This window comes from Aulonocara sp. 'chitande type north' Nkhata Bay, linkage group LG7 (assembly GCF_057382095.1).
Source record: "Aulonocara sp. 'chitande type north' Nkhata Bay isolate Kocher_YH1m ecotype deep benthic linkage group LG7, A_spYH_male_GT1.1, whole genome shotgun sequence".
Classification (NCBI taxonomy): domain Eukaryota; kingdom Metazoa; phylum Chordata; class Actinopteri; order Cichliformes; family Cichlidae; genus Aulonocara; species Aulonocara sp. 'chitande type north' Nkhata Bay.
The window spans coordinates 47992968-48064805 of NC_141350.1; the positions used below are offsets into that span (position 1 = coordinate 47992968).

The 71838-nt window shown below is 39.2% G+C and overlaps 3 protein-coding genes across 8 annotated transcripts; 1 reads left to right on the plus strand and 2 right to left on the minus strand.

Moving 5' to 3' along the window:
• Positions 1-732: 732 nt before the first annotated feature.
• Positions 733-6339, minus strand: ak1 (adenylate kinase 1). 2 transcript variants are annotated; one of them, XM_086300877.1, is made up of 7 exons: positions 6192-6339; positions 3146-3180; positions 2492-2527; positions 2221-2384; positions 1912-2028; positions 1628-1819; positions 733-1527 (listed from the first exon to the last, which is right to left on the minus strand). In XM_086300877.1, exons 2-7 carry the CDS (start codon positions 3150-3152, stop codon positions 1462-1464), a joined length of 582 nt encoding a protein of 193 aa, XP_086157003.1. In that variant the 5' UTR covers positions 3153-3180; positions 6192-6339; the 3' UTR covers positions 733-1461. The 2 variants fall into 2 exon arrangements, with proteins under 2 accessions (XP_086157003.1, XP_086157002.1); XM_086300876.1 differs by lacking the exons at positions 3146-3180; positions 6192-6339 and adding an exon at positions 2629-2777.
• A 639-nt stretch (positions 6340-6978) lies between these two features.
• On the minus strand, positions 6979-34057 carry gpsm1b (G protein signaling modulator 1b). Of its 3 annotated transcripts, none has more exons than XM_086300880.1 (14): positions 33847-34057; positions 22571-22792; positions 20966-21101; positions 20712-20854; positions 19483-19606; positions 17381-17496; positions 16999-17154; positions 16803-16911; positions 16597-16711; positions 14664-14734; positions 14400-14570; positions 9421-9583; positions 9048-9253; positions 6979-8924 (listed from the first exon to the last, which is right to left on the minus strand). In XM_086300880.1, the coding sequence occupies exons 1-14, from the start codon at positions 33906-33908 to the stop codon at positions 8724-8726; spliced, it is 1995 nt and encodes a 664-aa protein (XP_086157006.1). In that variant the 5' UTR covers positions 33909-34057; the 3' UTR covers positions 6979-8723. The 3 variants fall into 3 exon arrangements, with proteins under 3 accessions (XP_086157006.1, XP_086157007.1, XP_086157005.1); XM_086300881.1 differs by lacking the exon at positions 33847-34057 and adding an exon at positions 24731-24893; XM_086300879.1 differs by lacking the exon at positions 33847-34057 and adding an exon at positions 23961-24705.
• Positions 34058-49967: 15910 nt separating this feature from the next.
• Positions 49968-60766, plus strand: lhx3 (LIM homeobox 3). Of its 3 annotated transcripts, none has more exons than XM_086300885.1 (6): positions 49968-50430; positions 54989-55160; positions 55287-55489; positions 56945-57096; positions 58218-58389; positions 59480-60766. In XM_086300885.1, the coding sequence occupies exons 1-6, from the start codon at positions 50361-50363 to the stop codon at positions 59902-59904; spliced, it is 1194 nt and encodes a 397-aa protein (XP_086157011.1). In that variant the 5' UTR covers positions 49968-50360; the 3' UTR covers positions 59905-60766. The 3 variants fall into 3 exon arrangements, with proteins under 3 accessions (XP_086157011.1, XP_086157008.1, XP_086157009.1); XM_086300882.1 differs by lacking the exon at positions 49968-50430 and adding an exon at positions 51119-52943; XM_086300883.1 differs by lacking the exon at positions 49968-50430 and adding an exon at positions 51119-52943 and having other exon boundaries at positions 55290-55489.
• The last annotated feature ends 11072 nt before the right edge of the window (positions 60767-71838 follow it).

Here is a 71838-nt window from a genome sequence, read left to right on the forward strand (position 1 = left end):
TCCCAAACTTGCAGGGCTGTAGGTAAGTAGACACGCGCACACACTTAGGGTTGCTATCACCCCCGTCTCCCTCTCACCTCTCTCCCCCATTCAGAGACATGCACTTCTGTCTTTCTTTCTCTGCTGTACGTGATAAATTCCACTGCGACCTCTGGTCATTCCCTTTGTTTTCTACCTTTATTAAGTAAGACCAGCATTCCTAGCATTCAGGCCGCATCCTCAATGGCTTCATGAAAGCGCATAGAGACGCCGTCTCCTGATTGACTTTCCAATGGACACATCCTGTGCACCTTTCAGAGGTTGTTTTCCTCTTCCTTGTCCCTGCAGCACACGGTCATGATCAGAGCTCTCCTTTGAGAGTAGTCCGGATACCTGCCGCAGTGTTTGCTTGGCCAGCTGGAAATGTGTGTTTGTGTGTGCGAGAGAGAGGAAGATGAGAGGCAAGTGAAGACCAGGTGGTCACCAAGGTCTTAAGGGAAAACTTTATAACAGGAGAGGACTGGCTCACAGCTTTCTGCATCCTGTTGTGTCTACAAGCTTCAGCAACACCACCATTTCCCCTTTTGAACTCGTAAGCCTGGTCAAAGTCCCCTTTTTAGGTGCGCTTGTTGTTGTCCAGGATTCCTCACAATATGACTTTTATATTGTTTTATACACTGTAAAGAAGACAGTATGTTTTTTAAGTATTACTACAGACTGCAGGGCAATGGTAACACAATCACCAGTAATAACTCAAATTGTTTTTTATTATAGGCTATTTTAATCTTTCATTTTTACATATACCACATTATAGAAATACATGTAACATGTGTATATCTTAATGAAAAAATAGAAAAGAAATTGAACCTTTTTGTGCTTTAAATGTAACGGTAAATAGATTAACAGAAATGACCGTGTGAAGTTAAAAGCGGTCAGCAACTGTAATTTAAAAGCTCCATCAACGAACATGAAAATGAAGTTCCACCAGTTTGTCCACAGTGATCTCTGCAGTTATTTAATGGCACAATGTATAAAGAAGTCATTAACTCTTGGTTCTAATACGGCAGCACTTAAGAGGAGAAAAAAGGGGGAGTGTAAAGTGCGTGTTTGACCAAGTGTAGGCCTTAAAGGTTAGAAGGTGGTTAATATTTCTTGTATACAGCACCTCTGAGTTGTAGACAGGCCTGCATCCATATCTGTAAATGTTAAGTATAGAATGGAAACAAGACTTATACGTTGTACATATAGAGATATTTTTTAAAGTTGCTTCACACAGAATCATTTCTGTGTAACTTTAAAACTTTAGGTTCTTATTGCTGGATTAGGATTAAAGTTAAGACATCTTTGAGACTGATGGCCAAATGAGTTGAAAGTGTATTGTTTCTCTTTTGATTTGGCTTTTTTTGTTTGTTTTTTTAGTTTGTTTTTTTGAAATTTGAAAATAAACAATCAGACACAGGCCCATCTAGTTATGCTGCTTTACTACAGAGCATCAATAGCCTTGGAGACTTGGCCGAAGACATCATCCACTGGCAGCTCTGAGTCAACCTGGGCAAAATAAGATGACAATGGATGCGTTAGAATATATGTTGACGTTTCACGTGAGATTCAAATGTTGTTTTTCCGCTGTCGCAGCAGTCGCACACACCTTCCTGACAATACCACGGCTCTCATAAAAGGCAATCACTGGCTCGGTTGCTTTGTAATACAGGTCCAGGCGCTTCTTGATGGTCTCCTCGTTGTCATCAGAGCGGCCGCTGGTCTCACCGCGTTTCAAAAGCCTCTTGGCCATAGTCTCTGCTTTTGCGTCGACGTACAGCAGCAAGCAGGGTTTGCCGATCTGGGATCAAAGACAGTTTGTTCATTTAAGCTTCCGTCTTTCTTTCTTTTTTTTTTTTAAATCATTGCTGCAAAGATGAATTAAGCCCATACCTTCTTCTCAAACTCCTCCCCCTGCTTCACCTCACGGGGATAGCCATCAATAAGGAAACCCTTGGAGACATCAGCCTTGGCAATCATGGCTTCCTTAATCATGTCTAAGACTGTGTCCTGCAGGTAGCCCCAAAACATTATGATCAATCTTCACTATGATATGGCACTGACAAAAAAAGGTGTCTTAGAAGAGCTGACACTTGTATTTTGTCTTTTCATTTAGTATTGGACAAAAAAAACATGAAACCTTTTGTTTTCTTTTAAATTATGCATACTCGCAATTATTTCAGTTATAGTGCCCTCTCTTACCAAAGGTACCAGCTCTCCCTTCTGCATGATGGCCTGGAGATGCTTGCCCCTCTCAGAGCCAGAAGCCACCTCAGCACGGAGCAGATCCCCAGATGACAGGTGAGTGTAGCCGTACTTTGCCACTATCTTCTCACACTGGGTGCCCTTTCCAGAGCCAGGCCCACCTTTAAAAGAAGATTAAACAAAAAAAAAAAACAGTCATGTGGCATGAAGGCAAATAAAAGCTAAATGCGCTACTGCTAAAGTGCTAAGAGCGGCTCAGGGTACTTACCCACAACAAAAATGATCTTGGCATCTTTGAGCTTGTCTGAAATGAGCAGGCACAGACAAAGTTATACATGCGTGAATCGGGAGGTTTTTCTTGACAGCAAAAGTTCAAATCACAAGGAAAACCTTTTTGTAACAAACCGTCTGGATAGTCGGATGTGGAGGAAAGACGCGCACATGATGAAGAAGAAAACACGTCCATTTTTAACTGCTGCAACAGGCTGTTTAGACTGAGCTTGTTTATGTCTAGCTTAGTGCTATTGCTTAAGTAGTGTTGGCATGGCAACTGTTGTTATCCCTTGTTTTGTTGCCAAGTGTTCCCAGGCACTTATAACAAAGTCTGAATTGCAAATCTAGCCAATAAGGCCATTTCCATTTGTTTTTAATCATATTCTGCGATCGTGTCTGGGTTTTTCATTAAATGCAATATCACGACAAAGAATCCGAGCGCAATATTTTTAAAATGTACATATTAAAACCTTCCCTGTGTTATCCAAACTGTCCAAAAGAGGGCAGTAGAGTCCATGGAAACGCAACCGTCTGTCTGCTTTCCTTTACTCCATTAGATTAATAATAAACACACAAATGAACACGTTCCACCTCATTATCATCAATAAAGAGACATTTATAATAATACTTGAACAGGTGTATTAATTACCTGCCATTGTGTTACGTCTGAGTGTTTTCGGTCAACTAAAAGAGAGAAAAGGACACAGAAAAGTGAATATATTCACAGAAGATACATACAGCAAGCAAGGTCAAGCAAGGCATAGATTTATAGGTAGCCCTTTAATGTATAAATCAATAACTTTGGATTATGTATGCATGATCACCTTAATTACTGTGCCAGATTTAGGCTATAATCACCATAACAGGGTCGTTTTCACCTCTACATATTCTTTAAGCAATACAGGACAGTTTTGTGTGCTCAAAAGATCAAATTGCTCTATTTAAAATAGTTTTTTTGTTTCATTTCATTTCATTTTAGAATAATTCCCAGCATAAAATTGAAAATAATTTTGATATTTCAGTATTTATAATTAAAAGTTTAACAGAATTCATATGAAATCTTTAAGGAATTGACACAAAAGCAGAGAAAATTTTGGAGTAGATGTCATAACAATTTTATATTTTACACAATATTCCAACTTTTGGGGGGAAATTGGTTTTGGTAAAGCTGGCAATATTACTATTCCTGGTAAAGTCACAACAGTTTGTTTGTGTGTGTGTTTTGTATAGTATAATGTAGGAAAAGCCAGTTATCTGGTGTGTCATTGAGAGTACAGTGTACTGAGCACGACTGAGCAGACACAACAGCACACAGCATGCTGTTAATGGCAACCCTGCTTTTCTTTCCTATAGTGTTAAAGCTGGTATGAGCATATTTTGATTCACAAAACCTTTGGCGTAATAAAATACCTTTTAGTGTTGTATTAATAGACCTGGGCATATCTAAAAAAGACAATAGCCAGTTTGTTTCCTGTTTACACGTCCGTTTTAGCTGACTCAAAGACAGAAGTCTGAAGAATGAGGAAGAAGGCTGGGTTGCTGGCATAAATAGGCACGTTCAAGTAGCTGCATGTCCGTCTGAACATACAGTTGAAAAACAAAATACTTTAAAGCAGTGCCAGTCAAAAATATGCCCACACACTCTGTCAAAGTTGTCATGTATTGTTTCCTAAATTAAGCTGCTGTGCACTGAGGTGAGTTTTTGCACTACTTGTGTGCCTTTGGAGTTATGCATACAGCACTTTTTGGCTATTGTGCTTGTTACTATGTTACACACATGAAACAAATTGGCTAGCTATAGTCTTAAAGTAACTTAAGAAGCTGCTTGTATGTCAAATTAAATGTGTGTCAAAAGGCAAGAGAGTACTTCTCAGGTTACTTGGTGCCTCCAAGTGCCTTGGCATTGGCACTAAAAAGGAAAGGACACACTGTACACCAGAAAAAAAACATTATATGGTGACAAATATCTTCATAGGTGCAGTGTTGGACATTTTGAGTGTAATCGTGGACCGTGTATTTAAATGAACAACTAAAAAACAGTATTTTAGGATTTATTATTTAATAGGAGTTAAATATTCCTCAAGGATCTCCAGGAACTGTTTTACTGTGGCAAGATTTTATTAGAATGCATTAAAAGAACCACACCTCGAGGAGTAGCATTAAATTAATTGAAACAAACCTGACCTGGTGACATTGCAGCAGTTTGCATTTTATCTAGCCCTTGCAATTCAAATAGTACAGTTTGCATAGTGCCAGGTTGCAAAATACGCTTGCAGAACAGTGCGATATGAGTCATTTTATGGCTAAACTGCCAGACAGAAAAAGCAAGATATACATTAAAGTATACTTAATCTGAAGGAAACTTGTACATTCCTAAACCTAGTGTGTGCTTCTTGGTTTGCATTAAAAGTTTGTCAGCTTGTTCTCTGATTCTCACTTGTACTACGCCTCAGTGCTCCCTGCCGTTGCTTCTCAGGTGTCCAGTTGTATGTCAGCAGCCATTAACCCTGTGGTCTGGGTAAATGTCACTCGGAGGCTGACATCTGAGTCAGCACAGAACCTGTTTTGGGAGTCTCTGTGTGGCCTATTATGGTGCCACCTTCTGTGTCCTGACATGTCATATGTGTACTAACTCCTGATTGCACAACTCCTAGGTGTGGGCATGGCATTTAACACTGTCTGCAATTATGGAAGGGAAACTACATACTACATTTCCTCGGGAGAGTCTTAACAGAGACTTGGTGTCTAAATTGTCCCTGCACCACCCTCATGTCTAATTACCGTTTTTAAACATGCGGCCCTGCTAAAAAAAGACTCAAGCCGATGTGCAGCTGTTAAAGGTTATCTGTCAAGCATTCCTAAAAAGCCCATGGAGATGAAGCTCTGACTGACCGCCCCTGAAAGCAAAACACAGAAAGCGATGATCTAACAGCACATTCTCCCTGTAAATCGTTTGGTTACCAGGGTGCTCTGCGGTTTTAATTGAGAGCGCTGTCCCTTTAAGGGAAATCAGGGGACCCTTTGACGTCAGTGCGGTGGGAGATATTCCGTGTTGTTTGTGGAAGGATGGAGCATGAGACATTCAATTGTTTGCTGTGGGTGTTATTAATGTGTCTGTGCTCCAAATTGCACGTAAAAACAGGAATCAATAGCACTCAGCCCTCATCAGCTGCTAATGATCCTCGCGGGCTCTGAAAGCTTTGCAGCGGACTTTAATGGCTACGCGGGGTTGCATGAAAATGCCCTTTTAAATGGCTGCAGGTTCAGGAGAATGTTGACACGGTATCAAAGTAGAAGAAACCAGAGAAGGAAAAGTCAAAGCAAAACAAGCAAATACAATCAGTGCTAATTATAGTTTTGGGGATAATTATGATGTAATGCCTTAAGTAACATCACTGTGAATGACAGACGAGCCCTGCATGCCTTTACACTGCAAAGAAATCCATGATTGGCTCCTTTGGCACATAAAGAAAAAAAGAAATGTCAACCATTTTAAAGTGTGACTAAACGGTCCCATGACAGTTCCCATAAGACCCTCTGCCTCTGTCATTCCCACTCTCCATCCCGTCAAACAGCCCTGCCCACTTTGTCTCTCCGATATTCCTCTATTTGTCTCCCTCTCTGACAAGCCCAGCCCTGTTCAGAGGCGTTTCCTGCCTGTTTTCCTCTATAGAGCCTTTGTCCTCTGTACTGACCTCTCTTTCGCGTTGTGGCTTTAGATCTCAGCGCAAGGGGCTGCTGTCCCTGGATCCCCGTGTGCGTGTGACTGCACAGTTCCTGCTGCACGCCAGCCCTCCCTCTCCGCTTCTATGCCTTTTTATAGCTCGCCTGAGCCTGCTCAAGTTTGCATTGCATTCTGGGTAGGAGGGAGGAAAGAAGGGATGATGGACAGGAGGAAGTGGGGAAAGCGGAGTGGCATGGTCTGACAGCTGCACATCAACACACCCCCTTAGTAAATTAAAATCTTGTGGTCAGTGTGTCTTTGCAAGTTTGGGGGATATCTGATGAGAAGAAGAGGACATGTGACATGCAAAAATGCTCAGTGTTTGAGGAAGTTTGATTAAGTGATATGTAACCATTAAAAAACACAGATGCATTATAATGGTGCTTTTTAACCAATATTGAATCTAATTATTATATAATAGAATTGCAGTGCTTTGTAATTACACTATGCAGATTAAAACAGCTGTAATTACACCGCAGGTTTATCCGATGTGATGCAGGGAGTGGTGTAAATGCAAATAAGAAACTTTATGTTTGTTATATTTAATTCTTCACATTCCTACCCAGTCTTAGTTGAGCAACCATATTTGAGTGGGCCAACAGAGTCCGATTAGCTTTTTGTGAAATGTTCCACAAAAGATTACAGCTTGAGAAATCCAATCCATTCAAATGATTGCAAGGTTCATACAGCACAGAGGTGTATGTGTAAGCAAAGAGGAACTAATGCATGCAAGCTTTTTTTTAAAAACAAGTCCAAACTAAACATCTCAAACATTTTATTAAAAGCATGAGGGGACATATTCATGCCCTTAAAAGGAACATAAATACAAAATATCTTTATATATACAAATTATGGCAAAGACAAATCGAAGCGTACCGTGTAGTGTCTAAAAAAATGTTAATTCACAAAAAACATGAAGAGAATTTTTTTAATCTTAGCTCCCAATGTGTTGTTTATCAAAGAGAGATGGACCAAACATAAAGCACTGATGATCCATCCTGATTCACAATTCAGTATGTTTAAGGTTCATGTAAGCACTGAGGTACTACTTTTGATTAAAAAAAATTAAAAATAAAGCAAGCCACTGGGTAAGGTCAAATATGTTCGGTGCCATGATGCAGTCACTTTGTACAATAAATATTTTCAAGCCTTTAGCGAAAAAACCAAGAAGAAAAGTTTGTAAGAAACAGGAAAGTGCACCAGGCCGTACCTGGATTTAATGGTGCAATTTAAAGTTTACCAAACAATATATCATGGTAACAATTAGGGTACAGGTTAGCATAACTTTGTTTGCAGAATTTGTGCAGAACAGAATGTAGGTATAATATAAACCTTCAAATATTCTAGAAGAGGGGAAGCCTGTTTTCCCCGACAGACTGCACTCTTCATTTCACAGAGGTAATACTACATTTTGGCCACCGAGAGGCAACATATAGTAGCAACACAGAGTTAGCATTGCTCACCGTGTTAGAATTTTCAAAATATGACACACGTGTCTCATTTCTTATTTAATATATTTGCTTCTAAGTCTATTTAAGTAACAATAAAGGCAGTAAGTAGCAGTAGTCCATTATCAGAATTTTTTGAACACAAAGGGCAGCAGATAGCACCACTTTAAAAGCCAAGCAGAAACATAAACTGGAGATTAAATATCACACCATCGTACTTTTGAGCCTGTGAAATGTTGCAGATTTTGTTTTGTTTTTTTGCTCAGTAACATTAGCACAGCATGTGAGATGCACTTTTTAAAGGCATAGATTCGCATAAATTGCATTTTCGTGGGAAACCAGACTTAAATCAGTGTTTTAATTTAACCAAATATAATCGCTTCGTGTGGATGGAGTGCAGTTACCAATAATGGAGAAGTTCATATTGACCAAAGCATTTTTTGTCATAACACTGGGGGATAGGGTTTGTAATACTGTAAATAACAGCACATTTCTATGAGCAGTGGGGACCACGAAAATCGAATGATAAAAGCAGCATTGAGCACTTCAGATATATCTGTCTCAAATTTTCATTATCAGGTATGTTTTTAAGATTCTAAGATTCTCTAATGTCAACACTGTTTCTATAAATAAGTCTTTGTGACTTCCACTGTAGCTATCTATATTAAATGTCCATATTATACAATGTGCTTCTAGAAGAAACACATCTGACACCCGTGAATACAATCTTGAGTCAGATTCTTTTTTTTTAATGCTGATTAAGGCATTAGATTAAATATATATTTAATATTTGTAATCATGTCACCCCCACACTTTCATTTTCCTCTTCTCTGCATCACTGAGGTTAAATTCTGCCTGTTTGCCATTATATTTACACACATTTAACATAATACACTGAGCAACATTTAACAGGGCAACATCTATTGCACATTGAATTTGTCTTGTTATTAAAAAGCTTGTTAGTTCACCCTTTAGTACTGTCCTTAAATGTTGGCTCATCCTTTCCTTTTTTCCTGCTTCCATTTTCTTTGACATGAAGCTTTATTCACCAAATCCTAGCTGGAAAATCCGCTAGCTGGCTCGGGACTTGGGGACGGAGGGCTTTCCTGGTCATCTGTGGGCAGCTGGACGCGCTGCTCGTCCATACGCTTGGCCTGCACCCTCTGGATCAGACTGAAGAAGTCTTCATCAGGCACCGTAGGGGCATGGGGGCCCGCTTCTGGTGGGGAGCACCGCTGATCGTCAATTCTAGATGACTAGAACCAGAAAGAGCGCATACAGATTATTTAATATAGGATTCACATTTGCTAAAGAGGCAACCTACATAAACAATACAACAACCACATTTCAAATTTATGTGTGTGCTAATGTGTCATTACCTGGCACTTAATAAGCATGTTGAAGAAGTCATCACTGGGCTCTTGATGATCTCCCTCTCCCACCAGGTGACCCAGGTTGTTATGAGTAATCCTCAGGCCCGGGAGGTTACCAACATTAACGCGTTGGTCATCAAGACGTCGACTCTGAGAGCTGGCGATCAAATCAAACAGCTCCTCTGTCTGGGGGGAAGTGGTAATTGCAGGATCTAAAGAAAAAGGGGGGCGGAGATATCCCAGTGAGTGCAAATGATCTGGTAGATCCCAAACCTTTGCAGGGATGAGCTTTCAGCAAGAACAGAGATGCCATAAAGAAAGCAGTTAATCCTAAGATAGGACACAAAAGACATAAAAGGCATATGCTGTTGTCACAAACCTATCATCTCACTCAGGGATGACATGGAGGTTGCGGCGCCTTCTCTGTTGTCTCCATTCTGTGGCTCATCGAGGTGGCAGCGCTGGTCATCCATGCGGCTGCTCTGGAATTTGCTGAGGAGGTCAAAGAAGCAGTCTTCATCAGAGGGGTCACGGCCCAGCTTCTGCAACGAAAACAACAAATCTCTCACTTTAAGCACAAAGAGCGTCTGTCTTATCTGCCGAGTGCCTGTTTTCTCATTTTCTTATTTTTTGCTGCTCTGTCTGAAAAGATACTTCCTGAAAGTGAGGCAACTAAAGTATTTCAAGCGCACTTGATTATGATGAACTGCTCGTACATTAAAAAAACATTATGTGCAGGTGACTTAATTAAGCTCAATGCCATTAGGAGTTGCATAATGAGGATTTTCAAGATAGCCAGCTCGCGGAGGTGAAAAATAATCTGATTAACTCACAAGGGATGGCACTTCTGAAGAGACTACCTTGACCTACATACGGAATGTGATACAAGCACATAAAATGAGTATCAGCTGCAGCAAGTCATATGGCCCAATGACCATCAACTAGTAAAATCAGATGGAAATCTTTTAAAAAAAATGTAGCAGCTGCCACAGAATTATTGAACTGTTAAACATCATTTTGTGTATCAGATCTAGTCAATGGGTCAGTCACATCGACTGAATGCCATTTTTGTGTTACACTGACTTCCCTGGAATCAGTCCTCCAGCAACAGCTTTCTGCTGTTTATTCTGAGATAACACCAAGAGGTTCTCTCGCTCATATCCTGCTGAATGATGCTTTTTTTTTCCTTTTAATTAAACACAGCCAGAGTCTTGATAATACACACAAGTTTGCAAGTGAAGTGGATAATTTATGTGTGAAACAAATACCCCGTGCTAGCAAAGCAGATGTGGAATTTATTATGTTTGAACAATGCTGCTAAATATTGTGGCAGTCGGGCTACAATATCATACCTCTGAAACAAAAGCTTATCTGCCAGACCGGATGGCAGCAGATGAAATGAGATGTTAACACCATCTCAAATTAAAATTAAGCTGCTGATCCAGCGATCATCTGATGGAAAACTGCTAACAAACCAACTTTCACGCAACACATCACAAAGTGCTAGACTGAAAAGAGAAACAACTTTCAGCTGCATATTTCACAAAATATTAAACTACAATCGTGCAAAAGGGTGGTGGGCTGCACTTCGAAATAAACATTTGTGCATAAATGATCACACTTGCTGCATTAACTCTCTAGACCCTCTAGAGCTAGGAAAATATGTGCTATATAATACTGTACATTTGTCAGAATAATATTGAAAAACTTGTTACCGGCCAGTAATTTTGAATTTAATCTATTTAAGTTTATAAATTATAGCCTAATAGCAATTCTTTTTTTCTTTTTCAAAAGTTTGGCTTTTCATATCTCAACATTGAACAATCGACAACATTCGCTGCATTATATTTGTGACACAAAAGTGCCAGAGCAGGTTAACTTGGGTCAATGGCACTAAAATCAACACAAGCTGATGGGGTCTTCCTTATAAAAGTTTTCTGGTTGCATTCCTCTCCCACGCGCAGCAAATATAATAGACTTGTTCCAAATAATCTGTTTTGAACACGTTCAACACCGACTACTGAACAGAGCTCAAATCACTTTGCCTTACAGCAATATGTGAAGTAGGTCAGCAGACACCAGATTTCATGCATCTCTATTCTAAGAATCACGTGTTTTTCAACTTCTGCATTGAAAAAGTCAAACTGTTGTTTAAAATACACAAAAAGTTGTACTATAGATCATAAAGAAACGTCTTTTTTTCCCAACTCTGCGGTATTTGCTCAGTGAAAACAGCAAAATATCTTTACATGCAGTGCAAGACAAACACACTAACTGCAAATAAAGGCACGCTTCGGTATCAAACGTGAAAAGAAAGTGAATACTCCCCGCTAAACCTTAGCGGGAAGCCGTTTTTCCAAGTTACAAGACAAAAAGTGAGACAACTTACCAGCAGCACTTCTTTGTCCTCTATCTACCCTTCTGTCTCATGTCTTTATGAGCTCTCTTTCTGTCTAGCGCTGTCCGCACGTCTGGCTCACACCTCCTTCTCCCCTACTTTCACCCACCCCTTTACATCACTCTCTGCTTTCCTACTACCTACCTCTAATTTCCTTGCATTCTCCTCTTCCAGAGTTTTTTTAATCTCTACCAACCACTGCCGCCTCCTCTCTCTCTCTCCCTCTGTGTCTATCTTACTCTCTCTGTGCAGCTCTCCAGCAGGCCATTTTTATCCTGTTCACTCACTGTGGGAAAACAACTCATTATGGAGAGCTGGGGGGGGGGTTGACCCTATGGGGAGAGTAGAGCTTCTCTGATCAAGGTCACATTATCAGCTAAGAGGGAGGTCTGGTATGGACAAAGGGGAAGAGGGGGAGGCAGCAGGGGTAGAAAGATGGGTGGAGGAGTACAGTTATGAGTGAACTGCATGCGAGCACCCATTTCCATCAGAAGTCAACTACTCTCAGATGGCAAAAAACACCAATATCTTCACTTACTTCTTACAAACTCACATGACTGGGCTCTATAAACACACACCCAATGTGACTTAAAGCAGTTTCCTCTCTGTCTCTATGTGGATGCTGTCGTTTGCTTCTCTGTATAGGCCAACTAATCAAGTAGGCCATATGGAAAGAACAAGAGAGAAAGGAACACGTGATGATGGTGAGAGAGGAAGAGAATAGACAGTAAAGATATGTGTGTGCTTGCAGAGAGAGACTGGGAGTACTGTCAGACCGGGACAGTGAATGATAAAAGGAAGTTCTTCCTAAAGTATAGATAGGTGACAAAATGAAAGAAGGACCTGAATCACTGACCCCCAAAGCGAGGGGGATCTGGTGACTTTGATATGCTTTGGTGGGCCTTTTGCTTGATGGTTTAGGTCTACTTCCCCCCTTAGAAGGAAGTGATTAACTTTTTTCTATGATGAAATTTTTTAATCCTGATGGGAGAGGTTTCTTTCAGGGTTAACCTTCCCCTGTCTATAGAGTATGAAGAGGGAGGCCTTTGCCAGATTTCAACCAATGTAAGAAAAGCACTGCTTATTGAGTTCTGTGTCTTCTACATAACTTTTTCCCTGGTACATACAGCCTAAACTGCCTGTCAGTGCATTTATCTACTTTTTGCATGTTTCTGATTTTTAAAAACTAGAAGGACACAGACACTGCAGACATCCCCCACAGCGAGCACTCAGATCAAACATCATAATGATTTATTCATGAACAAAGCGTAACACCAATTAACATACACACCATGTACTTAAACCACAAAGGAGTAACACTAAACATCACTGAAATCCCAATTAGACCCAACACTCTCTCATAGTCTACACTGCTGGTGTGCATTGCATTCACCCTCTACCTAGGGCCCCTTTCTCAGGAGTTTTTCTACTGATATGTCATTGCAAACCATCTGCTGGTTACTTAACAGGGAGGGAGTAAAGTTTGTCAGTCCTCAGTGGCCCATTAACAACCCGAGCCTCCAAGCATGGAGCTTGGCATGCCTGTTCACAAGCTACTGGTGAGGCTAAATTTGTGAAACAGTTTCCATTCAAGTGTCATTAAAACTTGGCCGGTACTTTTTGGGTAATCCCGACCCTATCAAGCAGGCGCAGTTGACACAAGCAACGAGTCGTCTGGTAATATTAAAAACTAAGCACGATGCAGCTTTTTCAACCTACTCGAGAGCTAAAGTTAGCTTATCTGCCTAGATACACTCGCTATGGCACAATCAAATGTCAAACTGCATGCTGCAGATGTAGCATGGAAAAAAAGCAGAAACACGAAATGCTTAGCAACCGAAGCAGAGGACTTTATCCCCTATGGTTTCATCAAAAATCAGCCATTAACTTGTAGCAAAAACAAAGAAAAGTCGTAACATCTGCAGCTCACAGATACACAAATGGTCTTAAACGGTCTTAATGCTAGATTTGAAAATAGGTTTGACTCAAGATCACCCACATTTACTTCTGTACTTCTATTTCTACTTCGCTGTGATAAACTGTTATTCCTAAAGCCCTGTAATTTTCACTCTTTTTTTTTTCCCGCATGTCACATTACTAATAACAACAATTAGCAGTGCCACAGAAACAAGGCATGATTAGGTGCTGTGGTGAGTCAGACAGAACAGCTGTGGGGGGAAAAACATATCCATTAAGAATCTAGTTTATATTATTAACAGAGAAGTCACTTTTACACTGCAGAAGACATCGTTTACCAAAGTTATTTGAAATTAATGTATTTTCTCCCTCATTTTTCGCTTTAAAGCAGAAGCTACAATGAACAGAAAAGATAAGAAAGCGAAGTTAAGTGAAACATTCACCATCTCACAGTCATCTCGCGCTTTCTACAAAATTATCTCCACCTTTACTCAAATGCACTGTAAGAGATTGCACTGAGGCTCAGGTGTATCTTAGAAATATGAAGCTGGTGAAATGAACGCTCATCAGTCCATGTACAGTAAATGAGTGTCTGTGTTATACTGTAACAGAAATATCTACATTTTCTTGTTATTTCAAATGAGTCCATAAACAGAAATGTCTACTATGCTTATAAAGCTTTTGTGTACAGTTTAAACAAACTGTTATTCAAGTGCTGGTAAAATCCTATAAGAAAAATCCTTGACATTTTAGGCTTCTTGAAACTGTAAAGCTTGAAATTAAATTTTAAGTTTTTTGTTTGCTGTTATCAGCAAAAAAAAAAGAGGGGGGAGGGGTTAAAAACAAAAAGAGACACAGGAACACACCTATACTTTAAGAATTTTCACTTGTATTCCATGAAATGGAGCTGGAATAACTACTGTTTAATTTTTGATACTTGTTGAAGATCAGGTTACGAGTGCAGTGACGAGGCAATAAGGATATGATGTGAGGTCGGGAGTCAATAAGTATTTAATAAAAACAGCAACATTGAGGCCACTTACTGGCACTGGAGGTGGAACTTGCACAGTGATGTCATCAGTGTCCACGGGTGAGTCAAACCACAGCCTTTCCTCTGATGACTGGCTGTCAGAACAGCCTTTTCTTTTGCTAGGCTGCGACAGGTGACTCTTAGATCTCCTCGGTATACTTTCCAAGTCTTGGTTCTCACCATTCTGCATGAACAGAGCATGCTGTTAGAGGTGGATCACAATGTAGGCACATTTTCCTACAGTGGTTTAGAGACATGTTCAAATAATGGAAATCACCTTATCTGAAGAGTATTTCCACAGTTCTACACTGTCCATGCTGTTTCTCTTGGTGAATTTGGGTCTTGCTCCTACAGGACAAAAAAAACCCCCAAATATTTAATATTGCAATTTTGGGTTTTGATCACTTAGACAGTCTTGAATCCCATTTATGAGCCGATTTAAGCTTGCAAGCTGCCCTTTGTTTATCTTTTATTTTCGCAGTAGGCTGTAATCTCGGCTGTGGTCCCATGATGTTCGGTGTGGATATGAGGCTTAGGCCGACCACTAGGCAAGCAAAGTGAATAAGAGTCTGTTTGCCAGCTCTGCTCCAGAGGGAAATGTAGGACATGGGTGTGAATTTCTGCCTGGAGGATAGTTTATGAAAGCAAATATCACAGAGAAGCCAGGCAAACTGTTCAGATATTACAGTTTCTACTCACTTTATTATACAAGGCTCTGATGTCTATGTGAGCTGGTGGACCATTTGAGGGGACTCAATAAAACATTGTTGTTACTCGAGGCCTGATATGGCTTACGGACAACCCATCCTCCTGGACCACAGAGTGAAACAAGTATCTTTATCCTACCTCATAAATATGCACACACCACTTGTTTTCTGTCACATTTAGCCTCAGTGCAGATTTAACACACCGTCCCACGTGGAGTTTGTTTTGCATTTATAATTTTGTGCACACATAAAACATTGTAGTTAGCTTGCTCAGGCCCACACATACCACACAGAACTTGTGCAGTATGTGTGGGCCTAATCGGATGAGAAAAGCCTTTAACTGCACATTTACTAACTACTTCAACAAAGTTCAGAATGATTCTTGTTTTTACAAGATTGTTTTTGATTATATATATGTAGTGCTTAACCATGACCTGTCATAATAACAACAAAACAGAAATATTTTAGAAATCTGTAAAAAAAAAAAAAAAAATTAAATACAAATTTGCTGAAGTGTATTTATGTGTATTTAAGTAACAAGTAACCAAATAATTTCATCACTAACATTTTCTGTTTAAGAATGCAAGTTAAACAGGTGTGATTTGGCATCTTAAGCAAATATTTTTTCCAGCTTTTTTGTAAAAATTTGTGGATAATAGTAATAATAATAATAATAATAATAACAACAACAATGATGATGATGGTTATTATTACATTTTACCATTAAAAACATAATTTTGATTACACAGTCTGCACATGCTAGCAGATTAACCACTAAAGAAACATAAAAATGTATTAATTTAATGCAGATGTGTGTATATATGTATATATATATGTGTGTCTTAGTGATAATAAGCACTATCCAATGCTGTTCCATTTATTGTTTATGCATGCATATGTGTAAGAAGCCTTTCCTCTCAGCCTTGGTTTGCCTTTTTTCTGTCAGCTGAAGAAACAGACATTGCAAACCACATGAGGACGTTCACATTACATATCAGCGATAAGCAGTTTTATTTGGGGAGAAGCGATAGAGTAAATGCAGGAGAAAGGTCCTGTGTTCTGGATTGGTGCATTTATCTGTGAGAGAAGTTAGTATATGCACATACTTTGAAAAGAAGAAGCACCGTCTTCACACAATTGAGCAAAACAAGGAAGTTAATACTGAGCGTAAACAACAGCATGCTAACAAGCTACATGATACAGTTTGTGCTCTGACATATTCCAGACACACACTTTGTTGCAAGAGATCATCTCTGTGGGACCTTTGCTTGAAAGTACCTGACCAAACTAATCAACAATTATATTTTTTAATATTTCTGAGCTATTTCTGTTTTGGGATCTTGTATTCATGTTACCATAGCAGGTTGTTTTTCATGCTTTATCTACTGTGACGATAATTTCCCAACTTTCGACATCAATAAAGTATATCCTAAACACAAAGTCCAGCATGACCACATTACCTTTCATGTAAAAAAAGCAAAAAAATAATAATTTCAGTGCTACCTTGCATCTCAAACTCTGAACTTGAGGGTGAAAGGTCGCTCTCAGTGACCCCCAGGGCCTCCATCAGCTGATCCACGTTCATCCTGGCTGTCAGTTCACCATTTCTGTCTCCAATCTGCGGATGAAATCAGGGACAAAGAGACAAAAAAAATTACATAAAATGCAAGCGGCCTTTTTATATTGTTGCGCTTGTAAAGCTTTCTCACTTCTTTAGAGATTTCCAGGTGCTTTCTGGCATAGTAAAGCGCTTGTTTGTGGTTCCCTAAAGACACATATGCATTTCCCAGACTCCAACATGCACGGCCCTCTCCAACCCTATGAAAAAGTGAACGCACAACATTAAAAAAAACCTGTTCCTGTGGTCATTTGTTTGGTTTTCTTTCAATTGTTTTTAAACAATACCTATCTGTTAGCTCCTGCGCTATGTACAGGTGCTTGAGGTGATAGTCTATGGCCCTCTCATACTGCTGTAAAAGAGTGTAAGTGTTGCCCAGGCTGTAACACGCTTGAGCCTCCATCACCTGATCCCTCAGCTGCCTGGACAGTTGCAGAGTTTTCCTATAGGAAGGAAAATAATGGGATAAATAAGGGTTGGGAAAAAATGAAGAAAATAGAGGCTAACAAAGGAATGCGAGAAACAGGGTACATGAATAAGAATGATGATTAAACAGCTACATAGCTATTTCACTACATGTACTTAAGCATTCATGAGATATTCTAAGTGGTTAAAATTGTTTCATTTCTCCTTCAATCCACTAGATGTCAGACTGCACTCTTTCCTCACCTGTAGTACTCTGTGGCTGTGTTGAACTGTCCCAGGAATATCAGGGCATTGCCTAAGTTACTGTAAGCTCGCCGTTCAGCTGCTTTGTCCCCGAATTCTTTGGCAATGGATAATCGCTGTAAATGATGACAGCAACAATGTTCACAAATCAAGACTTTTAATTTCAATTGTTAACTTTAATGACAACAAGTTAAATCCTCCTTTCACTTTGCTTTACTTAGGTGCATTTGTTTTACTTGGTGCTCAGGCAGAGAGATTTTTCACAAGTTCATATTGGAAGCTCTGTAGGAAACCTTATTTCATAAGCAGAGGTGATGCTGCAGCAGCGGTGCATCAAATCAGCTCCTCTGATTCTCTCCATAGGAAACCTCTCCTCTGCAGCATACTGATAGATTTGTAACAGGGAAGGAAGGGGAGAAATCAGTTTCCCACTTGTGGAAAAACTTGGTTTTCAATAGAAAAATGGAGGGTGGAAGCCGGAAGCCATGCTTCCCGCTGATTCACCAAGAAACCAATTTTGTCCTTTTTCTGTATGAGTAGCCATCAATCTCTGCAAACTGTCCGCTAGGGCAGCTTTAGATAGATACCAAAGCACTGAAACACACACTTTTACACCACATTTACCTTGGTAAGACCAGCAAAAACATCTCTCAGGAACACCATCTGCTTCACTGACTGAAATTAAATGAACTGTACTCTACTCTGACTGAACTTAGAAGCTAAACGCTCAAGTCATGCAAATGTTTCTGATCTTATCTCAACACCAAAGCAAATTCGGTGCGGGCCACCTGTTTACTTCTCAGGTGCATTTAACAGATAAAGGAGGCTAAAATAAAGAAAATGTAGTTTCACTCAGTGCTGCAGTTCAAACATCCAGGATGTCAAGGCCACAACAGTAAGGACACAGGCCACCAAAACCACACCAGACAAGGCAAAACATATGTAAAACATTAGGTTCATCTTTTACATGATGTTGTGAAACAAATTTGGAAAATGAAAGAGCTTCATTCAAATCTTTTGGGGTTTTTTTTTTTTGCTCAGCCAGATGCAAATAACATTTGTTCATTAATTCATTTTATTTCTGTCTGAAAATACTGCAAAAATACTGCAAAACAAGCAATATTTTCCAAAAGCAAAGGGAAACAAGAAAAGAACAACTTTATCTCTGCAAAAAGGGCACATAATATAAACAAACGTATATGCAACTACGCTTTATTCCTTTTAGAATTATTATTTATCTATTTACAGTACTGTGCAAAAGTTTTAGGCAGGTGTGAAAAAATGCTATAAACAAAGAATGCTTTCAGAAATATAAATAATTGTTTATTGGCCCCAAATGTACTCTGCAGCAGGACAACAACCCCAAACACACAGCCAAAGTCATTAAAAACTATCTTCAGCGTAAAGAACAAGAAGTACTGGAAGTGATGATATGGCTCCCACAGCGCCCTGACCTCAACATCATCGAGTGTGTCTGGGATTACATGATTAAGATCTATGGTTAGTTCTCCAAGATGTTTGGAATAACCTACCAGCCGAGATCTTTCAAAAACTGTGTGCAAGTGTACCTACAAGAATTGATGCTGTTTTGAAGGCAAAGTGTGGCCACACCGAGTATTGATTTGATTTAGATTTGGTGATTGATGAAAATAAATGATTAACACTTCCATTTTTGAAAGCATTCTTTGTTTACAGCATTTTGGTTTTGCACAGCACTGTATTCCATTCCACTTTGTAGGTCAAGTATGGAACTACGAGTGAGCAGCACATTATCTAAAAAGAAATGGGATTTATAAATTCTTTGACTTGGTGTAATAACGCGATTCTTGTAAACATTTTTATTGAAATATGTTTTATTGAGTTTCCTTACTTAATTTACAATCTATTAATACACCTAAGAACTTCAACATCATTCACCCAAACATGATATGTATGTATCACACATGTATTATATGATGGGAGGCCACGGCTGCTGAACAGCTGCACAGTGAATGGTCCAAGCTGGAAAACTGCTCATATGAAATCATTATGGCTGATACCTCCCACCTCTGCATTACAGCAGTGCGATCTTGAAACTTGTGGATGAAATGTGGATTTCTTACCTGACGGTGGAACTTTATAGCCTCCACAAAGTTACCCAGCAGGTAGTGGGTGTTGCCCAAGTTCCCGTAGGCCCTCCCCTGAGCAGCTCGGTCGCCAAGCTCTTTGACCAAACACAGGTTCATCCTACACATCCAGGCACACGCATTTAGTTGTTATTGGTTGTTGAACTTTTTTTTTGCATTCCCATTTTTATGTGTAATCAACAGAATTGAGTCTACTATGCGAGGTATGACATGAGACAACAGCTAATTAATTGATGTTGATATAAAGCAATTACTACATTCATTATAGTTAGAAAGAAACCAAAAAAGTGAAATATTAATTCTTTTTTTTTTCCAAATGGGCTCTTTAAGTTACCCAGGAAGATGAGCTATGTTGCACACACTTCTATCTGTAAAATAGTGTTTTTTCAGTGTACCCTTTTTCTTATGTATTGGCCATATTTTCAGAAACACCAAATTGGCACTAACTGCATTTGGTTTCTTTTTAATGTCATTTACAGCCTGCCCGTGAACATTTCAGCCCATAATTTATAAAGAAATAAGATGATGTGTTGCAATATACTCAGTGTGTTGTACTTCTTGTGTTGAAAGACAACACTTCCTTTATCAAAGTTCAACTGAAGACTTTATGCTGTAAAACCTGCATTACAATAAGTTTAGGCCAGTTTAGCCCCAATTCAACCCTCTCAACATGTGGAGGAGAAACCGGGTCAAGGACCTCATCATGTTTACCTGATTGGCACACATTATTTAACTTATTTGCTCTTATCTTGGCATATTATTGACAAAGATCTTGGTAAAATAACAGCAGGAGAGTAGAAATTAAAATATTTGATAGTATGGTGAAAATAAAATGAAACCTTCATTATCACAGTGGTGGTACCAAGACTGTATTAAAACAGATTTAAAAAATCTTTTCAAAGTCACCCTCACCCCAGTCATAAAGACGGTAGCACAGTGAGGGCTGTGACGGTTGCTTTTAATCATCAGGGACTCAAAAGTAAATTCAGTGTTACACACATGTACACTGTTATTCTGTTTAAAATGAGAAAGCAGCCAAACCAACTCTCGGCCACTACTTGACAAAAAAGGGAATTGACAATATTCAAAAATCATCAATAGTACCACAAAACGCAGCAACATTCGTATGTCAGAGCTACTGACTACTGTGACTCTGGTAGCTGTTCTATACATTCATTTGCTCTACAGGCATAAAACATACTTACTCGTAAAATCCAGTAGCCCTTTGCAGTGTGTCTCTGACATCAGGAGGCAGGTCCCCTGGTTCCTGGGTGCAGCCCCATAACTGCTGTTTGCCCTTTGCGTGAAACACGTTCCCCATGTTATACAGTGCTCTGGCCTCTCCAACCTTCAGGACAGTGAAGAAACACAGGCTGCCACTATCTTTTTCCGAGAAGATTTTCATATTTCTGTTTGTGTTGGTTTGTTTGGATATCCAAATATATGTACATAATCTTACCTTATCGCCCTGCTCTTGAGAAATGTCCAGGTGTCTTTGGCAGCAGACAGCGGCCTCATCGAAACGCCCTAATACTTTTAAAGTGTTACCGAGGTTGCCGCTGGCCTTTCCTTCTCCAATTCGGTCTCCTATTGTTCTGTGGAGGAAAGACATCTTTGGTGATTAGTGGCAGAGTTAAAGACCAAGTTATTGCTCGGAGATCTTGCACCATTAGAATCAAAATCACTGCTTTTTTGAGACCCCACTAGTTAAACATTTAGATCAATCAGTGATCTACACAGCTTTTATTTTAAAAATAAATAAATAAAATAAAAAATACACAATAAGCTTGGTGTACCACAAACTAAATATCACTGCAATTAATATCTACAACAGACCGTATTTGATTACTGTCATCTGGTGAAGAAAACAAAGTGAATCAAGGAAATCAAATGTCACTTTAAGGTTGTGGTTTTGGTCACTGTTTCTGTTTTCCAAGACTGTTTTTTCTGGACCTAAAATGACCATCCACATCAAGGAATTTGTAAGATATTCAGTCATATTGCTGCTATATTACATTTATTCAACAACGGGCTATTGAACATAACTGATTTCCTTTATTTGTTATACATGTAAAGTTATACACAACCCTAGAGAGTCACTGACAATGCATTATAAAGCATAACAAGCACTAAATAAAGCACCATGTCCACTAATTACTTTAGGCTTAATCATGCATCGCTGAATCGGAACTTGTCAACACGATTAGTTCCTCTCTGGTTGCTATGGCCTACTTTCTCTTCATGCTGGAAGTGAGAAATAATTTCCCCATTGTGTCGTTCTCCTTTTTTCACTTTCACACTTTGAAACTGAGCAACTAAAAGATGGTATGCACTAAGTGCTTGCAGTTACTATATGCTCTTATGAACCTGCTACTGCCACATTGTTTCATTATGTTATTGTCCTCTAGCAGGCAGCCCAGATGACCCACAGGAAGCCACGAGTTATCCATTTAGCTAATGAATAACCATTAAAATATTGCAACAACAGTTGCCTACTTCCGAGGACCAAGCCCCAGTGGCCCTGGTGAGACTGTAATGTAACAAGGTAAATCTCCCTAGGGTTCTTAATCAGTTCCCTGCAGGAGTACCAGCTGCACTAACTGCAGGAGACCAGATTACTCACAAGATAAATATCCAGTTGGTATTTGTCAACTGTTACTACGTAAAAGTCTCCTCACTTTTTTTTTAATTTCTTTGTCTGAAATTCATGAAGGTTTCCATGCATCAAATCATCTAAAGAAAAAAGGGTGGAAAAGGCTGTTTTCCTTTTGAACTGTGTGTACATCAAATAACAGAACATAGCATATGATTCCTGCATACTGGTGCACAGTCCTCTTATATGTCCGTGTGATGGATGCAGTACGCATGCAGGGTTTATTGATCTGTGTATAAGTTCCCTTATCGTAAAGATGCAGTTCTTCTCAGCTAAAGATTTCAAATGTGAAGTTTATTAACCATTTACAGTGCAGCAAACAGATTGTTGAATAAGACTCCCGAGCAGCTCAAAACAAGCAGCACAAAGCTGAGGTGAATGTTTTACTCATAGCTTGTGCACATTGCTCACCTTGCTAAGGTAAGGTCATGTCTGTGGTATTCCAGGGCTTTGCCATACTCCTTAAGGTAGAAGTATGCATTGCCCAGCTGGCTGTAGATGGCACTGAGGGTCTTCAGGTCTTCTGTGCCGACCTTTACGGCTGCTTCGAAAAACGCTGTTCCCCCTTTGAAGTCCCCAGCCTTGCATAGCCGCTCTCCTTCCAAGGCCAATTCTAAGCACGAGGCCTCCATCCTGCAAGATACACGCATACAATAAAGTCATGAAACTAATGAAATAAAAACATTAGCCCGATCACAGATTAGGACATACAGTAAACATGGATACCATTACAGTCGCAGTGAAATATACTTTCACAGAGATGCAGTATCGCCATGACAACAAGGTCTGTAATAAATTCTGTGGACTGTTGCCTTAGTAACTGAGTTTGAGCTCGATGACGAACACCTTGAAAAGGTGATACACTTTTAACTGCTTAAATCAGTTAACAGCCTGATGTTCGAAGACGTGCCGTTCTCTTGCATGTTCTGAGATTTTTATGAGGATATGAAACAAAATAAGACGGAGACAGAGTGTCCCACCCACACCAGAGAGAAAACATTTGAAAAACAATATGGTTCTCTACTGACTGCAATCTGAGACAATGTCATCCATCCACTTCCTTAACTGCTTATCTACTTCAGGGCTCCGGCAGCTTAAAGCCTACCCCAGCTGTCTCTGATGAGAGCAGGGGTACACGCTGGATAGGATGCCAGACCTCTGCAGGGTTAATGCATGAAGTCTATGAAAATCTGGTATTTCTGAACAGCTAAGGGGGTTAATATTTTGCCCTATGTTGCACTCCATGCCTTGAAGTTAACAAAACTATGTTTCAGAGATTGAAGTTGGCTGCTGAGCTAAAATACAGCAAAGCATCTGTGGTGTCCAGTCAGAACTCACTGTAAGCATACAACAAGGCTTCATGAGTGAGCTATATCCAGAAGTATACACCCTAAATGCATTGCATAATCCAGGATAAACAAGACCAGACAGTTTAGTAGTAACACTAAATTCCAGATAAAGTACTAGAATGTAGAGATAAGCAAGGATTATCCTTGCATCTAATCAAAAGGCTTTGCAAAAGGCTCCATTCAAAAGGTAAAGAGTCGTACCATTTGCAGTTTTCTGCATTACAGCTTATTTATTGTCAAATCGAAGACGCGAATGCATCGTCATTTTTGAGGCAAAAAGGATTTACTTTGACGTGAACAGTCATTTAAAGCAGCTAATATTACACTATCTTCTAGTCAGATTTCATAACATTGCCCTAATATGGAATGTATGTGTTCACCAAGGTCATTTTGGTTTGTAAAAACTTGACGGGTTACTTTTGAGTTTTGTTTAGTTTTTTTTTTTACAGTACCTGTGTTTTTGCTTGGTCCTTGTTTTGTCCACATACACCTGGAGCTCCAGAGGTAAAGGCTTTAGCATAGCTTGAGGTCGGGGTCCACAGTGGACAAGTCTACACACGGCTCTCTCTGCTCCAGTCAGAGGACAAGGCTCAGATGCCATGATGGTATTGTTAAGTAAAACTAACTTTATCAGAAAACTCTTAAATGAACTCTGTAGAGTTCATTTAAGTACTATGCTTACAACTAAGAATTCCTCTCACACTTTAACAAACTGCGGTCTTATAAAGTTTATATTTCCCAGCTTCAATAAAAACCACCATATCAGCAACATTACAACAAACCTGGACACACTCCAATTGTAAATTCTAACCACAGTCCAAAGCCAGCCGAGAAAAATGTGTGCTATTCAAGTCCTCAAGATCGCTCCAAAACTACACAGTGAAGCAACCTGCAGACAAAACAGTCCAGAGGGAATTTGAGATCATTCCACACGAACGTTGAGCTCCAAAACAAGTGAATTTCTAAGACGTCACAAGTTTACAAGTTTATGTTTTATTAATCCAGATGATTTTAATCAAGTTAAGATATCCATTGTTGTTATGTAATTCAGTTCCCGCTACTCCCAACAGAAAATTGTGCTCATCTCTAATCCTCTTCAACTTCTCCTCAAGTCTGACCCGGAGACCAGTTGTTCTATCAGGTTTTAAAAGAACAGGGGAGCATGATGACAGACCATTCTGGGCAAGAGTAGAGGAACAGTCAATGATTACAAAGTGAATACCTTATATCTAAGCTTGACCATTGCCCCAATGAGAGGCAGAGAGAAAGGATGAGAGAGACAGGGATGGCTAATCCAATGCCCTGCACCTCCTCAGTAGAGACAATACAGCACAGTGAGTGGCCTAAACAAATCCAACTACATGCTGACACTAGCATAAACATTATTAGGTCACCAACCGAGACAGATGACACTGTGAGTAAATAAGACCTAAGGGACGTATTAAGTAAACTTATTTTCACTAATAAGGAAACACATGTTGCTTTTCTGTTTTTAATCTTTAGATTAATTTTATTTTAAAGCTATAAAAAACACTTCCTGCATGAAAATCTTGCCACTATGACACACATGTCCAACTGCTTTCAAAGCACAGAAAGCACAACTACATTAACAAGTGCCCTACTTAACCAAGACAATGTCACAGGGGCAGCAAGCAAAATACAAGCTAAACAAGGGATTTACAAGAGATCTCTTCACTACAGCGTTGTTTTCCCCTTTTATTAAATATCAGTCTATACAGTAACATGGAAATATACATAGGAATTTACATTTAAGCGGGTTTTTTTCCTATTTTTGCCGTCTACATGTATATAATAAATACTATTTTTGCCTTTTATGGCAAAATAACATGATAAATTGAATGCAAATAAATTACGTATTAATATTAATTCTCAGTGCACAATGTAATAAAGAGAATTCAATGATTTTGATTAGTTTCCCAGAAATCTTGCTTTCAGTATGCAATTCCTCCTGCAACTGGATACAAACTTTCATTGGAAAATGTAAACAGGAAGAAAATGATTATTTCATTTTTCATAGCTGAAGTGGAGGGCAGTGGAACAACCACTATAACTGTATAAACTATATTAGGAAAAAGGAAGGTGAAGAGAAGAATGAGTAGAAACCAAAATTAAAGCATGAATTTACACCAAAAGAGTGTTTATTCAGTGGAGCTCTGCGGCTGAAGATCTTTCAAAAGCTGGTGGCATTATTTTTACAAGATCCTTATAGAACTCAACCCACTACAAGGGATTGGAAGTTCAGGATTGTCGGATATATATATAGTTTGCAACCATAAGTCTTGTTCTCTTAAGGTAGACTGTGTATTTTGCTCGTACCTGCTAGGAGGTGGCTCACTAGAAAGTACCCATTGTGAAATTAGATACTACTTTACAAACAGGAGAAACATGCAAAGCCAACCATCGAAGAGTCTTGGAACGTGCAATACTGAATTGCAACAAAGTCATCAGTGGTCTAAAAATACAAATACTAACAGGGTGGCACAATGATGCAGTGGTTAGCACTGTCACCAGTCCATTTCTATTACCCAGTCTTGTTTAGAAATTAAGGTTTTGTGTGAAAACCTCGATGACATCGAAAAATCAAAAATGCATTAAATTAGCAAACTACTAACAATTAAATTGTGAAGTATTGTTGGTTGAGGTTCCACAGCTCTTTGTCTTTCAGCTAACATTAACAAATTTTGCTGTTGTTGCAGAAAAACATGCTGCTAGAGCAAAAGCGGGACTGTCATCACCTTTTTGTATGGCTGACAATAACAAACAAAAGTCCAGTCTCTGGAATGTGGATAATCTAGTTCCCACCGTAGATAACAGTCCTTGAAAGTGTATAACGTTATCTTCCTGGCATACATAAAACAGCTACTTCTTCAACAGTGGAGGAAAACTTGCCAGCTCTGTAGTCCTTGCGCCCTAAAATGAATTTTGCACTAGCCATAGCTAAACAACTTGCTTAAAGACAGACCAGCATCAGAATGTGCCAAGGCTACCCTTCAGTGCAAACAGGAAGGTGGAGCAGAGCCTAACAGCCATAGCCAGAGGGATGAAAGGCATAAGGTTGGTGCATATACAAAAGAATACAGAGGCGATTTACTTAAAGCTGATCAGTTATATCAGCGGCATGTCAAACTCACTTTGACTCACTGTGAACACCCACCCTCCCGTCAACATTTCTATAGTAGATAGGATCTGTAGAGATAATGAAAATACAGGTGAAAGTAGGGCTGGGCCATATCACACCGTTCACGGTAATACCGGTATACTGTTAGGCAATGATAAGAAAATGAAATATTGCGATAGAATATGGGTAAAACGCGCATGTGCAGTGCCTTTGTTTTTATATGCACATGGTGGAAAAAGCGAATGACAAGGGCGAAAGCGGATTGTTGAATGAAACAGATGAACCAGAATTGGTTCGTAAAAATGCTGCAACTTCAGTGGTGTGGAACTAGTTTGGCTTTCGTCCGTCAGATACACACAAAAGCACAATTTTTGGTAAAGCATGGAAGCGGGCCGTCGCTATTACCGTGTTTTTCAGAAAATAAGGCACACTTAAAATCAATCTTTTGATTTTCTGAAAAATCGACAGTGCCCCTTATAATCCGGTGTGCCTTGTGTATGAATCCTGGTTGTGCTTACTAACCTTGAACCGACTTTATGTGGTACACAGTGCTCGAAAATCTGTCAAAAGATGTTTTAGTACAACTTTGACAAGCTACGAAGGAGCACCGCTTGATGGATTGTCGGAGCATTATGGCTACCATAGTCGGGAGCATCACGGAGTAATATGTACTGTGCTTCAACATAATATTACCGTATTGTGTGTGTATAACCTCTTAAGTTTTGTGGATATTATACATGTTATGCTGAGGATATCTCAGCCTGTTTCCACTGGAAATGTCTTTCGGTTAAACTGTCAGCAAGGAATTTGCATAAAAAAAAAAAAACAGCTGCTTGTTTCAGTGAAAATACACTGAGGGTTTTTTGCACTAATAAAGTTGCGGAGTTATGGTCTCGAGTCAATTATATCTCGGTTATATCATTATCGCAAATTTTTAAATATATATTGCGATAAATATTTTTGGCCATATTGCCCTGCTCTACTGGTGTGCATGGTCTGAGGAAGTTCTGGTGAACATTTGTTAATAACTTTGTAATGAGACAAATATTTGCGCATTTAATCACAGAGTGTTGACAAATTCATGTAAGAAGATATTGATGTAGCAAAGATTTGTGCATTAAATGTTTGAATGGACTGCTTATGCAGGGATTTGTGCATATAGAGTGTTTGTAAATAATGCTAAGAGTAGGTGGGAGGCACCAGCCAAAATGTTGATCTACCCAATCGTCAGTGCTATTGTGGTTGGATGAGAATTCAATTTATGGCTGGAAGTCACAGATGTGCAAGAATATGAGAAGAAAAACAAAAAGACAGCAAGTCTGGTCAAAGACGGTGACGGGGGCCTCAGTTTGTTAAAACACAGCCGAACAATGAAGGCTTGCATTGTAAAACTGTGGCTGTGGAAAAGGGTGTTGCCTTAATAATGCCTCGCAATATTTTTAAAAGCTTGAGCAAAATCCAAACTCTGCAGTTGTAAAGTTGGAAGTCAACACATCCTCACTCACTTTAATCAAAGTCTGCAAACTAAACTTCAAGAGGCAGCCTGCGGGCTGACTCACACACAAAAAATAAAGAATAGAGGGGGGAAAAGTTGAAGCAAACAAAGAGCAAAATTTCATGGCAGGATTTCCACAAAGTGACATTCATTCTTGCCATCGTTGCGGTCGGAGTAAGAAGAATTTGTGCCAAACAGTCGGCCATTCTCTCCTCTTATTACCCCCTCTAATTGTTCTGTTTGGGAGACACTCATCTCATAATAGCCTGCTTGTGGTCTAACAGAGACAAACTCCCAGCGCTGTTACCATGGCATCAAGGAGTACATGTAGCACACTGGGCAGGTTTCAAGAGTAAGTAAGAGAGGCAGAAGTGAGGTTAGAGTGCAACAATGTCAGTGGAAAACAATATAATGCTAACAATAAATATTTGTCAAATAATTAGATATAACCTATATAAATGTGAAATAATGCTTCATCATTAGGCTAAAGTGTAAATGCAAGTTTAAAAAAGCTCAGAAGACAAAGACGGGGAGTAAAGATGAGACATCCAAATGTTTACGTTGGTGGAGGTTTATGGAAAGGTGACCTTCAACACATAAACTGGTCATGGCTACACAATGCCTACAAAGACGGGGACAATGCGCAGTAGCTCAGATGTTAAGCTTGAGTTGTAAGTCTAGACTAAATGTACACTGTAGGTGCACTGGAGCAGCACGCATTACGCCATAGCCTGAGCTGTAGCTTTATGTGCAGCTCCCCCGGAAATGTAAGTATACACAACTATCACAGTACTGTAACAACTATTACTGGTCCATTTGGAATTTACGATTTAAACAGAGCATATTGATTTGTGCAAAGATACAGCCTCTGTGCAACAAAATGTAACTAGGGCTGCCACAAACGATTATTTTGATAGTCGACTAGTCACAGATTATTTTTGCGATTAGTCGACTAATCAGATCATCATCCATTGGACGTAAAACTACAGCTTACTGCACCAGCAGCATCTGCTCTTATATAACTATCATTAGCTTACAGCTTTAAGTGTTTAAGGTCTGTGGTAACTAAAAATAAAGACAAGATGATAGTTTATTAAATTTTAATGAAATTTGCAGATTGTTTCGGTGAAGTTTAATAAACTCCTTGCTATCTAAAATATAACGGGACACCGGAGTAAATTCTCGAGCATCTCACACTTCTGATAATCAGTTGTCTGCTTGACGTTTATTCAGCTGTGTAAAAACTATAACTTTAATCTCAGCCAAACCGATTTACTCAGGAACAAATAAAATACTAAAAAAAAAAAGCCAAAGAATAACATTGTTAAGTTATCTAAGTGACTTATATATCATGTTTAACCTGAGTAGCGAAAGACAGCGGTGGGTTTGAAAACGATTTGCCAGGAGTCCGGTGTTCTCACGGCTCTAGTAAGCCTAGCCCCCGGCTAGCTATCGAGCTAGTGGGTAACAGACGTCTCTGAAAATGTCGGAGCGCTTTTGAAAATATGTGGTGTCCTGATAAACTGAGCAGATATTTGAGGCTTACACAGCTACATTCTCGCCTGAAAATATGTTAAACATTTATTTTGTGACCCAGAAAGAATAATAAGAGTAATATTAAAACTAACTAGCTGCCGCCATTGTTGTAAACTGAGCTGGGCTGCGCTATGAATTCTGGGACACAGCTGCTTCTTCTTCGGGGTTTAACGGCAGCTGGCATCCTTGTACATGCAGTGCTGCCATCTTCTGTTTCAGTCCGTTATTACACTCTTAAATCCTGCCACTTATTCCTGCATCTTTTGTGATCTTACAAAGCTTCAAACGACACGTCGACTATTAAATCAGTCGTCGACGATTTTGATAGTCGACGTAATCGTGACTAGTCGACTAATCGTGGCAGCCCTAAATGTAACAGTAACAGACTGTAATAAATCCTCCTGTCCATTAAAAACAATCAAATTAGGATGTGTTATCGTTGTTTGTCTCACTGGACTCATGCTTTTGGCTTGCAAACTTGATGCTTTTTAGTAATCGTAACTGGCATTCAGTTTAAACAGGCAAGGCTTGTTGATTCGGAGATCAGATTGAACTTTTTCCTAATAGTGTGACCTGGAGGTGTGGATCGAATGGGAGGGAGAGCCTTCAGTTTTCAGGTCCCTCTTCTGTGGAACCAGCTTCCAGTTTGGATTCAGGAGACAGACACTATCTCTACTTTCAAGATTAGGCTTAAAACTTTCCTTTTTGCTAAAGCATATAGTTAGGGCTGGACCAGGTGACCCTGAATCCTCCCTTAGTTATGTTGCAATAGACATAGGCTGCTGGGGGATTCCCATGATGCATTACGTTTTTCCTTTCCAGTCACCTTTCTCACTCACTATGTATTAACAGACCTCTCTGCATTGAATCATATCTGTTATTAATCTCTGTCTCTCTTCCACAGCATGTCTTTTATCCTGTCTTCCTTCTCTCACCCCAACCGGTCGCAGCAGATGGTCGCCCCTCCCTGAGCCTGGTTCTGCCGGAGGTTTCTTCCTGTTAAAAGGGAGTTTTTCCTTCCCACTGTTGCCAAAGTGCTTGCTCATAGGGGGTCATATGATTGTTGGGTTTCTCTCTGTATCTATGAAGCGCCTTGAGGCGACTTATGTTGTGATTTGGCGCTATATAAATAAAATTGAATTGAATTGAATTGATTGTACCTACAGTAGCTTGCATTCACAATAGCTGTTATGCTGCAAATGAGCTCTACCAACCTTTGCATAGACTCGCCTGGTTCTGACATCTTCTTCCTTTTCCTCGTTGCACAATATTCAGTAAAAGCAAGCGTTGAACATTTACTACTAGCTCTAAATCCAACAAGGTCACCCTCACTTTCAGACACCACTGTTTCATGACCACATTAAAAAAAACCTCAGTGGCCAAATCGAGTGTAATGTTACTTCAGGTAATCGCTCAGCAGATCAGCTGACCTCAGTGTCTGCTCACAGCTGATAGCGCAGCTGATTCACTTCTGTACATTCAAAGCATGCCCACCTCCAAGCTGTGTCTGACTTCATCAGTGTCACATCTGCTGTCTTCGATCACGTGTTGGCTTTTGCTGCTGCTCTCCTGGTACAGAGCAGAGTCCGGAGGACATTTAAATAGCTATTCAACACTCATACCTGAGATTCTTATCAGGCATGTAGTTGGGAAAGCAGTAAACCCATTAGGATACACGCTGCTTCGGAGTAGTATTTAATTACAACTGGTATGTGACATCTCAACCAATTAATGGCCAGCAATCAAATTTACTTGTATTATATTTCATCATTAAAATCAGTTATACTTTTGTTTTAGCTGATTTAATTCAATTCATGGATTCTTATTTCATTTTTAAAGGCCTATACGTCCAACACTGTGAATCTTGGTTAAGCTAAGAAACTGTGCACTCAGTAATCCAGCCATAATTACAGAGTGCCATGGCTAGTTGTCAGGGAAACCAAAGAGAAACTCTCTAGGAATGCTTTCCTTCCTCAGTGCATGTCACTTTCAGTTAAAGCTAGACTCTCTCCTTCTCTCCTTTGTCTAAGTCTCTTGTGAAGCTGCATTTTTACTCTCTGCATGTTCTGTTTTCTAGAGCCAGGTTGAATAGTGCTACTTACACACACACACACACACACACACACTGTAGGCCATACGAAGGGAACCAAGTGCTGCAGGGGCTATGAAAACAAAGCAATGAACACGGCAATGATGTTAGTCAATCTAAGATGAATTTCAGTTAGTAACTACTGTCATTACTGACAGAAAGACAGGCTAGATTTAAAGATTTCAGAGTAAATCCCTTTCTCTAGCTTGCTTTTTTACGACACAAAGTCACAATTTTATAGTCAAATCATTTGTTACACGGCATTTGTTACACGGCAACAGACATTTGTAATTTAAGTATTAGTAAACGTTTCAGTTTTCAGTCGCAAAAATCTAGTATAGGTTCAGGGAAAATACCATTACATGAAGTTTATGGAAAAACAACAGTACTATTTCCAAAGCTTACAAAACCGCAGCAAATAGTTGTTTTTGAGGGTTTAATTCAAAGTGCTTTGGTACTGAAAAAGAGCTTGTGTAAGTCTTGTCTTATTATTTTTAGATTTATTTATTGAATTAATGCTAATTATGTTTTGTGGCTTTTTTGTTGTTGTTTTTTTCTTTCTTTTTTAAAGATATAAAGATTGTTTTGTTCTCCTCAATCATCACACACACACAAACACACACACACACACAAGTGGACAAATAGGCTTTAAAATACTAATCTCTATAGCCGGACACGTTCTCATTTTAGAAAGAAAACAAAAGGATTTTACAGGATGGGTCAGTTGACAAATAAATCCTAAACATAACGTCCCCTTTGTGCTTGCCTAAGCTTTTTGGAGTTTAAAGATAATACACACACACACACACACCAAACCGTCATGTACAAAGGTCATGTGTTGAGTTAAATAGAGGAAAACCTATCACAGCTCTAATAGCAGTCCTACCCACCCCATGTGTGTGTGTATGAATCTTGTGTTTATGTTGGCAGAGCATATGATAACCTTGCAGGGTTTGTGAATGTCACTCCTGCAGCTTGACAATAGTAAGTAAGTTTAATTGTTGTTTTCTTAAAGTATCTAACATAATCACTTAAGATATATATTACATATCCCTTAAAGCCACTGGAATAAGGTATCAACTTAGAGTATACAAGCATGATTTGACTTTATATATAAACATGCCTGCTCCCTCACCCCAGCTCTCTGGGCAATGTTACCATAAATGTGTTTAATGTAGGATACTTCTGATATTCACAGTGATTAATGATAGTTTTGTCCAATGCATGACAAAATGTCAAAATTATGTGATAAGTGGTGCTGAATCACACCGTCAGCTAGCTGACCAGATGATGAGACATCACATTTCTCATAAGCAAATGGATCATCTGAGATGAAATAGAGATGATTAATCATAAATCACAAACAACATAACATATGCTCAAGTTTTGTCAAACTTAACTAAAGTTCGGTAACACTGTCATTATTGAGTTCTTCATCATGCAAAAAACTAATAAATACTCTCACTGCCTGGCCATGGAGGACACAGTCAAATGTTATGCTAATTAAGAGGCAAATGGTGCAAGTATACATATTTCTGATGATCATCAAAGATGATTAAAAGAAACTACAAATGAAACTGAACGAGGCTGTGACATTTGTATCTAAACACTGGGTTTTAACTAGCAACGCTCTGAGAGCCAGTCTGTGTGCATTTGGGTTTAGGTCCATCACCCTTCAAGGTGAAGTTCAGCACACACATCGCACCTTAAAAACCATGCGCGCTGTCAGCTTGTGCACCCTTTAGCCAGTCTCCCCTTGTTACACCGCGTCTGCATCTTATGAGGCTCCTCTCAGTCTGTACATTCCAGCCACAGCCGCTCAGTGACCCGAGCCAGGAATGAGGCTTGGAGCTGGGCTCTGGCTGCAGCTGTGGCTGGGTCTTGAGCTCTTTAAATCTGTGAAAGCTTGCTGGTCAAGCTCCCCCTGCCCAGTTCCTCCTTAGTAAGCAAAGCTGTGAGCTGGCAGCCCTTGCTATTCTCTCTCTCAATCGTCTTACTTGTCTCTTTTTCGGCATTCAAGGACGTGCTACGGAGCTGACCCCCCTTATGATATACCGATGTACTTCCGAGGCTTCCTACCTTGAGTGCAGCCTCTTGCTGGCCAGATCCTGGTCCACACCGTTAGTAGCCGAATGAGCCATAACCTGGCTTGCTCGCGCCCGTTATGAGGGCCCTTCCCTGTATGCTCCAGAGGCAGCTAGCTCTTGTTTCTTGAGACCACCCTCCCTCTCGTTCTTCCCCCACTGTCCCCGTATCTCCCACTCTTCTTTCCTCATTCACCACAATAATGGCAGCAGCCGAGGAAGTGAGGCATTCTGCAAATACACCAGAAAAAAATCCAAGCCCCGCCCCCTGAAATGACGTCACGTAGCTGCTCGTGGTGTCGCCGGTGAGAAAGGACTAATTTCACATTTAAAAAAATAAATAATTAAATAATAAATATTATATTAACAGTACTTTTGTTAAATTATTTCCCCACCCATAAAAAGACCTAAATGTACCAAATCTTCTCTAGGCTGTTAGGGCAGCGGAAAGTTAATAGTCTTTCCTCAATCCCTGTACGACAGTTAATAACAAAAAAAAGAATTTAAGTACAAAAATAAGCCGCACACTCTCAAGTTCGCAGACACATATGCCCACCACGGATGAGTAGTCATCCCTGTTATACAGCCATACTTTTTTCCAAGTACCCTGAAAGCAGGCATGCATGCACAGTTCATCGCGGTCAAGCGGTGTCTTGGGGATGACGCGTAAATATGGGCGTGTCCTAATGTCTCCCAGAGATTTGCAGATCTGCGTCTACGTGTTTTAAATGTGTACTGTCAGCAGGGGGCAGTGTCAGCCGGCTCACAATGTTTGTGTTGCTCTTTGCTTTAAATCAGTCTTTGCAGTGAGAAAGGCAGGAGTCGCCTAACAAACTTATTGAACGCCAAAAGTGCCAATGTGTCATAAATAAAACTAGCATGTGTCCTAATTTAATTACAGTAGGAAATAAATAATTAATAATTTACAAAATACGTAATTAAATAGGTACACGTACCATTTACTTATTAAAGTATAAATTAATTTCATTTAAAAACCATTTTGATTATTTTTACTATTTGATTTCATGGTTCCTGTGCTGCAGCGCATCATGAAATATTTTAACTGTCACTGCATCTCATTAACAGATCCAAACATCTCATTGGTTACCTTGTACACAGCAAGTCAAGACAATTTAATCCCAGATAATGGACTGATGCAGTGTCACAGTCAGTTGAATTGGTGGTAGTATAACCCTGGAACAGCTAGGTATCCCAGCAATTTGAAGAAAATCACCAATGGCAATGGTTGTGAAAAGTGCTCCAAACTGTAAGTAAAATTTTGACACACTGTTGTTTTTCTGTCACCAACTATACTTTCGAGATTTTTTTAAGCAGGAATGTAGTGGTGTGTTGCACTTGTTTATAACAGTTGATTTTCAGTTAAAAATATCATTAAAGCCAGGAGGTTTCAACTAGGAGGATCTTTACCCGTTCAAGGATTGTTCCACAAGTCAGACTTGTTTCATGTGGACACTACCACAACTTTTATGAGCACAACACAATTTATGTGTAACAAAGGGCCAGAGGGTGTCCATTTCCAGTGATTTTTTTTTATCCTGTGGGGATCCACAAGCCATGATCTACAGCCCACCCAGTAAAAATAAAAGCAAATGGGATGAGAATTAGTTCCTCTATATCTGAATCCATAGATTTTAGCCTGAAAAGGGTGGAGTGCCCACATTATGTTATGCCACATCACATGGAGGGTTTTCAGTAATTTGGAGTGTTGTTCATGACTGAGTGAAAAGTGGAGCAGGAGACTTAGAGCATCTTGGGAAACCTGAGGACAATGGCCAGCAAGTTCATCTCTGCACCCTACTGATACCAGGATAAGAAAGTGGGTGGAAGAGTGGATGGATGGCTGGATGTATTTGGTTCTCCTTCATCTGTATCACTAAATATGACTGAGGAAACCATTAAATGTATTGCTGGTATGATGCCCTTTTTTTCAGAAAACACAGAATAATGAAAACAACGCAAAGAATACCTGCTAATTCTGCAAATACCCTCATGTTCCACAAAATATGTGTTCTGAATATGGGGGGGGGGAGTCATTTTTTACAGGAAATAAGAAGTATTAGATTAAATTAAACTGATCCACACAATACTCGTGCAGAAGACCGGGAGGTTGTTTTTCTGTGCTTGATGGGAACTAACAATAGCAGCGTACATACATCTGTTAAATTACTTTGCTGTCAATGTCACAGATATAAAATATGATTGTTTTTCTCTTTTTATATGTGACCGTGTAGGTAAGAGCCGTATGGTTTTCATGCCAATCTTCCAAGTGCTAATAACACACTTGTACACTGGTGTTGCATAAGGTGTTCTGTTAAGCAGCTTAGAACAGTAAAATATTAGTTTAGTCTTGTCTAATGTATTTTGAATTTTAAAAGCAAATCCCTCAACACTGCAAGCTTTTGTTATAAATTTGATTCGTATCAAATATACAAAGATCCCTGCAAAAAAAAAACTAAACCTTACCATAGGAGGGCAGCATTGTACTGGTGAAAGACAAGCAGGAATAAAGCTGGATTTATATCCCAAGGAAAACCAAGAATGCATGCAATTAAACAACAACAAAAAACAGTGATCTTTAACATGGCTGAAGATATTTCAGCATAGTTAGACAGTTACTCTATATAATAAATATACTGCTGGCACAATAACACAGACGGATATTCAGTAGTCAGTCTGTGATGTGGGGTTTTTTTTTTCCCAATATTAAACTAATTTTGTATGTGATTAAGTCTGCGTGTGTAAACAGTTTGCTTTGTAATATACAAGCTATGCAAGATAATATCATATTATTCACTTAGCTGTCTTATCGAGGGATTTTCTTTCATTTCCTTTTGAACACAGCCCTACAGCTGTTGTGCTGTGATGTTTACAGTGCTGTTATTTGGTTGGTGTGCACCCCTCAAAGATCTTCTATTATATTAATACACCAAGAGGAATATTACAATTATAGGAAGATTTAGAAACTCTATGTGAAAATAACAGCAGCATACAGAGTGTAGACATCTGTGCACATCCAGTCCTCTTCATCCATCATGAAAAGAAAAGCATTTCTGACCACCAGAATAAATGTTAAGATGTCAGATATCTTAAATAATTTCAATCATCAGAGATTACAGATTTTTTGTTGAATCTATAAAGCAAGTGTAAAAAAAAAAAAAAGAATACACTGACAAATCCTACATTTTTTATATAAAGTATATTATATTGTTTTAAATGATTAATCTGCTATTTGATTATTTCTGTCTTATTTCATTTTACTCGTTTGATGAAAATTGTTTTAATACTTTTTTTGCGATCATATGGTGATGCGGTGTCATCATGCAATTAATATTATGACTTTCTATGAATAAATTCACACATTTTGCCCAGTGTCATCTCAGTTTTAGATCAAAAGATTTTGTTATTCTAAATTTCTGCTTTGCCAAACTAAGAGCGATAAAATGATTCTGGGGAACAAAGGAAAAGCCACTAATCTTCAGAGTGTGCTTTATTTGTTTGTGTTTGATATTATGGCGGTGGGAACCACTTATTTTAATGAATTGCCATTTGACTGTTCAGATAATAATAAGCTCCCCATGGAAGCTATTTTAATTTCCATTTTCTCACCACTCAAAAAACATGTTTTCTTCTGTTCTCACTTGTTTTACATTTTTGGTGTGTTTTTGCTTTAATCCTCAGTTGGATCTCATCCATGGGCCACCCATGCAATAGCTCATTACAGACAAAAAGGAGCAACAGAATCACAATGAGATTGAGGTAAGCTGATTTTTAGATTTAAAGGGAGCAACTTAAATTTGTTTCTCTTTAGTAAGGCAGCCAAACAAATAACAAACCAAACCGTATGCCTGTACATATTAGGTTATCTCTGTCCTACTCATTTTCCATTGTTGTAGGATCAGGTTGTGAATCTGTACCAAAAGGACATGAAGTCGTTACCAGTCACATGATTTGCAGATGATATTGCCTGGTGGATCAAAATCTGATGCTACATGTGTTCTGTGTTCATAATTCTGTCAATTTTAACAAGATCCTGAACATCACCGGCTCTACTGTGTTTTGCAGATGACTGTAGACTCTCACTGTTGTATCTCTCTCCTGACCTTCATGCATATCGATGACTATTTGAACCAAATAACCAAACCAAACCAAAATTTACACAGTATTGGACCTGCTATTAGTCCAGATGTTGTGTAATTTGGGCACACCTCAACCTTTCCTCCCTGTTTTCCCTGCTTAAGAATGGCTTCTTGACAGCCATCTTTTCACTGAGACCATTCCTGATGAGGCTCCAGGGAACAGTAGATGAATCACCTGATTTTTGCTGGATGTTTTCCTTTTTCTTTAGGGGCATGATTTTCAGATACCGCTTTCATATTTTCAGCTCAGCTATAGATATTTTTTTAGGTCTGCTACTTCTTCCTTGTTATCTTTTGTCATGTGCGTGTTCATTTTTAAGAACACACTGCACACGATACAGAGAAATGCCAAGTTTTCCACTAATAGCTCTTTGGGAATGGCCTTGTTTGTGCAAAAATGCTATTTCATGCCTGTCACACTATGTCATCTTTTACATTTAGATTCAACTGAAGAAATGGCAACAAATGACATGTTTTTTGTGTAAAGATACAATTTAAAATTAGTTTGCTGTATTTTATGTGTAGACACAGCATTGGTTCATCCTTTGAGTCACTTCATGGCAGTGCCAAAGATCCAGAATGAGGTACCTTTGTTGGGATAGCCATTGTGAAAAGCTTTTTTCATCCGTCCATCAATTAAAGGAGAAAAGTAAGTGGTCTAGATGGACACCTTTGGACATTCTAAGTTTAGTTTAATATCACCCTCTAACAGATACAAATGCTAGATACAAGTCGCTATAGGTACACATGCTAGTGGTCCAGACATAGGAGCAGTGCTGTCACAGGAATATGCAGGGAGCATGCCATTGCTCACAGTGGTAGGGCTCTGGATAAACAAGAAAGAACAAGATGTAAAAATGTGAGATTGGAAGATATATTCATGCAGTGTGTGATTTTGTGCCGTGTAGGGTGTCATATCGAAAATAAATAAAAACTGTGATATCCAGCTCTCTCTGTACCCTTTCATATGATACATTACTCAATATGGTTTCTTGAAATTTTGTTCAAGGTCACCTTTGATCTTGGGTGCTAACAATGATTGTCAAGGTCAAATGCTTAGCCAACCTAGGTACTCGTGTCCCACAAGGCATACTAAATAGTTGTGAGGTTTTAAGACTGTCCATAATTGAGGGTTTTTTAAAAACATTTAGTGTAACCTTGACCTTGACTCAATTTTCACTGAAATTAACAGCTGTTATTGGCATCTACCATCACACAAAATTTGAAAATAATATCTTCACAACTGTGGATGCTAAACTGCTAACAAACAGACAGACAGACAAACAAACAAACAGAAATGATTACATAATCCCTCCCTTCAAGGGGCAAAAAATGCTGCCACCAAGAAGGAGCTTCTGTTCATATTCACTAATACAGATACCAAGACAATTCTTTAGTCTCCACCGAACCTGATATTGAAGAATACACCGATAAGCCTCTCTATTTCATACGTGATTTCTATAAAATCATGAAATCATCAACTGTATCTTGACAATACCGTTTATAGATAATGTATGCATGAAGGGTGGCAACTGTTATTTACATAGTTTGATATTTACTCATTTGCTTTATTTGAAGTTGCAGCATGTGGTCAACTGGTATAAGGCATGCACACACGGCCAATACCACTGCTTAGATTTCGAACACATCTGAGTAAATTTACTCCAAAGAGCCAAGGGGTGGCAGCGTTGTTCATTCCTCTCAGGTCTGAGTTTACTCAGTTATTATGGTAGAAACTGCAAACCACATTAAACTGTAGTCATGATATGTTAAAACAATAATCACGCTTTTGTGCATAAGTCTCCATCGGTGTTCTTCCAGGTTTCCTGTGCCTAATAAAAAGGAATCACATTTGTTTACTGGCATGCAGCTTGAGGATAGTGACAGCTAAATGATTAGCTTCAATGCATTTGCCATATATTTGATTTACATGAACAAAGAAGTGCATATTTCACAGAACATTAAATGTTTATTTTATTGCCATCACTTAAATCATATTTAAATTTGCAAATCCCAGTGTCACTGGCCACAAGTGGAATAAAATAGCAAAAAGCCACATATACAAGTTTTGAAAAAAAAAAAAAAAGATAAGATAGAACTTTATTAATCCCTCAGGTGGGTTCCTCTGGGAAATTCGGTTTCCAAAAAGCACAGCACCGACAGAAGTTACAATTACAGAATGTTATACACACACACACACACACACACACACACACACACACACACACACACACACACACACACACACACACACACACACACTTATATAAATACAGAGACAGATATAAATAAAATATACGAAGGGGATAAATAGAATAAATAGGAATAAAAATAAAAATACAAGTGAATTGCACATTTCAAGTATTGAGGTCTTGCACCATTGACTATTTACAGATGTCACAAATCTACTTTTTTAGGGGACTTTGAGGTATTGTATTGACCTCTATGCATATGTTTAAGTCAATAATAACCTGAATAACAAAGAATAATTGTCCAAGGCAGACATGTCAGTATTTACACCTACTGTCTATGTGGACAGCGTCGCTTGCATGCAGGATATGATCTGGAACACTATTGATTTGTGTAAACAGTTAATACTGAGCCCCTCCTGTTCTGCTAAGAATAAGACCCAGTAAGCTGTACACAGAAAGTCATCATCTAATCAGCTGAAACAGAATATGGAGATGATTCAATTTGGATGATTGAAACACTGAAATCTGACTGTTGAAGAACATAAAAGAAGTCGAAGAAGTCTAATGATTCAGGTTAGCATCTGGGTGTGTCTGTGTGTCAGCTTGTCACATATGTGTCTATATAGTACTGTATACCAGCTTATACACCATCAGTCCATGTATCTGTCTGTGTGCATGTGCCAACGTATGTGTCATTCATGCCTGTCTGTCGGGACGCGTGATAATACTGAGCCTCGTGAAGCCTCTTGCCTCTCTGTTGTGGCTCCTTGTTCTTGGCCTACTTTGGGAGAGGTGAATTGAGGGCAACTCGAGTCTATGGGTAAGGGGATTAGGTCTCCAAACACGCTCCTCTGCAGTTTGGGATTTTGCCTCGATGCCAGACACTTAAAGTCTGCCAGGGATTAAGATAAAGAGAGAAGTAAGAGCTGTGTGTTTTCAGCAACAAAAAAGCAAGAGCAGGGGCGGGTGGTGATGGTTAATAAAAAGAATAAGAAGTATGGTGGTGATATGATCTAATGCATAATGCAGCATTTGTTGACCTATTTGCCTTCAGCGTGTGCCATGATGTCGGTCAGCATGTTTCCAAGGTATGAGACATAATAGTGGAGAAGCTGTTCTTTTCATTTCATTTCCTTTGTATCGGTGGATGATCTCTGCTTAATTCAGTAGTTTAATTAGGAAATGGCTGAGATCCTTGCTTTAAAGTCTTCCTATTTCCTGATGTAGTTAACAAAAGAACTACATGAAGTATTAAGAATCTTCTCAAGAAGAACCATCTGACATGAAGGCCAAGATCACTCAGCGGCTGTATTTGCCACTTTGGTCCACTGACCGACTTAAATTTTAAATCTTCCAGTAAAATAGAACATCGTCTGCATAAATGCACATTTTTACAAAGGTTTCCTGAAAAAACATGATATTCACAAAGAATCTTAAGCGTATCAGCAGAACCACCTAAAAATATATAAAGTCCTCAACTAACAGATTTTTTTTTTCCTTTATTTTTCCGGACTGGAAACAAAGTGGCACATCCTCTGAATTATTCATCAGGTTGAACTAATAAGAGCATCAGGTTTGGGTATTAGTGTTCCTGAACCTCTTATTTGGCTTTTGGGAGACTTTACAGGAGTCTGCCTTTTCCTTTGTCTTGACAGAGTAGGGGGGATTGTTCCACCCCTCCACCCCGCGTCTGGAGGCTCCTCATGGGTAAGAGGAGGCTGCTGCTCCATCATGTTTCTCCAAGAAAGTGGGTCATGAGTCTGAGACTGTAGGATTACCGAACATCATGCAGGCGTGTGCCGGGGCCCTTATCCGTAATGTTTAGACCACAAGCACCTACCCCACCCCCTCCCTTCAGTGGAAAAGAAAGACAAAAAAAGAAAAACACATTATGTCCTCCACTCACAAGAGGTATACAAACATCCATCTTTAACCATTAGTTTGTTAGTCAGAGGCAACTCTGAATTCAGTTTCAAATCCTCTGTCATATGAAGAAACACACAAGCAGTGGTTGAGGAAAGAGTGGCAAATCATGTGTCATTTGAACAGTTCGTTTAATTGGTTCTCATTTACTCGTTTACTGTGTCCCTACAAGCTCAGTAATAATAGCAACTAATAGTGCAGAGACATAATGATAAATGCTAGCTTTAAAATAGCTGACCCATGCAATACTAATGGCAGGATGGCTGTCTGGTATGCTCTGAAATGGAGTATAATTAATCAGCAAATAAACTACTAATAATAAATACATTCGTTTTGCAGTAGAGTGATTACGAGCATCATCCAAGGTCGCTGTTGCCTCGTATAGCCACTAATCACTGTTTCACTCTCTACTTTCCATCTAGTTATTGCAATATAAAAGGATAAGACAGTGATAGAGTGAGGAGATTTAATAAGTGGTACTCTATTCACGTTTATAAGGATGTGGTTCAGGTGTTGTATCAGCTGGTTCCATCCTCAGCTTCTCCTGTCCCTGCACAAAATACCAAATCTCAGTCACACATACATCACACACATGATATATTTGATGTTCTGATAGAAAAAAAGAAGAATCTACCAACAGGACCCTTGGATTATAGATGGTATGCTTGGCAGCAAGGATGCTTCTTTTGATCAAAACATATCAATATGCATAGTTTGGATCTCCCATCTGGGCTAACAAACCTGATTAGATGGGCATAACCTGCCCTTTTAAAGCTTAGATAACTGGTAAGCTCTTTAAAACTTCTGATTTCCTCTCAAAAAATGCCACCTACAAACCAGATAGATCCCTGAGGCAGGTCAACATCTGGAATGACGCGCAAGGTCAAGCTTCGGCTCTGCTTGAAAGGTTTGACCTCTGACTTCGTAGGCATTATGTCTGCCTCTGGGGTGGCTTATCATTGCTCTACAATGCTTATGTTTCCCATCTTGGACAAAGACAGCTAAAACACAATGTAACCAGTCAGGACCCCCAGACAGTGCATCCGCACTGAGTAACAGAATCCCCTGTATAAATGGACAGACAGTTGTTGGCCTTTATTGTCTGAGCATGAAACTAGGGACACATGTTGGGTGGTAAAAGTGTCAGAGCCTGACTGGAGTGCCATTGTACCGCTTTCCAGTGGTAGCATTCAAGCATTGTTCCCTGTGTTGTTCGTCATTAGCATATCAATATTCAAAGGGGTTGATTGGCGGCACTGGCAGGCTTTTTAGCGCAGCATAGACCCTCACACACAAATAATGAAACCTGCATTCAGTTCTTAAGGGCCAGCTGTTGAGTTAACCATATAAATGAATGATCACAATCAATCAAAACATAGAGCTTTAAAGCACTTGTCATTTTTTCCCCCAAAGATCATTTTAAATTCTTTGCAGTACACATGTAACACTCCTTCTCTTTGGCATATAACAAAGGGCTAAATGGTGTCACCCATCTTGCCCCACACCACCCTTCAAGCATACACCCCCCCAAACTCAACTCAAGCCAGCTGACCTCAAGACTGGCAGGCCAGTGGACAGTTAGCCTTGTGCAGCATTGTGTGTGTGCGTGTTTGTGTATGTTTGAGCAGCAAAGCCACCAGAGAGTGTCGGTTAGTCGCCGGGCTGAGCAGAAAAGCGGTTGGGCAGTTTAGCCAGCTGCTAGGGGAACGACCCTCAGCTCGCCTGGTCAGTGAAACCTTGCCAGATGGAGCCATTTCAAAACAATGAGAGTTCCTGGCTGTGGTTGAAAAATAGAGGATGGTTGCTCAGAGGGCACAGAAAGTGTAACTTTAACTAAATTATTATTTTCAGTATGTTTAGATGCTCTTAGGGTCTACTCAGTCAATCGGAAACTTTTTGGGTTATTCGCTGTAAAGGCTTACTTTTCAATTTCCGGTTTGATTCTGCTGCCTTCCCTGACATCATCCTGCTAATCTTTTATCTTTCTCTCTCTTTTTCTATACCCCTCACACACATTTGGACTCTTCCTACTTCTTTCCAGACAGCAACAGGCTGGGGTGTCTTGGGACTACTTCGCATAGGAGTAACCAAGCCTGGGTAATGAGGCGTGTGATTGGTCTCCTCCCTCCAGGACAAGGCCAGTCTTTGGAGGACATGATCGATCATGACAGGAGCACAATGGCAGACTGGTGTCAGAGGGGTGGCATTGGTGCACACGGACCCCCTGCAGCAACACTCAGCCCCCCAACTCAGCTGTGCATAAGTAGTTATACAAATAGACACAAGGAAGGAAAACAGAGTAACGTTTCTGGATGTATGCAAAGATGTAAAATTGAATAAAGGATCATAGAAGCATTGTGTGCTGCAATAAGGGCATCTGAGAATATTTTGGATCCTCTTTAAACTCAAAAGTTTCAAAAAATATCAGAGAAATCCTTAAAAGCCTTTTGTCAGCATATGGTAGAAGACTAAAGAGACTTATTTTTAAAATATTAAGTTCTTTGTACCTCTATTTTTTTAAGTTAGAATAAGGACTTTATCAATTTTCGTGGTGTTGAAAACTACTCAGAATTTTATTGTTACAAATATATGGAAAATATTTGACAGCTTGGTTCTATCACTATAAAAAGGCATTTCTGTGATATCGTTTAAGGATTGTTAACTTCAAATCTTACTGGAGTTATAAATGACCGAGGGAAGAATTCTGCTAAGTGAAGTTTACAACTACGTTTATTGGCTGAAATGTAATCAACTCTGCTCTGTGAATGTGGTCTTTGTTACTGTTTGTTTGTTTGCTTGTGCATGTAAACATACTGGAAGCTTTAGCAATCACCGAAATCCACGGAAAGTGCAAATTTTAGTCACAACAACCCATTATGCATCAGTTCCACATGTCCCTGATTATGTTCATCTTTGCTTTTTGACTGCCTTCTCACTTTCATGCTCAATTAAATAGTCATCCATGTTTCTTTTGTTTTCTGTCTTTTACAGAAAAGCTACTAGACAGGGTTCTTCCAAGATGGGTTTCAAATACTACCGGCTGAACCGAAGATGCACTTCTACAGCCTGGAGCACACAAGTTGGCTGAATGAATGTAATGTGACTTCAGAGTGAGGAAGGGAAAGAAGTGAAAAATACTGCTGTAAGTCTGTGAATTGATTTGATTTTAAAACATTATTTAAAGAGAAAACCTAAAACAAAACTACAAACAGGAGTTTTTTTGTTACTTGATGAACTTGAATGAATTCTCCTAACATTGCCTTTAATTCATCCATATCTATTTGATGCATATAACCATAGATACACCGTGCCCCACCCTCCGAGCCCTTTTCAGTTCTTTCACTTCTTCACTTCTATTTAGTACATGGTGATTTACCAGGCCCGGGACCAACCACCAGTCCCCTTCGAGGCCTTCCCCAAACCGCAGCTCTGTGTTTAGTTGCTCCTACAGTTTCTTCTCCTCCTGCTTACATAGACAGTTTTATTTTTTTGCTGGAGATCTTCACACATTTATTCCTAGTGTTTATCCCCCCCCCCCCTTTTCTTCGTACTTCTTCTCCAGTTGATGTTCCTGTTACAGTTTTTCTCGATTGGTTTGGCTCATTTCTTGAAACTGAGATGACATTCTCAAAATAACATGGACAAATCTCCAAACCACCTTGCAATTGTTCACAACAGAATGTCATTTTTCATTGGCTTTATCAAGTTGCAAATGCTTTAGTACATGTCTCAGGTGACTCTGTGCTTCTTTTCAAATGATTATGTACAAGTAGCTACAGTTAGCACAATGAGCCCACATTTAGCACATTTTCCAAATAAATAGATCTTGGCGATCTAAACTGATTTGTTGATTTTTCAGTGAAATGGTTACTCACTCCAAAACATATCAGCATGGTTTCATTGTGTAAGTCATCATATGCACAATTGTCTGTTCAACTGTCAAAATTAGTCAAAGATATAATACCATGAAAGAATATCTTGGAACATTTGATAAAGTTATGACAGTACTTGACAATCAATCAGGTGAAATTAGAACTAACGAAGGAGCAGTTTCCCACATCTCAGATGACCAATCAAGCAGGTTTTTTAGATACCTGACAGGTGTTGTCTATGATTATGACTGCTGCCAAAAGTATATAGACAGAGCTTGGCCTGGGGCCAGTTTCATTTGCAGTGTGAACATGGAAGCACCTCGCCAAGTACAACAGCAACTTCCTGCTCGAGGAAGAGGAGGAAGAAGAAGAGGAAGAGGAGGAGTGAGAATGCGTGGAGGAATAGGGGGAAGAGGCTGAGGAGCACGGAGGCACCATGATGTCCCAGATGAAATCCGGGCCACCCTTATTGACCACGTTATAAACCATCGCCTCACAATGGCAGAGGCAGGTCGCCGAGTGCAGCCTAATGTGCCTCGGTCCACAGTCTCCTCCATCATCCAAACCTTTCGCAGGGAAAACAGGTACAGAACTATGCTATTGAACTATTCAGTGTTGGTGTGTGTGTAGGCCTAGAGTACTGTAATTATTTGTGTTTTTTTTGTTTTTTGTTTGTGTTTATAACTGTTCACATTTACAGAATCCTGTATATGTTTTCTTTTCACAGTATGTTCTCTAATGTTAACATTTCTTTGTACGAATGACAATGTTGACAGTTTCCTTGAGTATGAGTGGTTTATTGGAGGCTGATTTTACTGTAAAATCTTTTAGTTTTATTCATAGTGGTATTCTGTTGCTGGACCTGTGCCTCAGTGACATAACGTCTAAGCATTTTGACTTGCAGTGCTTAAACAATGCCAAAGGTATAATGCATTTTGGGGGCATTGACTATTTATATGGGAAGGATATTTAGTTTTGACACATGGATAAACTCTTTTGGGAGAGATATGAGCTTTTGCAGGGGATCCATGGTGTTGTGCTAAACCATCCAGGTTATTTTGACAAAAGCACTAAATGAATGCACATGTGCCAAGGCACTTGAGAAGGATCTGTGCTATTTTGACTGTACTGGCCTTTTATATGGAAAAGGAATCTGCTTTTGAAGCATGGACGAAGAGTTTGGGGAAAGATATTTGATTTTGCTAGTGAGCTATAATGTTGGGCAGAACTGTAAGACTGTTTGGCCAAATGACCTTATGGTTTTGAGAATGTCATCTCAGTTTCAAGAAATGAGCCAAGCCAATCGAGAAAAACTGTAATAAATGTGGTTCATCCTTTCTTCATTTCTGGAGATGCAGCAGTGTCACCACTCCAGTGAGGAGGGCCAGCATATTCTCTCTGTCTTTGGTAGACTCTTCCCTGAGACCCTGCCAAGAAATGATGCAATAAATGTTTGTTACTGTGATAAAATATTATACACAGCAAAACAAAAGAAAGAGATGCAACAAAATTTACTCCATGTAACAAACAGGCTTGATCTCTGTTTAACTTTACAGCATACTAAAATCATATACATAGTTTGATTAAAATTAAAATTCCATTTTCTATTTTTTGAGTAGTTGAGTAGTAATAGCAGTACTAGTAGGACAAGCAAAATTTACAAATTCAGTGATGCTTCTGTCTAATTCAGAAGTAAGTAAGAGGTAAAGGATTCCTAGTTCCCCTGGAGCTCTCTTTTACAGCTGTCTTTCTGTAGATGCTAAACTTACTCGACATCCATGATCTCAAATTAATCAAAATAGTCTAGTTTTATATCAGAAAGTGCACTTTTTCCCTTCTATATCCATTAAGGGCTTAGTACAAATTACATTAAGTTTAAAACAGCACAAACTGATGCATATAAATATGTTGTGACTTGGTGATAATGTGATACAACATACAGCAGAATCTTCATGTTTATGATTAGTTCGCATCTAAAGTGTCAGCTCTTCAACTCTGTGTCTTCTTTTTATTATTAGTAGTAGTAGTATCATTATTATTATTATTATCATCCTTATTCAGGGAAACAAGCTCTGATAGATAGATAGATAGATAGATAGATAGATAGATAGATAGATAGATAGATAGATAGATAGATAGATAGATAGATAGATAGATAGATAGATAGATAGATAGATAGATAGATAGATAGATAGATAGATAGATAGATAGATAGATAGATAGATAGATAGTGGAGGAGCGAGGTGGGTTTTCCACCACTCCAACTGGAATCATTTTAGAGAAAAGAATTCAAGTATAAGTGAAGTTGATTTTCTATTACGTTTGAAACCTAACAGATCTGAGTATAAATTTGTGTCCTTCACCAAAACACTCGCTTGTTCAGAAAAGTGCCTCCACTTGAAGGACAACAGAGGTTTCATGTGAAGCACCCTGTGTGTGCTTTGAAGTAGCCCTCATTTGTGTGGCACTTGTGAGATGATAAAAAAAATAAATAAATAAAGTTCTCATAGGTGTAAAAGGCAGAGTCTTATATGGAATCATTAGGAGCTGATTGCAGCTGCTTTCTTAAGTAGGACCCAGGTGTATTACACTTTACCAATTTTCTGTGATGACACTTGAGGTTTCACAGCAGCCAAACAAACAGGGAAAAGAGCCTCGGCATCTTTTGGATAATCATCATAATACTCGTGTGAGGGAGCTGAGGATAGAATAACACAAAAAGACTGGCAGAGAAAAGAAAGTGCCCATGGAAAAAGCTGTAGTGACACAAATTTAGATATGGATTTCTAATCGCTCATGAGTGTATGCTTCACATTCCTCCAAAAATAGAGAATTTGTGCACTTATAGTATACGGAAATAATAGAATTGTAGAATTAATAGGGATATTAATCAATTATTAATTGTTCCTAACCCAGATCTGTTTTATATCCTATGTGATAAATATGTAATTACATAATTTTATAATGCAGAACACAATCAGAGAAGACAGCTGATGAGAGCAAAAGGAAAGCAGCCCTGTTGTTGTGCTTCTGGTTTAAGCTCCTTTGATGCTGCACTGGCTTTAGGAGCCTAGTTACTGCGTTCAGCTCCTTCCAGATTTACAGTTCTCCCTTAATCTGTACAGGGATCCGTGCAGCCTTGTTGACCAGAGATTACTGCCCACAAAACAACAAAAAGTCACCCATGAAAACAAGCATCCAGCAGGCATGTTTTGAGCTTAATGTCATGCAATAATAAATGTGAGTGTTTATAGGAGGTTATAGAGGAGATGTGGCGATGCTCAGTTATGATGAATGTGAGAGGGGTGGGGGTGGGGGGGAACTTGTTGATTTCTTTGGATGTTTTGATGTGTGGACTAATTGCCTCAAGTGGACTAATGAACAGCGTAGCGAATCTAATTGGCTTACACCACTCATGGGGCTGGGGTGCTGGGCGAGGAAAATTGAATCAAAGCTGTAGGAAATTGCTCAGTGTAGTTATGTCTCATATGGTGCTAATGGGACCAGTTCACAGTCACGAGACCAGCCAAAAAAATTCATTTTAGCGATGCCCCTTTTTACCACTTTACACTGGAGGAGAAAAACAGCTTATTAAAACATGTTGAATTATTTTATGTATTGTTTTCTGTTTTTAGGCGATTGATGTTTATTTCAGTAAACTAGTCCCAGAAGGAAAAATGTGTTTAATTCAAGCATTATTTTTTTTTAAAGTGAGTTTACTTTAATAAGCTTACATAATGGCATCTTCATTCCATCTACCTAATGCAGTGCCGGTCTATTTTTAATCAAATAAAATGGAGAAGAGCACTGCCCAATTGCCCCATTGTGCGCCTTGAAAGAGAGGCACGTGCAACACAACATAGATAAGGAGAGGGAGAGAGAGGGAGAGAGAGGGGGAGGGCAAGTGTGCGTGCGCGCGTGTGTGAGCGCGCTTAAAGATAGCCTCTGGGGCTATCTGAGCGGCACACACCCCTCGAGCCTGTTTAGGGAAACTCCCCTTTCAGCACCCTGGACAGAGGCAGCGCTGACCGCTGATTATTTCAGCTGAAGTAGGTTTTGCAGGGTGCAGGCTCACTTTCCCACTTCTCATTTCAATGGTATCGACACAACGTTCAAGATCAACTTGATGAATATTCAAAGTTTCAATTCCTGCTGGCTGTCGAACGGGAAAAGGTCCACGGAAGTTCTTTTTAACTTTTTGCCGAAATTCATCCAGAGTTGAACAAACCTCAGCTTCATCTCCAGAGGATAAGTCTCCAGGACAGTGCGGGGTTTTGAATCCACATTCTCAGTGTCGCGTTAGAGGTTTTGTTGTTGTTGCTGCTGAATCACAGACGTGAGTCTTCGTTTTGGATCATCTTCAAAATGCTGCTTGAACACCCGGGATCAAGCTGTCAAAACACCGGGAATTTCTCCCGGTACAATTCTGGCCAAGGTAAGAAAACAGCCTGCCTGTTTTTACAACTGATGCAAATTACGCAAAGGGTTTGGAGAAACACAGCTATCAAATACAGTTTAATTGGGCGCCGTGGGTCCGTGAATTCGTCACGATCCTGTCCGGCACAGCAGGACTGAAAATTAATTTAAGTGATCTGTAACAAGCATGAAACAGTCGCTGTAACGCTAAATATATAAATAGGTGCAAACCTGTGTAAATAAAAAAAATTAAATAAAAAAACCTAACATAAATAAGGCATTTATGTTACTGCACTAAAAAAAAAGTTGCAGGAAGACTGCTGGGCAACCCACGGTGGTGCATATAGACTGTTTAGAGACGCCTGTTCTGCACTGCGTGTGGGAGACGTTATGAATCCGTAATGAGTCTTCATTGTTGGAGACTCACAGGAACAGATGTTATGCGCGTGTTGTCATTTCACACCGCCCGTGCTCATGGCGCAGGAAGCGGATATGGGGACAGCACTGGGCCCGCTGTGGCAATAACAGCCTCTGTGAGGACGCACGACAGACTGCCAGTAGGAAAGAAGTCGCTCCCACCAGCGGACCCAGCAACACGACACATGCTCAACAGGTGTCCCACCTGCCCTGACAGGTGGGACACCTGAGGCCGCTACTGGGGGCTGGTTATGGGGGGGGGAAATGGAATTTAGGCTTTGAATTGTTAGTAGATTGTAGTCTAGAAATGTTATTTAGTGTCCAGAAAAGTCTCATGTTCGATGCTTCTTCATTTCGCTAGATTCTGGAACAATTTTGTAGCATTAGTCACTTATGTTATCTGAAATAAAGAATCATTCAAATCTTAAAATATTTTTCAATCCGATTTCCGCCACATGTTTCAACAGATTTAAACATTTCTATTTTGATTTTTTTTTTTTTTTTAAATACATGTTTTATCAACGTTGCAACCTTTTTCCTAACCGACTTGCCACTTCTCTGATAAGATAACCTTTATTAGTCATTTTATGGCTTTGTTGCCACATTACTGTCGGCTCACCCCCTCAAAAGTGAGCGATCAATATGACATAAATATTATTACAAAGCTGAAAAGTAAGAGGGGCACACATGAACCCCACACCTTTCTCCAAAACGTCGTTCATATACTTCTGAAATACAGGCAAATGGGACATTGATTTTAGATTCATCAGCGGGTCCTGGCGGTTGTGGCACTACCCGAGATTTCCCCAGGCGCTCTTTTGTGCCAAAGATCAGTGTCAATAAAATTCATTGGGGTGCTGGCCCGATCAACATGTTATTGAACAGCCAATCTCTCCCCTGAATAAACACTTGTCTTCAAGCAGACACTCAACATGACATGGAGATTGCGTATGCGTGCTCAGTTATGCATGTGTTCGTGAGTTAGTAAGATATTTACAATGAATGTAAAAATCTGACCGAGCGGAGGAATGCAAAAAGAAAGCACTCATGAAATCATACAATTTACTCTATTATTATTATTATTATTATTATGAAATAGATGGAATTGCTTTAGTTAAAAGCTATTATTCTCTCTTTTACGCATGCATTGGAATCTGAATTAAGGCGTATACTTAGTCGTGTGGCAGTTTTAATCACAGTAATTTTTTTTTTTTAGGAGAACATGAACCAATAAATACATAAATAAATAATTTACATTACAAAATGTAATTAATTGGAAGAAACACAAAAAACTTACTAAAAAAATAAAAGCTGAGACTTAGTATACTTACCTTTTCTAGGCACGCTCCGCTATGGTCGTTGTATGTGATCAGGTTGCACATGCAGGGGTTTTTTTTTTTGTATGTTTTCTTTTTTGCAGTTGTAGCATCTGAAATAGTTAAATCATTACAATTACCCAGTGAAAAAAAGTTTCCAGGTGTTTCAGTATTTACGATATTTTTATGCCTAAAACAAAACTTTAAGCGTTTAAAGAAGACATATCAAACGTTATTGCCACAATATTGTGTTGTATGATTATTTTTTCATGAAAACATATATGACTATCTATCATATAGACAAATAGATTTCAGTTCAATAAAAATAAGTGCTTTTTTTCGATCTTTTCTCTTCATGTTTGTAAAGTAATAGGCTACAACATTATAGTGCCTCACTGAGCACAGAAGAGCTATTAGCTTCTCCCCTAACCTCCTGTTTATTCGGATCCGGGGTAAGGTACTCAGTAGGTGATGTTAATCCATCTCCCTGTCGCCTAGGAAACGGCGCAGCGTAATACAGCCCTGGCTTCAGCACGGGGAAGCATAAAAGCGAGCTCTCCTGGACTCTCGCGCGTTTGTGTTTCAATCCCGGGCTCCTGCAAGCTCGAATTTGACAACACGTCCGGTGTGAGTGTGTGTATGTGTGTTTGGATAGACACAAGCAAAGCAGGTTTGATTTAATGTAAGTGTTAATCATGAGCAATGGATGGACATGCTGAGCTCAACTCTCCAAAAGAGGCACCAAATAACGCGGAGATGCTGTTCGCTCTGCTGGCTCACAGCGAGGAGTTGCAAAAAGGTAACCAAGGCAAAATATAATCACATTGTTCGTTTTGCACATACGTGTGTGCGTGTGTGTGTGTGTGTGTGTGTGTGTGTGTGTGTGTGTGTGTGTGTGTGTGTGTGTGTGTGTGTGTGTGTGTGTGTGTGGCATGTGTTCACACACACCTTTTAAAAAGGCCGTCATATACGGCCACGGGACTTGCACGGGGATTGCTGTCTGTTGAGCGTGCGCTATCATAACTGGTGATGTTCCACAGCTGCAGTCTTTTATTTTGGAAAATAAAACCTTCCAGGACTGACAGCGTGTCATTTCGTGTTGCTCCACATTTCTGCAGGAGCAATCGTAAGCACCGGGTTTTAACTTTTGATCTGCCTGAACTGTCTTTCAAATTTCGTTTGATGCTCTGTGTGGAGGTTAAATCCGGTTTAACTCAGATTTATCCACCGTTCGAATCTCTAATTATGTTTTCTATATTTTGCAGTCAGAAATAAACTGGGCATTTTTTTCTTGTAAACATTCACAAGTTGTTGTTTTTGTTTTTAAATGCGCGAACATGGTTATATATTTATGACCGTTCATTTTGATCAGTTATCAGATTGCTGACGTGATGCGTGTAATTTCAGCTGGGATGTTCGTGTATCATTTTAGTATTTTGAAGTGGGCCCTCCAAGGTGAGCAAATTGCTTGGACACCATGTTGGTGTGTGCCGTGAGACTACAGGCCGCAGCTTTCTAGTTTTACAGAGCTCTCTGAATTAATGATGACCTGGATACACCTGTTCTTGATGTGGCTGCCACCGCACTTGTGCACAGCTTGCTGGTGATACCAGAAGAAATGGTTCGTTCATATTTTATGAGCAGCCCGCAACAGAACAATAGGAATGCGATTCCTTGCACGGATGGAATATGAAGTGGTTGAGCTTCTTTTAATTAATAATAAAGAGGACTCGTAAGGTTTTACCTGCCATTGTAGCTGTCCTTATTTTGCCTTTGTGCAGTTTTAATGCTAAACGCTTAAAGCGTCTCTAAAATCTATTCATTTTATAGCTTCATAAGTGGGAAGTACACTGAAGGAACATTATAAAAAATACTTTAAAATGTAGTGTCAGGTCATGTGAGGCCTCTCTTTTATCCGGGGAGTCAAACATGGGAAATTTACAGGCAAACCAGCAATCGCTGTTAGCGTGTATGCACATCTCAATCCATGCACATTTTCTTCAGTTTTAGTGTGTTTTACCTTAAACGAATGAATGTTGTTACAAACTGTCGACGTGTGCCTCACAAAGCAGTTTAAAAACATTCATATTTAGCCGATTTCTTATCATTTTATAGCTTATAACACATCACTTTTAATGTAATCGTTGATTATTCAGTTTTTAAATGTGCCTAATTGTTCGGTTTCAAATGCGATTTTACTACTTAATGCATGAAAAATTATAGTCTCATTTTTCCTTTTTCCGTGACTTCTATGAAATTTTTTTTTCAAAAGTGAACAAGACAAAGAGGGCGTCTGTAAAACGCCAACAATTAATCCTCGTAATTACCAAATGAATTGTCCAATTAAATTTTAGCTTACAACTAATAACTGACTTCAATTTTATGTTATTTCATACGACAACAAAATAAATAATACATATATAAAATCAATGATTGCCAGTGTTTTTAGGCCTAGATCATAAGCATGAACAGGACATAAATGATGCTATTAAAAAAAATGTGCCAATACTTTTAAAAAACACGCACACACACAAATAGATGAAAGGGCTAAAAAGCGAAGAATGGGTCAGGTGAAATGAAAAATCTAATTACTATCATTATATTTACAGTGTTTTGACCCTCCCGCTCTTTATTTTATCTATAAAGCGGGACGTTTTCTTATTGGGAGTCTTGCATAATTAAACAGTTGTGTCCATTAGGAGATAATTATTCAGAGTCTCTTTAAACACAATGAGCATGCCCGGCTGTCATTTTGCGCACCGATTCCCTTCGTGATTTTTTTCCTTTCATTTCTCGTCTCGTTTAACAGACTAAAATGCTGTGATTCCATCTTGTCTCCCGCAGAAATCCCAATGTGTGCAGGCTGCAATCAACACATCGTCGATCGCTTTATTCTCAAAGTGCTTGATCGCCACTGGCACAGCAAGTGCCTGAAGTGCAGCGACTGCCAGGCACAACTGGCGGACAAGTGCTTCACCAGGGGTGACAGTGTCTACTGCAAAGACGATTTCTTCAAGTGAGCAGCTTTCAGAAAATAAACCAGTGCTAAATAAGACATTGATTATTAATTATTTCTTTTCAATTTCCATTTATGGCTTGCTGGATGAGATGTATACTGATGGCAACCTTCTGTTTCCAAAAGGAGATTCGGGACCAAATGCGCAGCATGTCAGCAGGGGATTCCGCCCACACAGGTGGTGAGGAGGGCGCAGGACTTCGTCTACCACCTGCACTGCTTTGCCTGCATTGTATGCAAGCGGCAACTTGCGACAGGTGACGAGTACTATTTGATGGAGGACAGCAGGCTGGTCTGCAAGGCCGACTACGAGACCGCCAAGCAGAGAGGTGAGCTGCAGATATGTAACAGATCGGGAAACGGTCGGCAAATCAGTTGGTCAGACTCCAGGCTCCGGCATGTTGTACTTTGTGTGTCTGCTTGTTTTAAGCAACCTGCCATGACAGACGTCATCCTTAAACTTTGACCCACCTGCGCTAATTGCATCATTGCCTCCAAACCGATCGATACTAAACTGCATAAAGCGCAGGTCAGGAGGATTACATCTGCACTCTGCACTTGAAAGGATCAGCTTTCAATAACTCTTATTATAGTGGGCGGAGAGACTCAATAAGAGAGAGATGCATGTATGTCTGACCGTGAGAGAAGAATACACGTGTATGAGTTTGTGCGGGCTTCAGGATTATTTACAGCACGGAAATGATATACAGTGGCGTCAGGAATTGTTCTCCACTACAGTCATTGCAATATATACATGTCTGCATGGATGAATTTTACATTGCAAATGCTGCAAATTGACATTCCACTTATTATTTTTTGTAGGAATAGTTTCTAACGTTTATTCATGTGTATAAATATAAAATAATTCCCTTACATGATAGTTTTTGATTTTAAAAAAGTCCATAATTAAAATTAAACATGCTTCAAGACCACTAAAGCTGTTTCAGAGTAAAAGTTTGCAATTATAGCTGTTAAAAAAACATTGCTTTAACCGTGGCATATAGTGGGGCACTGATTAATTTGAGCTTTAGTGTTAGATGCAGTGTTTATACTGGTTTGAAATGAACAGCTGACTTGTAGTCATTGAAATGATATGAGGTGGCGCAGGCCAACAGCCTAAAACACGTTCACCAGATACTCTGTTTTGTATCAGTGCTCTGCTTTACCTCATATTACTGAGAGTCCCAGCAGGCTCATTCGTGATAGGGCAGAGTGGGCATGGCCGATTTTTATCTCCCCATCTGTTTGTTTGAATTTACTGTGCTGATTTATGCAGTGAGTGAACACAAGTTTTCACCAAAAACACACACGTTTATTTTACTAATGACAGGGTGCAATTACTTGGGCAGCATCCATTTGGATGATGGCTTTGTATTTTGCTGTGCTGGCAAACAGATGTGCAGACATGATGCAGTTATGCACAGGGATCCAGATTTAGGGTTTATGAGCTGAAGGGAATTTATCTATTTATGTAAAATTAGGAGACAGGATGTTATGCAGGTTATGTGCTGTTGGTTGCTGTAATAAGTACGTATATTTTTTGTAATGTTGGCAACTGAGGATGTCTGTACAGAATTAGCTGGATGGACTAGACTGGAGCTTATTTCTTTATAGCAAATTGATTGACAGCTGTTGTACAGTTAAAAATATTGAATTTGTCTTTAAATATTTTTGCACATTTACAAATATTAGTAACAAATATTGTTACTTTTTCAGATCCACATAGAATCTCAAAAAAACGCCTGCCCAGTGCTGACACTGTATGTTGTCCATCTGTCTTTCAGAGGCCGATTCTACAGCAAAAAGGCCACGAACGACCATCACTGCGAAACAGTTAGAGACACTGAAGAACGCTTACAATAACTCTCCAAAACCAGCCCGCCATGTGCGGGAGCAGCTGTCATCAGAGACGGGTCTGGATATGCGGGTTGTGCAGGTAGAGTACATTATTATCCATTAAAGGCTATTCCATTAGTGTCCTGACTTCATTATCAAGGGACAATTGTAGCTGACCTGGCACAAGTGTACTGTACGAACAAGTGCATATATGTGTGGGTGCCTGCTGGGTGGCGTGGGGGGCGGATTTACGGCTAGATGGAGTAAAATGAAGTCCGACTGAACGTCAGCACTGTTTAAGTGCAAGCTCGTTAACAATGCTAAGAGGGCCCCTCGCATATTGTCTGCTGCTGAAGAGCCCCCTCCTGGTTGCTGGGTGGTGGTCATATATATTGTTTTATTTGCAAGGACAAAAGTAGAGACAGAAGCCACTAAAATGCTCCTCATTATTCAGTGAAAGCGAAGGGGTGAAGAGGGTTCACTCAGGGTGGAATATCATTAACAAGAATGTAAAACTGCTTTCTGTGCTCGTGACTGAAATGAATACATTTTGTGTGCAAGATAAAATGAATGAGAAAAAAGAAGTTTTTGCATTTAGTATCAGACTTCACAGACACCAGAAGGCAGTGAGATTACAGACAAATTAAGACTACCGGCTGCACATATACTGCTGTCTGTAAGCCAGAGTTTGAGCGGATCAAAAGCAAAGCCACAAAATTTCAAATATTAGAAGTCACCGGCGAGATAACCTGTCTGCTCTAAGTTGAGGACGACTTGTAGCTGTCATGAAGTTAATTAAATGCATGATAAATCTGATGCTGGGGACACTAGCAGTAACACCAAAAAGGATTACTGTTCGGTGTCACTGCTCAAGTCTCTCACCTGAGCTGAAGTGGGTGTGAAGTGGTGTCCGGACAGTCTCTGAACATTAATTTTGCTTTAATGCTTTAAAGCATAGTATGTGCATCACGTAAGGAGCTGAGGACATCAGATGTAGGAGACTTTGACTTCTTTAGAAGTCATAACGATGAAAAAAAAAGTGGCTACTTGTTCAAAGTCTTTTACACTGAGAAAATTAAATAAATGATAGAAACAAAACAAGCTGAAAATGATTTAATTAGTTTAATCAGTCAGACACTGTATTTGTATCTAATGATTTATCATGAAGTATCGCAACTTTGACTAAAAACAATTTCTTCTTCTTCTTTTTTAACCCTGCAGGTGTGGTTTCAGAACAGGCGAGCTAAAGAAAAAAGGCTGAAGAAAGATGCCGGGCGCCAAAGATGGGGGCAGTACTTTCGCAATATGAAGAGGTCACGGGGTAGCTCCAAATCTGACAAGGACAGCATCCAGGAGGAGGGCATGGACAGTGATGCAGAGGTGTCCTTCACAGGTAGCGTCAACAATGCAATAACCGAGAGAAGAGACAGCTTCTTTTAAATGTGCCCTAAGAAAAGCACAACTTCTACTACTAACATAAAGATGGCTCCTTCACTTTAAGTGTAACTGCCATAAAGGTGAGCCAGCATGCTCACAATTAAATTCATTACATGCACTTGTTGCCTTCCTACTATGATATGTTTTCACATGAGCAAGTATGTAAAGAGTAATATTTATAATAAAGCAGGGAAACTGAATAGACCCATCATTATTGTTGAACTGTGGAATATTGATAGGCAGTGGAAAGTGATGACCGGCTCAAATGAATTTTTCCTCATATGAGATTGAAGAGCTTTTTACACAATGGCACCAGATCTACCACTCCAGCTACATTTAGCTGACTCCTTTAAAAAGAAGTTGAACACATTTCTGTTTAACTTGGCTTTCTTTTGCAAATGCTATTTACAAAAAAACCAGATGATAAAATAAAATAGTATTTTTATCATCATTTTTTTTATTATTATTTCGCTCTGCTTTGTGACTATGTGTCTTACTTGCTTACTTAGAGCAAAAATCTGCTTTCCTTTCACGTTTCGATACATGAAGCTGTGACGATATTCAAATAAGAATATAGTGTCTGATATTCCAGGCACATCACAAAGTGCTGCAGTAAAATTTCGTCTTGCAGAAAGTACTTTGTTGACTGAATGTTTATGATGAATTGTTGTAACTGGAGAACAAACACATTAGCTAACTGGAAGCTGGCAGCCCAAGCTGCTCTGATAACCTCCCTAAGCCACTTATGGTTTTTGCTGAGGTGTGACATACAGCATATTCTCTCGTTTCATATTTTTCTCTGGGTTTAGTATATTATTATATTCAAGGAAGGGTTAATAATTAGTTCACCAAGCTAACAATGTGAGGAAGTTACTTGAATCAGGAAAATGGGTTTGCGAAGTCTCATTTGTGCAGCTTTACTTGACTTGAACACACTGCATCAGCTCTATTGAAGTTCATTTTTTGCAAACATTTCTGCTATTTTTTATTACTCTTGTAATCTTAATTATCTTAATTATTCCTTTATCTTTATCCTTGTTTGACAGATGAACCACCAATGTCAGAGCTTGGCCACACTAACGGCATTTACAGCAGCCTGAGCGAGTCCTCTCCAGCTATGGGAGGCCGCCAAGCGGGCAACTCTTTCCCCCTTGAGCACGGCGTCCTCCCTTCTCAAGACCAGTTCCACGACATGCGCTCCAACAGCCCCTACAGCCTTCCTCAGTCACCGGGGTCACTTCAGGCACTACCAAGACACCAGCCTCTCATCTCCAATCTGGTCTACCCTGATTCTGCCCTATCTATCATGGCCCAAGGCAGCGGTCCTGGGATCAACCCTGCTGTGAGGGTTTCCATGGGGGCAGCTAACGGCCCCAGCTCAGACCTCTCTACCGGCAGCAGCGGCGGATACCCAGATTTTCCAGCCAGTCCTGCCTCCTGGTTAGATGAAGTGGACCATGGGCAGTTTTGATTGGTCAACAATAACAAGTTTGAGCTTTTTTTCTGCATTTTTTGTGTCTTCTGTTGGATTTTAAGAGTTGGAAAATAGTCTCACAGGGCTGTGATTGTGTAAGGAAAGGAAGCAGATTGCTGTCCCTGGATCACATCAATAGCTGACTGACAGGTTCATTCGGAGTGTGTTATCTGAATGAAAGTAAGGAAGACAATGCTCCTCATTTTAAGGACTTGGCCTAACAATTATCCTTCAGTAGTAATACTGTATGCAAAGTAAGGAGTTTTTCAAAAATTCTCCATTTTCAGACACCACTATAAGCTCTTTAAGAACAATATAGAGACCACACACACACTCAGAAAGTTTAGACATCAACCTTTTGTTTGCTTTACCAACTCTCCCTCTCCGCCCACTGCTCTTTGTTAACTAAAGTGTAGTAGGTGCAGAACTCAGTTCAACATTCAAAGTCTTTAAATGTCTGGTTGTTGCCAAATGTCTATATATATAATGGTTTATCATTGTGGAGACTTTATTTTTATACAAACCCCTTCTTGGACATGAATAAGAACCCGCATATGAGGACTTTGTACATTCTTGAACAGGGATATAGGCAAAAATTGTAGATGTTGTCTTAAATGGTACCTAGGGATCCAATTACTTCTATGCATTTGTGTGTTCTCAGATGTAACTTGTTCGTTTCATTCTACCAGAAACCACCCCAAGGAAGAACTGTAGTACCCGGGGTCTGATGTATATGTTTGTTTATGTGGGAAAAAACCTGTTTTATGTCTTATTTATTCTGTCTGGTAATGATGATGATGATGATGATGATGATGATTCCTAATTAAATGGCAGGACTTTAATAAATTTGTCACCTAAATCAAAATGGGATTCAGTCCTTTTTGGTTGCTGTACAAAACAGTGCATCATACCTTATGTAATGAGCGCTCATAAAAGTAATTGAGTAAAGTATTCGAAGCGGTTATTCAGAAAACTGAAGATGAAATTTTATTGTTACATTTTAGGTTATTTTTAGCACTTGAAAAATTATTGTTAAAACAGGGAAACAAGAACCAACGAACAAGGCAGTCACCCTTTATTCGTCTTACCTGCAGCATTTTTTATCTTACATCTCTATAGTACATATCGCCACACTGACTGTGAAACCAGAGCAAGCCTGCAGTTCTGCCTGTGTCTGCAAATTGAGTATCTGGCTAACTACCAACACTGTATCAGGGGTTCAACAGCTCTTTAGTGAAGAAATTTGATGCAGTCAACCCATCAATTCAGAGATTACTGGGTCTTGTTTGCCCAAATGTCCCTATGGGAAAGGAATCTCCAATCCATTATCCAAGAAGGGATCAAGTGCCCCTTGTGAATTTCCTCATTTGTTTAGTTATTCAAAGTCAGATTCAATTAAATAGATTAAACAGTAAATGTGTGCGTGCATGCGAGTGTATATGTGTGCGGTTCTTTGTTGACGTGTTTCCTTCTATAAGGGCTTGTGATACATACGCATGGAAACACCTTTGCATCATACAAGTTTTAAATCTTTAAGCTTTCTGTAGTTTTTTTTAATGGGTGCTTTCTTTTTGTATTGATATTTGTGCTCACCATCCATAAGCCATTAGCGGGTAAAGCCATTTTGCTTTACCTGTTTCAATTTCACTTCAAGCATCCTAAATATGTAAATCAATAAACCGCGATGGAAGCAATATACTTATGGACACCTTTGAAAACTTTTTTTTCTTTTTTTTCCATTTTATGCTACATCATGTAGTTTCGCTTAAAATATTGTTTTTCGCTACACTAAAGGATCCAGTGAAAAAGGTTAAATTACCAAGCAGAATGTAAAATATTTGCAATCTGTCCATTTTTGGATAATGCGTTTAAAGGAAATACTGCTGCATTCAGAGAGACTGAATCCGAGTCTTGTGCATGGTTGTGCGTTTTTGTATGCAGATTTGTAAAATTTGACATGCACGAGGACAACAGCCAGCTGTCCTCATACCCTTCTTTTGTTTTGAAGTGTAACCTCCAACTTCCTCTGCCACTAATGGCTGCCTGATCTGCTCCTCGGGTTCCAACAACAAGGGAAGGAACACCAGAGCTGAATCCTTCCAGCTGAGAGGCAGGTATCATTGTTGCATCCCAGGTGTGTAACCTGACCCAGAGAGTGTTTGGTGAAAAGAGAGTAAGGGGGTGAGAGTGAACAGTCAAAGGCTCGGTCAGTTTACTGGGTTGTTTGCATTTGGGTTAGAAAGGCTTATTTGTTGCTTTCCTTTGCTTAAAGGAAAGGCGCAGTAACGTGGCACCTGTGCTATAGCTTCATGCATTTACACTCTAAGAAGTTCTTTGGATTTCTCGGCCCCATCACATTTTAACATTTTCACCCTTTCTTTTACCTTCACTTCTCATTACTAATGCGAAAACGCATTAGTGTGGACGTAGCCTGTCACTCTGCAGGTGTGAGATTTTGGTGACCATAGGGTGAACTCCTCTAAGCAAATAACTGGGATTATGTCACCCCACTCTTTCAGATTGAGTTGGAAATCCACTATTTTCTGAGTGAAAAATTAGATTAGGGTCGTTTATACAATTTGTCAAATGGGTTGTACAGACTTGCTACGGAAAGCATATTCAACAACTTAAGTTGAATGAAGAGCGTAACGCGTAAGTAAATGGTGGGAAAATTCAGAGGAAATAGAAGTAGGTGGGGAAAAGTGTAACGTGATATATGGAGTGTACATTTGTATTTGTACAAGGTTGCACGCAATTTAAGGAAGAATACGACTGAGACAGAAAGAACAAGAATTAATTAACAAAATTAATTAGGAAAACCAAACTTTACTTAATTGTGTGAATCAGTAGGATTGTTGTTGTATTGTACACAATTAAAAGCAGTTGAAGATTGCATGATTCTTGACTCATGCACAGGATTTCTATAAAAAGCAGTAACATGTGTGCAAAAAAAAAAAAAAGAAGAACAAAATAGGGAGGGGAATAAAAGCATCTTAACCCACTTTTATAACAGTTAAAATTTCATCATAAATAACAAATTATTTTATTTCAAAGTCTGCATACAATATAAATAATCAGCATTTTTAAAAGGTTCTTCTTAAATGTTTAAATTTTTAAGATGAGCATCCAATGAGAAGTTAAATGCCCCTCTCATTTCTGTCTGCTGTTGCATATGAAGCTAAACAGGACACAACTAGTCCAGCATAAAGAATGAAAACCAAAAGAAACAGTGCAGTTGGTTTAAAAACATCTGCTATTCACTGCATCTAAAGCTTATTATTGCAGTGTTATGTATGTTTTTTTGTTTTAGGGTTTTTCCATCATCATACAAAAAAATGTAAAAACATCAAATTATTGTTTGATGTGGATTTCCTCTTAACCAGTTTCCCCTGCTTACAGCCTTTATACTATGCTATGTTAGCCAACTTCAGTTTATGAGACTGTCAATGATACTTCAGTCTTTTCTTCTAATTTCTGATATTACAGCAAACAAATCCTCTAATAACGTATATTTTTATCATGTCTGTAAAATAAAATTTATAAAACCAAGACTTAAGTTAATTCTGTAACATACATTGTAACGTAATGCACATTATAATTGTTATTTTCATATCATGGTTTTTTCAGTGCTTTACAGAACTTTTTTTTTCAGTTACAATGAGTTATAATTACACTTACAAATGAAATTTAGATACTTTTTTATGACTGCCAGCTCACAGTCATAAACAAGGAAAAAAATTATTTAACAACAGATCAAAAAATTATTTGTGTGTTGCTCTAAAGCACTGCAACCACACCTCCGCTTACCGGAGTAAATATCAACAAACTAGCCTCTTTTTTTCTTTTTCTTTTCATTCACCATTTAGTTTATTAAATTGTTCACAACATTCTTATAATGGAAATTGTTTTTTAAAATGAGAACATCACACTTGGCTAGTATAAGAAATCATCAGTGAGTGAACTTTTTTTTTTATATTAACTGCAGTGGGAAACAGGAAAAAACAAACAAACAAAAATGTTGGATATAGTATCATATAATATGAAAACCATTTGCGATTGGATGAGCCATGTTTCTCCCAATCTTGGACATTTTTATTTATTTTATCTCAAATCAAATAAATATAATAAACAAAGTGGGGCATTTTTTTTCACCAAGGATTGTTAATTGGAGGAAGAAATAAATTCATAAATATAATACGTTCTTTCTTGAAGCCACCAGTGTTGGCAGCGTAACACTCGTAAAATATAAATTACAAGGTGTAGAATATGAAATCCTGATGAGGTTTAAGGCTGCCCATCACTTTGTGGTTACTGTTAAACTGTTGCTTTTAACAGTCCTTTCTGTAAAGGACTCTAAGCCTGGCTGAACGCCTGTTGTCTCTCATATACGGCCTCACACACACACACACACACACACACACACACACACACACACACACACACGCACACATGCACACAGGCCCCCCAGCCCCATGTCAGATGGTGCTGAGTAAATCAGGGCTGACAATAACACCTCCCCTGGGTCCCACACATCACAACTACAATTCAGACCTAATGGAGCAGCAACGGAGGGCTGGCTGCTTAGTGTGTGTGTGTGTATGCATGCCAGAGGCAGTGTGCTCTTTTTCATTTTGGGATCTCAGGGGGGCATAGGGGATTATCTGTGGTACAGATATCAATCAATTAAGGCAATGTGTTAATTGAATAAGGTCCTGCAGTGGGCGGGCCTTTTTAGTTTTGAGGAGGAAAAAGTGCTGGGAAATAAATGGCAGGTATGGAGTGAAATTAAAAATGAATTTTGTTTTCAAAATAATATTTTTTTAGCTATATTTGTCAAATTAAAATATGCACTATCCCCAAATAACAGGCACACAAAAGAACTTTGTGTTTGACTGGATAGTACAAAAAAATAGAAAGTGTCTCCATGATGGCAGACACACACACACACACACAAGCAAACAAACTGCAAGCACAGCAGGGACCAGCATGATACTTTTGTTTATACTGCAGATTAATGGCACCAGCAGCAGCATTAGAGCAATGTAACTAATCAACACAGTCATTAGCGTCTGTTTTCTTTGACAACTTTAATCAAATCCATCACTGCTCCACCTCCCCATTACCCGCAAGCTGCGTAATTATTTCTTCATTTTATTATTAGACAGGAATGCAATATCTAGTAATCTGTCTGCAATGGCTGACTGAAATGCATTCAGGAGCGTTCATATTAGAAATGTATTGGCTAATGTATCACTCAGCTCTTCCTCTCAGTGCTGGCATATAGGTATTTGTCATCTTTAATGCAATCATCAAAGCACTTCATACAGGCATTAACCCGGGAGCGTGTGCATGAGACACATACTGATTTTCATGTGTTGTGTTTGTTAATGCATCATCCTTCACGGCGGTTTTACAGCTGCATATGAATGCAGTGATATTTAACATCAACCAATAAAAGGCCATCTCGTTTCAGAACAGAATCACAAGTCGGTCTTTTTGTTTATCAGTATTAAGTATTAAGTTGCAGCTCAGAGTGGACCAAAAAAGTCAGAATTAATAAGAAATAGTTGGAGTATTTAAAAACGACAAACAAACTGTTTGTGATTTATGGAAAAAATAAATAATTATCAAACGTACATGGATGGAATTAATTTTCTGTGCATCAGCTGTGTAATCATTTCAGCATTAATTGTTTTCCTGAGTAATAAATTTTCCATCTGCAAGTATCCCAGTCAGATTCCCCCAGTTCAACAGTGATAATTTAGCCCATGAAAAACTTTGTTTGCAAACTGGAAATAGTGATGCTTTAACCATATTTCTGCTGGCTTTTGCCTCATTAGTACTGTTGTCAGGATTCATAGCAGCACGTGCTTATATGATTATCACAGTGGGATAATCACCTTCTTTCTCATTAGGAGCCTTGGCTCTGCAAAGGGCATTCTCCGAGCCTTTTGGCTTCTATGAGGTGTTAACAGCTCCCTCGGGGAGGCTGTCTGGCTCTCGCATAACCCTCGACCTCCCCACCCACGAGTGCAACACGCACTAAAACCACTCAGACTCGCAGATGGTCGCTACACCAGCAGCCAGCCATCACACTTTTCAATTATTGCTTCGCCCGCGAAAGGCCATTGCTCAGCTGTCACCTCTTAGTGGCACTGCAGATAGGAGAGAAGCCAGCCAGGGATGGGAGACATACAATTCCTGCATCCAGAACATGGAAAGCCCAGAGATGACAGAAAAACAGCCGCAACGTGTCTACAACAGCCATGACAGTACAGTACATCAGTACAGATGTTTTTAGAGTCTGCTCGCTCGCTGTATAAGGTGACAAATCACTTAATATAATTGTTGATTTTGAAGCCAGCATTTAAAGTGGCAAATGAAAGAGAGGGTAGCTGAACCACTTAAGTCTTACACAGTTTTAGTTGCCTGCATGAAAAGAAGGGAGGGGTGAAGAGACAAGGAGGGCAAGCCCTGAATGTTTGCTCTTTAGTGTTTTAATATTGAGCTGCAGGGGGGGATGGAAAGAGATTAAGAACATCATGATTTGTTTTACCAAAAATTTAAATATACACTTGTGCGTTTCAAACAGAAATGAGTTTCTTGTCTTAAAGCTACGGCCAGGAGATGGCTCCTCGGTCCTGGAAAAGTTTCTGCCTGGTTCTATCTGAAGAATATAAAGATTTTATATTATGTATTTGATTCATATATCAGTCAAAGTATAAAAAATATTTAAAGAAATACTGCAACATGTAATTCCCAATTACACTCTTTATGTGTTTATACATATGGAAAGCTATTCTACAGAAACAGCTTGACCCTGCTGCAAACATACACACAAACACAGTATATGAGGCAAAAACAGAAGTCTGTGAACTTCGAACAAGCCTGAAAGTATTTGGTATAACCACCTTTAATCTTCAGGAATAATTCTCCAGGCTTTTTGAAGGACATTCAAAGCTCTTCTATACATGTCGGCTTCTTTTTATTTCTTTTTGTTCTCTGTCAAAAAGGTTCCCACGGTACTTCAATAATGTTGAGGTATGAGTACTGGGGAGGCCAGTCCCTGACTGATAGTGTTCAGGTATGAGTTTTTCTATTCAGGTATGCCTTTACTCCATTCACAGTGTGTTTGTGCAAAAATGAAGCCAAATCCTTTCCACTGGGTACCGCATGGTGGATCAAAATCCAATTTATAATTTCATCATACACGTACAGACTGATGATGATTTGAACCAAATATTTAAAATCTGGATGCATTGCTCCATAAGACCTGTTGCCACTGTTTTTTCAGTTCTTGAGAAATTTGACATACCTCAGCCTTTTCTCCCCGTTCCTCTCCTCATGAATAGCTTGTTGACAGCCACCCTTCCACTAAGATCATTTCTGATGATGCTTAACGTAGATGGATGAAGGGCCAGATGCATCTCTCAGGTCCCGTGTCAGGTCATGTCATCTGTTAAATGTCGACAGCACAAATTCACCTTTTGAGTTCAATACCTTTTTTATGCTCGGATGATTCACTGGTTAGTTTTAAGTATCTTACCAAACAAAAAATTGCGCCAGACCACTTTCAAAAAGCTTTAAAAGTTTGTCTCCTTGGAAAAGAATTGAAGGGTGGCTCAAGACTTTTGCACAATATTCTAGTTTATACTCTGATTTCGAGACAGCCTCCTGTTTTGTTAATCTCTCATTTTTTCCTGCAGCATGAATAAAACTTAATTCCTTCATTATTATCGTCTACAGACAGACTGGTCTTGACCAGTCAGTTCCTTTAATGTCGCTGCAGTTGACAGTTGCAGAGTGAATAAAGAGCGAATTTGCTAAATCGATGTTATTTTTCTCACTTTTTTAGAGAATTTCTAATCCTAACTATAACTAAGAGTCACCTAACTCACCATGCCCATTTATGTTAAGTGTTGCATCAGGTAATCACTGTGGCCAGAATTGCAATGCAGGAGTCGCGTCTTCCCTCATTAAGCCTAACTGCTTAGAAATATTCATCACATGATAGAGCAATAACAGGTTGTTCATAATCATTCTAGCAAAAAGAAATCCTGTTTAGTGGTGGTTTTACACATTAGAGGTAAGGTTCTCTTTTTTATTTCTAATATCATATAGCATACATGTTTTAACCATCTGGAAATTGTACTTATTGCGTGCCAAGGTTTCTAGTTGAGCACGTCTCCAGCTATGCTATTTGTCTTTCCCAGAGGGAAGAAGTAATCCCACTTGAGCCTGGCGACCCCCTCCAAGGTCGCTGCCATCATTCGCCCAATAGTCAATCCAGGTTGGAACATTTGTTTCAGCTCCTGTCTCTCTCTCTCTCTCTCTCTCAGCCCTTGGCTGTTCTTTTTTTTCATAATTCATGTCAACGGATCTCTGGAGAGATGAGTGAGGGTGGTGTGTGCTGGGGTGGGGGGTGGGGGGGTGGCGCGGGGTGATGGTGGGTGGGTGGAGAGGACAAGGGGGTGGAGAGGGCATACACTTAATCCTTGGGTCAAGATGTATTTATTGAAGATTAATAACCGAGCAGCAATCTCATCATGCTCTCGATGATTTTATAATTTGGTTTCTGGGGGTAGGGAGGGAGGGAGGGAGGGAGGGGAGAGATCAGGGACAAAGACAAGAGGGAGAACTATTGTTAATACAGGAGCAGGATACAGTATGGTGTACAACTCTTCATGCCGTCCTTTCTGAAACATCTAGGTTTTTGTTTTACAGGGTGAAAGTTGGAAAGTAATGAAAAGCATGGTGAGGGATGTGCGCTGTAGACACTACGGAAGAGTATACGTGCAAGGAGCTTTAATGTTGTTATATATTGTCTTATAATGTTACATTAACCACCTTCACCGATTGCAGATTTTACCGCATCTATAATGTCGATGTTGGGAGGACTTAGATTATTATACATATGAACATTGTATGTGCTATAATGGCATTAAAGAAGACTATAAAAGTTTTGGGTTTGTGGTGTTTTAGCTATAAGGTTTTGTTTGTTTGTTTGTTTTGTCAATGTATGATTTCATTAGACTCATTAACATTTATTAAAACTGGAAATTCAAATGCTCAAAGTAATTAGGCACATTAAGTATTGCAACCTCCTGCCGGTTATAGAAATGATTGCAGGTTTAAGGCGCCATCTGCTACAGCCATCTTTTATATACAGTCTTTTGTTTTCTTTTTTTATTATTATTATTTTGGGGGTTGTGTTTTATAATTTAAATTCAGATTATAGCAGACACACTGATGGCTGTTAGCTGATCACCCCTTCACGGTCATTCTCTTGGCCGAATTCAGACTGTTTCCAGCAAGCTATATTTAGGTAGCTCTCCGTAAATCCTGTTCTCAGTACTTGCACTGGTGCTCTGTGATTTCACAATGGTCATCATATTGAGGAAAGATCGCCTTCTTTTTCAAACTCAACCCAGTTTCAAATGAAGGATCTTCAGGCATGATGAGAGCTGGGTCGCTGGCTACAACCAAGCAGTTTTTACTTCCTGGGGAAAAATCCAGGAAGTAAGATGATGAGCCAGATTGGCTCACGCTCATCATTTGTTCATAATGTCTTGAGTTGTGGGTTGGAGAAAATTCAGAAGAACTGACTGAGATCGTGCTACATAGGACTTTTATTACATTTATTATTTTAGCTGCACCAACATAATCTTAACTTTCTATATTTACTGGGACTGAAAAATATAATAATATTATGACCGACTTTTAAACACATTGAAGGTGATTCAGCACATGCAGTAGAGGCACAAGGGGATGCATGTTATGAAGGGGTCTATGGCAGCCATGCTGAAACTGGTATAGAGGTGCATGAGAAGATGTTGAAAATGAGATTAGAAAAATTTGAAGCAGTAAAATTCCCTAATTTTAGAGGATCATTCCTGTAACCTTTTGATAAAATACTTTGTAGTGTTTCGTATGCAGGTGTTTTGGGAAAGCTAGTGTGTTGCATCTGCAAATGGTAAGTTATTATGTTGAGTTCAGTTAAGTTGCCCAAGTTGTTATATTAACCTAAATGTTAAAATAATTGTGACAACATGAGTGCAGTGGGTTGCTGAATTGTTGATGAATACTGCAGTTTCATAGAAAACAAATAAACAATGAGATAGATAATTGTATTATTTATTTTGGGTAAGTGATAGCTGCTCAAATATTGAAATTACAGTCCTACCCTGTTATATAGGTGACATTGCTATTAGTTACACTATAAATACACACAAGTCAAAAAGTACATCTAGCACAAAATCCAAACACTTATGTTTTGGAGATAATTGTTTATTTATGATTCATCAGCTTAGTCAAATAAAAACAGCTTTATTTTTTAGGTTCTGTCAACTTATTTAGATTTAGAGTAAATTATGGGAATATATATATAATTTATTTTTATTTTTTTTAATCTAGTCTAAAAACATTACCTTTGAATATTGCATATGCAGAGTTGCAGTATTCATCTCATTCAGCTAATGGATTTGTTGCCAATGTGGAGCAGAGACCGCAGAAGACTGGGAGATAAAGGGGCTGAGGAAAAGACACCTTTCATCACCAAGCAACAGGGAAAAATGGTGGAAAGATAAATTTCAGCCGAGGGTAAGGGTTCAAAGTTCAAGGAGCAGTCTTCCAAGCAAATTTATTTATACCACTAATAATAATGAGTGGATTGAATAGATTGTTTGTCCCTGACCTTGGTCATCAGGAAACCTTATGCCACTATATCAAAGCGGACAGGCACACACGTCTGTGCAGTGTGACGGCTGCCACCAAGGTAGGGTGTAGGGAAGGAAGGAAAGGGAGATGGAAGGAGAAAAGTATGTAGAGCAGCGAGATGAGAGGTGAAAGGGCATCTTCTTTGCATTTTGCATAGAATAAGAAGGATGCCTAAGGATGTCTGAAGGACACTTGCTTGTGTTTGTTTGTCTATATTCACATTTGCATAGACTTCTACGACGGTTTTATACATCAGTTTAAAAAAAAGTGAAAATACAAAAAGCACTTTCTTAAATCTATACACCAGTATGTAGTATATAAAACTTAAAACTCTGGTTTCATTATTTAAAAAATTATATTTGGTTTGTTTTGGTCAATCTTTGGCCAGGATATGGATGAATTCTTATAGGAAATGGTTTTAGTGATTTTAGTCATGGGTTTTTTTGCATATCAGCTGAAAAACTAAAAATCTTCTTGTAAAAACACGTTAAATGAAATAAATAAATAATGCTCATTGTGCAGTTGATGCCGGCATCAACCCGCCAAGCTTTCCCATCAAATAAACCAAGTCATCACAAAATGACGTACTCAAAAATCTCTTCGGCAGTGCATCCCTCTAGAGAGAAGGCCATCGGTTGAATCTTGAGCGTTACCCATCAAACAGCCATCCCCTGCTACATTAAATGTATTTAGATCTTTCAAAGTGCTCCCCCTTGAGTCCATCACTTCTTTAAATGACTTAAGGAGCAAAAAAAGGCAGGAGGGGGGAGAGGCCGGGGTGAACAGGAGAAAAGGGATCTTGGGGATTTACTGTGACAAAATGCCAGGGTCAGGCAGGATGTGTGGCAATAGTATTGATCAGCGAGGCATGCAACGCACACACAGCCTAAACCCTGACCCTTAAATAGCAAATGAATCTCAATCCAATAGACTGAAGTGTCTGGTACAGGTTACACACACAGTAAGAGACGCATAAAACACACACACACCCCACAAATATTTATGTACAAATACACTCTTGGTCTCACTGTCACACAGCGCACTAACCCGGCAACCTCGATCAATACCAGCAGACCATGATTTCCACATTATAGATTGGCTTTTTATTAATAAAAGAAAAGGTTCGGATCTGATGTTTGTGCTGTGGGTTTTGTCCTTAGGCAAGCTGCTGACATTCAATTTCAATTTTCAATTTCAATTTTATTTCTATAGCAC

Excerpts from the sequence above, each read along its gene's own strand:
- ak1 (XM_086300876.1), bottom strand. The coding sequence starts at position 2,689 with ATGGACGTGTTTTCTTCTTCATCATGTGCGCGTCTTTCCTCCACATCC. Across the intron at positions 1,820-1,911 it reads GGGAGGAGTTTGAGAAGAAG|ATCGGCAAACCCTGCTTGCT; the intron begins GTATGGGCTTAA and ends CTTTGATCCCAG. Across the intron at positions 1,528-1,627 it reads GCCGTGGTATTGTCAGGAAG|GTTGACTCAGAGCTGCCAGT; the intron begins GTGTGTGCGACT and ends TATTTTGCCCAG.
- gpsm1b (XM_086300881.1), bottom strand. The coding sequence starts at position 24,891 with ATGTTTATGCTAGTGTCAGCATGTAGTTGGATTTGTTTAGGCCACTCA. Across the intron at positions 16,912-16,998 it reads GCGCAGGAGCTAACAGATAG|GGTTGGAGAGGGCCGTGCAT; the intron begins GTATTGTTTAAA and ends ACTTTTTCATAG. Across the intron at positions 8,925-9,047 it reads ACATGCTTATTAAGTGCCAG|TCATCTAGAATTGACGATCA; the intron begins GTAATGACACAT and ends TTCTGGTTCTAG.
- lhx3 (XM_086300882.1), top strand. The coding sequence starts at position 52,847 with ATGGATGGACATGCTGAGCTCAACTCTCCAAAAGAGGCACCAAATAAC. Across the intron at positions 55,161-55,286 it reads TGCAAAGACGATTTCTTCAA|GAGATTCGGGACCAAATGCG; the intron begins GTGAGCAGCTTT and ends TGTTTCCAAAAG. Across the intron at positions 55,490-56,944 it reads CGAGACCGCCAAGCAGAGAG|AGGCCGATTCTACAGCAAAA; the intron begins GTGAGCTGCAGA and ends TCTGTCTTTCAG.